Source organism: Amblyraja radiata, chromosome 3 (assembly GCF_010909765.2).
Source record: "Amblyraja radiata isolate CabotCenter1 chromosome 3, sAmbRad1.1.pri, whole genome shotgun sequence".
NCBI lineage: Eukaryota > Metazoa > Chordata > Chondrichthyes > Rajiformes > Rajidae > Amblyraja > Amblyraja radiata.
In genome coordinates, this window is record NC_045958.1 from 84,412,868 (window position 1) to 84,484,956 (window position 72,089).

At 43.8% G+C, this 72,089-nt stretch overlaps 1 long non-coding RNA gene across 1 annotated transcript; it reads left to right on the plus strand.

Annotated features, from left to right (window-relative positions):
* Positions 1–36,035: 36,035 nt before the first annotated feature.
* On the plus strand, positions 36,036–54,571 carry LOC116970690. Its single transcript, XR_004411267.1, has 3 exons — positions 36,036–36,315; positions 49,866–49,875; positions 54,560–54,571. It is a non-coding gene; the product is annotated as an uncharacterized LOC116970690 (long non-coding RNA).
* The last annotated feature ends 17,518 nt before the right edge of the window (positions 54,572–72,089 follow it).

Genomic DNA, 72,089 nt, shown 5'->3' on the forward strand with positions numbered 1-72,089 from the left:
ATGGTCTAAAATCAGTACCCCGTTCCTGCTTTTTCCCCATATCCCTTGATTCAATTAGCCCTCAGAGCTAAATCTAACTCTCTTTAAAATATCCAGTGAATTGGCCTCCACTGCCTTCTGTGGCAGAGAATTCCACAGATTCTCAACTCTCTGGGTGAAGACATGAATACAAGCCCAGTCAACCCATTCTTTCATCATATATCAGTCCCACCATCCCGGGAATTAACCTGGTGAACCTACACTGCACTCCCTCAATAGCAAGAATGTCCTTCCTCAAATTAGGAGACCAAAATTGCACACAATACTCCAGGTGTGGTCTCACCAGGGCCCTGCACAACTACAGTAGGAACTCCTTGCTTCCAAACTCAAATCCTCTCGCAATGAAGGCCAACATGCCATTAACTTTTTTCACTGCCTGCTGTGCCTGCATGCTTACTTTCAGCGACTGATGTACAAGCACAACCAGATCTCGTTGCACATCCCCTTTTCCTAATCTGCCACCGTTCAGATAATAATCTTCCTTCCTGTTCTTGCCACCAAAGAGATAACCTCACATTTATCCACATTATACTACATCTGCCATACATCTGCCCAAGTCACCGTGCAGCTTCATAGCATCCTCATCGCAGCTCACACTGCCACCCAGTTTTCTGTTTTCCCCAGACGTGGAGATGTCACATTTAATTCCCTTGTCTAAATCCTAAACATATATTGTAGATAACTGGGGTCCCATCACCGAGCCTTGCGGCACCCCACTAGTCACTGCCTGCCATTCTGAAAAGGACCTGTTAATTCCAACTCTTAGCTTCCTGTCTGCCAACCAGTTCTCTATCCATGTCAATACCCTACCGCCAATGCCATGTGCTCTAATTTTGCACACTAATCTCTTGTGTGGGACCTTGTGAAAGGCTTTTTGAAAGTCCAGATACACCACATCCACTGGCTCTCCCTTATCCATTCTACTGTCACATCCTCAAAAAATTACAAATGATTAGTCAAGCATGATTTTCCCTTCATAAATCCATGCTGACTTTGACCGATCCTGTTACTGCTTTCCAAACGCCCTGCTATAACATCTTTAATAATTGACTCCAGCATCTTTCCCACTACCGATGTAAGGCTAACTGGTATATAATTCCCAGTTTTCCCTTTCCCTCCTTTCTTAAAAAGTGGGGTTATATTAGCTACCCTCCAGTCCACAGGAACTGATCCAGAGTCGAGAGAACATTGGAAAATGATCACCAATGCATCCACGATTTCTCGGGCTACCTCCTTGAGTACTCTGGGATACAGACCATCCGGCCGAGGGGATTTATCTGCCTTCAGTCCCAACAGTTTACCTAACACCATTTCCTGATTAATGTTGATTCCCTTCAGTTCCTCACTCCCACTAGATCCTCGGTCCCCTAGTATTCATGGGAGATTGTTTGTGTTTCCTTTAGTTTATGTAAATAGCATTTCCAAAGGAGTCCAGTTATTGGTGATTTTGATCCACTATAATTGCTGTAAATTTTTTTTAATATGATTTGCATAAAACTAATTAACTTGTTTGCAAGGCGTTGATTAAGATGTAATTGGCAGTCTTTTGTCTAGTTTCATCCTCAAAAAGCAATTTACTACATATTGTATTGTTATTACAATGCTTCATAAATCTAGGCTTTATGTATCATGGACAATAATGTCATGACATGTTTGTCATAACTATTTCCAGTACAATTTGTAGGACTTGTAACATTATATAATTTGGGTGCATGTTAGGGATCGTGAAGACATGGTTGGAAGATATACAGTTATTAAAGAATCTATTGATAGCTAGAAATAACCTTTATTAAATGTAATGAATTGTTTTGAAACCTTGTTGCAGCTGAGATAAACATAGGCTTTTCTCTATTAGACCATCAATTGCAATGTTACACGGCAGGTAGCGCTTGACGTACATGTTCTCATATCTGACCAGGTTATTTATACAGACATATAGTTCCCCAACATTTAAATAAATCAAGATATACTTGATCAATATTGGAACACTAAAATTGTGACATAATCAAGATACTTTCTGGGATAATGGCCAAATATGCAGGGTCAAATTTTGATGGAAAAGACAAAAGGTTGTGTTAATTAGATTCCGATCAACATCCCTTGATAGATCTATCGAAACTCCAGGATACAAATGAGATCAGGATAGAAAGAAATAATAAATGAGTTCATCAGCTTAGTAAATTGGACATTAAATATTTGATAGGCAGTTAATCACCTTCTGTGTATTATCATTGTATTGAAATGGCATGACACACAATTTATTTGATTTTCAAGCGGGTTCTTCCACCTTCCATACACAATTCCTTGCAAGTTGATTAAATAGAAACCTTTAACATCCGTAGCTCCAAAACATGCCTCAACGACTACCAACTGGTGGCATTAACATCCATGGTGATTAAGTGGTTTGAGAGGCTGGTTATGACATATCAACTCCTACTTTAACAAGAATGTGGAATCACAAAATTTGCCTACTGTCACTGTAGGTCAATGGAGTCACAAAATGTGCCTACTGTCACTATAGGTCAATGGAGGACTCATTATTGCTGGCTCCTCATGCTGCATTGAACCACATGGACAATAAAGATGCACACAAGCTGTTGCTCATAGTCTAAGCTCAGCATTCAACACCATCATCCCCTCCAAACTGGTTACCAAGCTTAGGGAACTTGGTCTTTGTGCATCCATTGGTTCCTTCAACAGAACACAATCAGTATGAATTAGCAGCAACACTTCCTGCTTGACACCCTTCGGGCCAGGAGCACCTCAAGGTGTGCATTCAGTCCCCTGCTCCACTCACTCTATATCCACAACTGTGTAGCCAGACAACTACATCTTCAAATTCACCAATGCCCACTCCATTGTTGGATGAAATATGGATGATTCACAGACACCGACAAGACTAAGGAGTTAGTGGTGGACTTTAAGAGGAGAGGAACACCCCTCTCCCCTGTCTCCATCAATGGTGTGGATGTGCAGTTTACCAGGGAGTCCAAATACCTTGGAGTGTACCTGGACAGTAAACTGGACTGGTCCAGGAATGCTGAGGCCCTGCACAAGAAGGGACAGAGCCGGCTGACCCTTTTGAGAAGGCTTCGCTCTTTCAATGTCTGCAGTAAGATGCTGCAGATGTTCTACCAATCGGTGGTAGCCAGTGCCATCTTCTTCCCTGTCGTGTGCTGGGGCAGCAGGGCATTGCCCGTTGATGCCAATAAGATGAACAAACTCATCAGGAAGGCTGGCTCCGTCCTGGTAGCGGTGTTGGATAAATGGGAGGTGGGCTTGGAGAGGAGGATGCTCCTCAAACCGTGGAGCATCTTGGACAATACAGCTCACCCCCTCCATGACACACTGAACAACCTGAGGAGTACCTTCAGCAACAGACTGGTTCCACCAAGATGCTGGACAGAACGCCGCAGTAGATCCTTATTCCCTGTGGCTATCAAACTCGACAACTCCTCCCCCTTCTGTCGTGGAGTAGAATGACTCCCCACACCCCCTACCCCCTCCCCCCTCCCCCCCAAACTTTGCACATCCCCAATCCTTTCCACTTGTCACTTTAATTTCATGTTTCTTGTGTTTTATGACTGTTGGCAGATCAATGTTCCTCCTGGGATAAAGTTCCATTGTATCAGATCGTATCGTATTGTATGATGAGTCAGACATATGAATGAATGGTTAAAGAACAACAACCTTGCCCTCAGCATCAGTTAAACCAATGAACTGATTGTTAACTTTTGAAGGGAAAGGGCAAGGATCCGCAGACCTGTCTTCCTCGGCAGAACGGTGGTGGAGAAAGTCAAAAACCTCAAATTCCTGGCCGTGCATATATTTGATGATCTGTCCTGAACTCAGCACTTAGATGCAATCATAAGGAAAGCCCATCCACGCCTCTACTTCCTTGGAAGATTGAGGCAATTTGGTATGTCAACAAATACTCTCTTGAACTTCTACAGATGTACAGTAGAGAGCATGTTGACACATTGCTTGGTTGGGCAACTTGAATGCCCAGGAGCAAAGAAGATTGCATAAAGTCGTGAACGCTGCTCTGTCCATCATAGGTTTTGACTCACTGAAGAGATTTACAGGAGTCACAGCCTCAAAAAGGCTGCCAGCATCAACAGCAACCCACACCATGCTCTCATTTCACTGCTGCCATCGGGAATAAGGTACAGGAGCCTGAAAACTGTCCAGGTTCAGGAACAGCTTCTTCTCAACAACCATCAAGCTATTAAACATTACAATCTCCAACTAAGCTCTGAACTACATAGAAATGGAGACATTATATTTATCTTTGCACTTTTATTGTGTGTTTTTTTAATATAATGAACTTTATTTTGTGTTTATTGTGGTGTTTACAAAAGGTGTGCTACTCCAAGTAAAAAGTGCATTATACCGTTCCGGGACGTATGACAATCAAATACTCTTGACTCTTAACTATTCAACCTCATATTGTTACCGAACATTGCTCGCCGCAACAGTATCACTCCCGTCCCGGAGCTCCTGTCACCATGCCCGGTACTGCAGAAGCAGCCAAGACCCCGGGCAGGAGAGCCGGGGTCTTGGACAGGCTGAGGAGGCAAGCTCAATGACCCCCACTCCCTAGCTTACTGCTGGCCAACGTACCATCCCTGGACAACAAGCTGAGAGAACTGAGGGCTCGGGTCTCCTTCCAACGAGACACCAGGGATATAAACATCAACTGCCTCACAGAAACCTGGTTGTCGGCAGGGATCCTGTAATCAAGCCATCGGGTTCACCAGGTTCTCCTTACATCGAGCGAACAGGGTGAGGAGACTTTTGGGGAATAGGGGTGGAGGAGTGTGTTTCCTTGTGAACAACTTATGGTGCGATCAAAGGAACATAGAGACTCTGAAAACCTTCTGCTACCCCGATCTGAAATACCTCATATTGTTTTGCCGACCTTTCTGGTTACCCCGGGAATTTACAGCCGTTATTGCCACGGCTGTTTATATTCCCCCCCAGACGAACACAGAACAGGCACAGCGGGAACTGTATAAGGTCATCAGTACGCAGGGCACAACACACCCGGAAGTTGCTTTCATCACCGTGAGGGACGTCAACAACGCCAACCTGTAGAAGACCTTCCAAAACTCCAGCAGCACATCTCCTGCCCCACGCTGGATCACTGCTGCACCACCTTCCGCCATGGCCACAAGACCCCTCCCCACCCACCACTGGGCAAATCAGCCCACTCCTGCATCCTGCTTCTCCCCGCCTATAGGCAGAAGCTCAAATGGGAAGCCCCTGCCTATATGTCAGTTCACGCTGGACGGACCAAGCAGACTCCACACTATAGGACTGTTTTGATCAGGTGGACTGGGAGATGTTCCGGGCCACTTCGAATGGCAACATCGACAAGTACATAGATACAGTCACCAGGTTTATCCGGAAATGCATGGAGGACGTTGTTCCGATCAAAAGGGTCTGGATGCTTCCAAACCTGAAGCCCTGGATTGGCGGTGAAGTGCGCTCAGCTCTACAGGCTCGAACCGCAACATTCAACTCAGACTCCATGGAGGACTACAAAAGGATCTGGTACGATCTGAGGAGCATAAATAAAAGGGCCAAAAGACACTACAGCAAGCGGGTGTAAGCCAACCTCACCTCCAGCAACCCACGGCACCTCTGGCAGGGTCTTTGGGCTATAACGGACTACAAAGTCAATCCCCCACCACACCACCAACACCGCAGCTTCTCTCCCGAACGAGCTAAATCCCTTCTAAGCTCGGTTCGAGAGGAAGCACCCCGACCCCCCGCCGAGACTCTCCGCCGCTGAGGACTACATCCCGACCATCACAGAGGACAAGGTGCACCGGTCGCTCCAGTGGGTCAACGCTCGCAAAGCGGCCGGCCCGGACGGCATACCCAGTCGCGTCCTGAACGCATGTGCAAGTCAGCTTGCGGGGGTGTTCACCGACATTTTTAACCTCTCGCTTTCCCTAAGATCCATCCCCATCTGTTTTGAAAATCTCCACCATCATCTCCATACCCAAGCACAACAAACCCACCAACCTCAACGACTGGCGACCCATAGCATTGACACCCATCATCAGCAAATGCTTTGAGAATCTATTCAAGGACATAATCTGCTCCTCACTACCCAACAACCTGGACCCCTGCCAATTTGCCTAATGCCCCAACACATCAACAGACGACACCTTCGTCCACACCTTTACCTGGAGAAGAGGGACACTTATGTTAGGATGCTGTTCATAGATTACAGTTCAGCATTCAATTACCTTTTTCCCCCGGCAAGCTCCTCGACCTGTGGCTGAAGCCAGTCCTGTGCACCTGGATCCTGGATTTCCTGATGGGCCTTGCCCAGGTGGTGAGGATCGGAGGCCAAACCTCCACAGCCCCCACCCTCAACATCAGCACATCTCAGGGGTGTGTCCTCAGCCCCGTCCTGTACTCCCAGTACACCCACGACTGCGTGGCCCAACATGACACCAACACCATAGTCACGTTCGCGGACGACACTACAGTCGTGGGTCCGATCACCAACGGGGACGAGTCAGCCTACAGAGGGGGGGTAATAGCCCTGACATGATGGTGCAAGGCTAACAACCTCTCGCTCACCGTCGACAACCCACGGAGGTGATCGTCGACTACGGGAGGGGTTGGGAGGGCACGCACCCCCTCATCAACATCAACGGTGTGGCAGTGGAGAGAATGGAGAGCTTTAAGTTCCTCGGTGTCCACATCACAGATGACCTGACCCGGACCACCCACATTTCCACCATCACAAAAAAGGCGCAACAGCACCTCTACAACCTCAGGCGACTGAAGAAATTCAGCCTGAATCCCCGGGTCCTCAGGGATTTCTACAAAGGCACCGAGGAGAGCATCCTGACAGGCTGTATCTCCACCTGGCACAGCAGCTGCACCAGCCATGCCCAAAGGGCCCTGCAGAGAATGGTGCGGATTACTCATTACATCATCGGGTGCAAGCTGCCCTCCCTCCAGGACATCTACTCCAGGTTTTGTGTTGAAAAAGCCCTGAAATCATCAAAGACCTCAGCCACCACGGTTTATTCTGTTTGGTACCCTCAGGCAGAAGGTCCCATACCACTAGGCACTCGACAGCTTTATCCCTCAGGCAATCAGGCTGCTGAACCAACCAGCCCTGAAACTCACCTGAACTGGACTGTCTCTGATTTAATGTTCACTTTATAATTTAATGCATGCACTTTATAACTTAATGTTAAATTTACTGTCCGGAATCCTCCAGCACAAGATTTTCATACAGGATTGCACCGTGTGTGGAACTGGCGTGACAATAAACCCCTTGAATCTTGAATCTTGAATCTTGAAACCAATACCAAAAAATTTAAATTACCAAGAATCTATTTCGAAAATTTAAAAATATTTTTGGAAGTTTAAAAAATGCACGTCAATGAATGATAGAATGAATGAAAACATTATAATTTATTGCTATCGCCTCAAGTTGTTTACCATCTATGTAGCATATTAATATCGTCCCTATTATCTTTGGCTAATTCAACACCAGGTTCTCCTAAGATAGACATAAAAAAGCTGGAATAACTGTCAGTACGGTGTATTTTACCTATTCTTTGTGAAAGTGAATGCCACTCGGAGTAAAGGAATTTCCACTAAATTCCTTTTTAGATTCATTAGTGTATCATTTGATATTTATGGTGCTGAGTTCAGGCTTTGCCTGCAAGTGGAATTATTTTATACCTGTCCATCCTTTCAAACCATTCCATAATCTAAAATATCTCTGCCAGGTCACCTCTCAGACTTCTATTTTCTAGAATAAAGAGCCTCAGGCTGTTTCTTTAGTGCTTTTGAAAATATATAGCCTTTCAGTTCTGCTCTCTTCCCATAAACCTTTTTTTTGCACCATTGCCTGTGCCTTGATAATATTTTAATATAACACACAGAGCAATAAATATGAGTGTGTATTTAAGGGCTTTGTTTTAAAGAGATTTATTTAGCAGAATTACAGATTAGGAATATCAAGATAATGACTAGATTAGCAGAAATTTACCAATAATTTTGCACTGTTGATAGTGGATGACATTATTATCATTTTCCTAAAATTCTATGGCTCCTTTAAATGTTGCTCCTCTCAGTTTACAGCTATGCCTTCTAGTATTTGATATTTCCATCATGGGAAAAAGGTTCTACCCTATCTATGTCTTTCATCATTTTATATACATCCATCATTAATCTCAGCCGTTCCAGAGAAAACAATCCAAGTCTGTCCAACATCTCCCTGTAGTTAACACCCACTAATCCAGGCATCATTCTGGTAAATTTCCATTGTACTCTTTCCAAAGTCTCCACATCCTTTCTCGAATGAGGCGATCATAACTGCACATAATACTCCAAATGCAGCCTTATAGTCTTATAAATCATAATTATAAATGCAGCATGATTTCTTGAATTTTAATCTCAATACCCCGACTGATGAATGCAAGCATACCATTTGCCTTTTCTACCACTCTTATCTGCTTGTCTTGCCTTTTTCTGAGAGTTTTGCACTTGGATCCCAAGATCCCTCTGTATATCTATGCTGTTGAGTGGAGAAAAATCAGTTTCTAAAAGAAAAATCATGTTTGACAAACACATTACAATTTTTAGATGCTGTACCTAGAAGAATAAATATGAAAGGAATATGATTTATTTAGACTTTTAGGCTTTCTGTAAGGTTCCACACAGGTGAAACAATATTAGGGATCAGAGGGCTGCGGATTATGGAAATATTCTGGCTCAGACTGAAGACCGCTTTACAGACAGAGAACAGAGAACCAGAATAAACGTGACATGTTTAGATCAGATGGCTAGAACCAGCCAAACTGATGCTACAATGATTGGTGATAGGGCTCCAGTTATTTACAATCAATATCAATGACTTGAATGAGGGGATCAAGTGAAAACGATTGATCTGACCCATGTCAGATATGAGGAGAATGCAGTGAGTTTTCAAAGGACTGTGGGCAAGCTAAGTAAGTGGTCAAGGACATGGCAATTGTAGTCTAATGTGGAAAATGTGAAATGGTTCACTTTGGTAAAAAGAAAAGTCAAATCGAGGTTTTATTATATGGTGAAGGTTTGAAAAGTGTTGATATTGAGTAGGACATAGGTCTTCAGAAATCACAGGAAGTTAATGTGCACAATCAGAATGTATGCTGATCTTTGTTGCAATTGATTTAGGGTACAAGTGTAAAAAACATATTGTTAAGAGAATGTAACATTTTGATGAGACTGCATCTGTGATATTGTGTACAGGGTTCATTTATTCAGTTTGATTACTGTGATAATAAGTTTATTCAATGATAATATATCAAGCAGATTGGATGTATATATTCTTCTGAATTTAGAAGAATGAGAGATGGTCTTATTGGTTAGTACACTGTGAAACAGCATATTTAGTGCAATGTGCGTTACTTAAAATTATGGATTACTAGCTACTCTCAGTTATTTAATCGACAATGGTCAAAACATGCAACTGCAGTTACAGCACTTCATTAAACAAGACAAAAATAAACTAAACATAGAAACATAGAAACATAGAAAATAGGTGCAGGAGTAGGCCATTCGGCCCTCCGAGCCAGCACCGCCATTCAATATGATCATGGCTGTTCATCCAAAATTAGTACCCCATTCCTGCTTTCTCCCCATATACCTTGATTCCGTTAGCCCTTAGAGCTATATCTAACTTTCTCTTGAAGAAACACCTATATGTAATTGTGGATAGCATAGTCAGGAGAACAGACACAATTTTCTGCCATTAGGATTGAGTGTCCTGAAGGCACTATTGCCTGCCTGATGCCCTGATTCGGGACATCACCACTGACCTGCAGAGACGTTTAGAGCGGGAAGAGAAAAGTCCAGTTGTCGTGGTCCATCTTGCAACTAACGACTTGGTTAAAACAAGGAAAGAGGTTCTGCTGAGTGAATTTGAGCAGCTGGTAACTAAATTGAAAAGCAGAAACAAAAAAATAATAATCTCTGGATTGCTACCTGAACCATGAACAAATTGGCATAGGGTCGATGAGATTAGAAAGTATGGCTGAAAGATTGGTTTGGGAGAAGTGGGTTTGAATTTGTGGTACATTTGCAGTAGTAATTGGAGAAGGAGGAAGCTGCTCTGATGGGACAAACTCCACCTGAACTCTGCTGGTGTAAATAGCTCATTCTAAGCTTCCCCCCAGTCTAGTTTCATTCAAAAATCACTGAATCAAGCACTTGCGCATCTAAACTTCATTTTGACAAAACACAATTACATTTCCAACTACTATACCTAACCACCGTGGGTTTGCTCATCATAACTGCCTGATCATGCCCTCTTGGCCTCGCTCAAACAGAAACGCAGTCCTAAGCGCTCTCCAAGAAGATCGACACAGGACCTTGTGGCAGTGGTCTTTTATAGGTCCCCAGACCTCGAGCGGCCGAACCACATGGGGGTGGTCTCTTTACAATCCAATTACAGATATCGATGAGCCCCATACATGACAGACATTTCTCTAACCCAATAATACAGTGGCTAATACATTGTATTCAAACAGTGTTTCTCAGAGGAAACGAACATCACAACTTGTGCCCTGATATGCAAGAAAACCAGACAAGGCTCAATACTTAATCCAATCAACATTCAGCAAAGTAAAGCTTTGAAACATTATCTACAATGTGTATGTCTGGTTTCTATTTATTTTGCACCTAATTGTCAGGGTCTGCAGATGTTGTATGTGTATATCAGTTGTATGTATATATATGTCTGTATGCATCTCTAAAATGGTCTGGGGTATTATTATTATTAATTAATTAATTATTAAATATGGAAGAAGGGTTTAGGGAGAAGGGGTGAGATTAAATAAGTTATTCTTCTTCTCACTCCTTTTCGAGCTTGTAAAGAAAAAGTGTTGGACATTTAAATTTTGCTTTATGCTTTTCATTGCTTTGCAAATATTGCCTGGAATGTCCAATTGTTTGACTATTTCGATTTTGTTGTTGTTATTTATTCCTATTTATGTCTTTACTTGTTCGGAACAAATAAACAAATAATAATAATAAAATGTTCCCATTCTCTTCCTGCAGCTCAATCTAGGCTCTGGGTGGGAGATTGCAACCTTCACGTGGTTCGCCTTGTTTCGACGAATGCAATCAACCTGGTGTGCACAATCAAGTAAGATCAACTAGAACAAGTTGTCCCACAACTTTAGGCTGTGCACGTCATACGCAAGAAGAAGAAGAAGTCTAGGCTCTAGAACTGGCACCATTCTGCAGCTTGTCCCATTTCTACAGAAAGCACTTTTAAATTGACCAAATGGCCTAGCAGCCCTGAAGCCTTTACTCAATTTTAGGGTCCAAGCCTCTCCAATTTGGTCAGGATTAAAACTGGGACCAGGGTCTTGATGAATTGCATAACTAGAGCTACAAACAAGGATTTATCCTTAAAAAACAGAAAATGTCAGGCAGCATCTGTGGAAAGAAAAATATAGTTTACATTTCAGGTTGAGGTGTTTTCTCCTGATAAAGGGTCTTTGAACTGAAAGATTAGCTCTGTTAATTTTGGATAATAACTCTGTTTCTATCCGATTGCTTTATGAAGCAATGTGGTATCAGGAGCATTTTACCCTGTCACTCACGATCAAATGGGGCAACAGTGAAAATTGCCCAAATATTGAAGGAACAATTGTTACTGCTATGCTTGCATTTACCAAGATGGCATTAGAAAAATGTTTACTAATTTATAGAATGACACCACATTTTTCAAGAAATTCCTTATCTCCATTCTGAAGGTATTTCATGCTGAAATATGGATAGATAGAAGAAACGGAATACAATTCAGCTGAGATCCATCACATTTTGAGGGGAGATTGAATGGGAAGGAATTTAGCAAAAAATAATTTATGACATGTGTGATGGCAACCTTGGGCTGGGTAGACATGTCCACATCACATAGGTAATTACATATCATGTTTTTTGTCTTTATTAATTTCTGATATATGTTGGGGAAATGTAGCAACAGGAATATTCACCATTGTATTTCCCAACTTAAAATAATGATCCTTGCCTTATGACTGTATTGTTTCCATTGAAATACTTGGGTTTGAGACTTCCTGATAAGAACTTTTCCCTTTTAGCAATGCCTTGCAGATTGATGCAATGGATTTATGTTTCATGTAAATATTTTATGATCAAACAAAATTGCATTTTTTAGAGGAATATAACTTCTAAAAAGTGATGATGGTTTTTACAGATTGGTAAATTTGATTTGACATTTATGTTAGTACAAAAAATGAACAGGATCTGCAGAAAGTATATCTTCCAAGTCCTGCAATCTCAGGTAAGACACTTTTACTAGCTTTTTCATGGCAGTTTGTAAAGTGTATATTTGATCTTGAAAAGATTTTAAGATTTTATTATAAAAGATCATTTGATGGCTCAATTGCTTACCGATTGTCAATAAATCTCAGGAATGTTCTCTCAATTTCCTTCACATCATCTGAAATCATTTATTCTTGTTTCTCCCCTTTTAGACTTTCAAGGAATTTGAAAAAAAAAGTTGAACAATGGTATAATTTATTCTTCAAGTGGTGCAAGGTGGGAGGTGTTTCATTTTGGAAAGTTTGACTAGAGAAGGACCTTCACAATTGTACAGCAGAGGGATCTGGGAGTGAAAGTACATTGTTCCTTGAAAGTGGAGTCACAGGAAGATAAGGAGGTCAAGAAGGCCATCACCACATTCATCTTCATCAGTCAGGGTATGTTGGGATGTTATGTTACATCTGTACAAGGTGCTGGTAAGGCCACAGTTGGAGGATTATGTTCAGTTTTGTGGTTGCCCTGTATTGGAAAGATGTTGTTAAGCTGGAAAGAGTGGACATAAGATTTACGATGATGTTACCAGGACTTGCGAGCCACGGGTATAGGGAGAAGTTAGACAGGCTAGGACTATATTCTTTGGAGCACAGTAGGATGAGAGGTAATCTTGTAGGGATGTATAAGATCATGAGGGGGGTAGACAGGATAGATGCACACTGTTATTTACTCAGAGTAGGGGAATCAAGAACCAGACAACATAGATTTGTCAGAGGGGAAAGATTTAATGGGAATCTAAGGGACAACCTATTCACACAGAGAGTGGTGGATATATGGAATGAGTTGCCAGAGGAAGTAGTTAAGGCAGAAACTATAACATTTAAAAGACATTTGTACAGGTGCATGGATAGGAAAGATTTAGAGGGATGTGGGCCATACGTGGGCTGATGGGACTAGTGTAGATGGAGCACCTTGATTGGCATACGCAAGCTGGGCCAAACCGTCTGTTTCTGTGTTGTATAACTCTATAATTTTTTGATTCCAAGTATTGCTTCCATGCAAAAATCACACCTGATCTGACTTCAATGCATTTTAACAGTGGCTACAGTTGATAAAGAGTAGTTCAATGAATTATTCATCACAGTATCAAAAGATGCACTGTTGGAATCCAACATTTTGCTTTATTTAAATTTTGTAGCAGAATGCTTGAGTAATAGTGTAATCCATTTGCAGATATTTTACAAATTGTAGGGGTAATTTACAAGTTAACCAATGCTAAACTCTAATCGGGGGAAATAAATGTCCAGCTACTGCTCCTCCAACTTAGCATGCAACTGTGCATCACCAGAGCTCCATCCCAAGATGGGATTTGCTTGTTATGGTTAGATGGAAATGTTAAAGTGTGAATTGATCTTCTTAGATGATTAGGGGGACGTTTCTTTGTTTAACGACTCCTTGGTTCCAATACTGGCTAAGAAGACCAGAGGATTTTTAGACAAACTTAAAGAATTCTTGATGTCAAACAGGGGACACAAAGTTTCTCCAAAATACTTAATTTGAGCAGCAAATATTATTTAATAATTATGAATATAGGCAATAGATTATTTTTGCAAAAGAGGTGAGGATGAATTTATTTAATCAGAGGATGGTGAATCTGTAAAATTCATTGCCACAGAGGCCAAGTCAATGGATAGACTATATTCTAAATGGGGAGAGAATTCAGAAATCGGAGGAACAAAGGGACTTGGGAGTGCTGGTGCAGGATTCCAAAAAAATTAATTTGGAAGTCAAATCGGCAGTAAAGAAGGCAAATGCATTTATTTCGTGAGGACTGGAATATAAAAACTGGGAAGTAATGCTGAGGCTTTATAAGGCACTGCTCAGACCGCATTGATGGTATTGTGAGTAGTTTTTGGCCCATATCTGAGGAAGGACGTGCTGGCGATGGAGAGGGTTTAGAAGAGGTTTACAAAAATGATCTCAGGAATGATTAAGTTAACATATGAGAAGCATTTGAAGGCACTGGCCCTGTACATGCTGGAGTTTAGAAGGATGAGGGGAGACCTCATTGAAACTTACTGAAATGTGGAAGGCTTAAATAGAATGCTTAAATTGGATTGCAACCTTGTCGTGGTCAGGGAGCTTGTGTGTCTCAGTGACCCCTAGAGCTATGCCAGCAGGAGATTCGTCTCCTGTTAGGGTCTCCCATGCTGGACAGGTCGAAGTGTAGAAGCAAGACGAAGAGTGATCCACTGATCCTCCAGGTTGGAGGTTGATCACAGGGCTAACAACCCTGTCTCGTAAAACAAATATGTTATGGAAACAGCAACTGAAGGAATCAACACTACTGAGTGGAGGACCTTCGTTGCTGCCCTACATGCCAGGAGATAATAGGCAGTAAGTAAGTAAGGTAAATAGAGTGAATACGGAGAGGATGTTTCCACCAGTGAGAGTCTAGGCCTAGAGGCCATAGCCTCAGAATAAAAGGACGTACTTTTAGAATGGAAGTGAGGAGGAATTTCTTTAGTCAAAGGGTGATGAATTTGTGGAATTCAATGCACAGTCATTTGAGGCCGTCAATCATAGATACTTGAGCGGAGCAAGATAGACCACTCCTGGAAAATCCAATGGACTGACGTGTAGTATGCAACGGAACGTAACTTCCGCCATTTCAGTAAACCCGACCCAACTTCAGTTATGCCTCTCGCAATGTAATCAGTATTGCAAGGGAACAGTTTGTGTGTTTTTAAATGTTTTAAGTGTTTTTTTTAATTTTCTTTTTAAATGTCTCATGTCCTGTGTTTGAATTGATTTTTGTATTAAACTTGCTGTAATCAGCTTTGCGGGGGAATAGTTTGTGTGTTTTTAAATGTTTTAAATGTTTTTTGAATTTTTTTGTTTAAATGGCTCATATCCTGTGTTTGAATTGATTTTTGTATTAAACTTGCTGTAATCAGCATTGCGGGAGAACAGTTTGTTTGTTGTTAAATGTTTTAAATGGTTTAAAAATATATATTTTTACCGCCTCATGTCCTGTGTTTGAATTGATTTTTATATTAAACTTGCACTCTGTAATTCATCCAATCCCATTGTTCACAACTGCTTGTATGCACCCATAAAGGCAATTATATACATAACTAGACTAAGTGGGACCCATTGGGTCCCAGCATCACACGGGAGGGCTGGTACCCCAATGCAATATTCCACCTCTCCACCAATTCCAATATTGGTGGCCAATGGGGGGTGGGCTTTCTGGTGTGCTAGTATGGGTGTTGTGCGCTGAAGGGCAAGTTTCCAGAGGGCTAATATGGGCATTGTGGGCTGAATGGATTCTTGTGCTGGCAGCTCAGTCAGTCAAACCTGTTGTGCTGGCAGCTCACTCACTCACGGCTGGTGTGCTCACAGTTGACTCACGGCTATTCATTGAAACTCCATTTCAAGCAGCGTGCAAGGCCACTAAATTCAAGTGCAGTTTCATACCATTACGAGCAGGGTGCAAGGCCACTAAAGTCAGCGAATCATGACCTCTCCCTCCCCCATCTTGCAGAGACTGAGCCATGCCCACACTTTTGGGTTTTATAGTCCCTCCCCCTCTCACCAGAAGGGGCATGGGCTCCGTGGTGTGATTGACAGGAGAGAGAATCTCAACATTTTTTAAACACTAATAGTTATTTTATTTTTCATCAATGGGAAAAATCCTCGGCACCTGGTGAGCGGAGGGAGATTCTGAGTAAGATGGACAAAAATCACAGCTGTACGTGGTAGTGTATTTTTCTAAAATCAATATAAAGCGCAAACAGGAAGTGGTCAAGATTAGACGTTTAATTATATACAAGGGAAGGCAGCTCTAATTAGGCAAGGCAGCTCTAATTAGGCAAGGCAGCTAATTAAGCAAGGCAGCTCTAATTACACAAAGGCAGTTTGCTTTAGCACTTTCAAAACCAAAGGCAAGGCACCTTGCTTTAGCACATTCAAAACCAAAGGCAACACAGCTTGCTTTAGCACTTTCAAAACCAAAGGCAGGGCAGCTTGCTTTAGCACTGTCAAAACCAAAGGCAACACAGCTTGCTTTAACACTTTCAAAACCAAAGGCAACACAGCTTGCTTTACCACTTTCAAAACCAAAGGCAACACAGCTTGCTTTACCATTTTCAAAACAAAAGGCAACACAGCTTTAGCACTTTCAAACCAAAACACACTTTTGCATTTTCAAACTACATTTTCAAACCACATTAAGGGCACTGACAGGTCTCTAAAACCATTCACAATTTAGTAGACATCAAATTTAGTAGTGTTATTCTCAGCTCAGACTGAGAATTGCGACCTCTCGCTCCCCCATCTTGCAGAGAACTGAGGCACCTCCAGACCTCCGGGTTTTATAGTCCCTCATGAAGGGACGTGGCCTACAAGAGAGAGAATCACAACATTTTTTAAACACTAATAACTCTTTTATTTTTCATCAATGGGAAAAATCCTCTTGTCCTGCGCAGCGAAGGGGGACTCTGAGTAAGATGGCCAAAAGTCACAGCTGTAAGTGGCAGCGTTTTTTTCTAAAATCAATATACAGAACAACAGGAAGTGGTCATGATCAGACTTTTAGTAATATAGATTATAGATATCATTCAACCTCTCTCTCTCTCTCCCTCTATGAAATCCTAATATTGCGAATAAAATATCAATGGTGGAGGGACAGGACCAGGGGTGGGGTGGAAGATTGCAACGTTTACGTGGTCCGCCCTGTTTCGACTAATGCAATCAACTCGACGTGCACAAATGGAAGATCAAATGGAACAAGTTGTCCAACAACTTTAGGCTGTGCACGCCACACAAAAGAAGAAGAAGAAGGATCAAGGGTTTGTTTAGTCAAAGGGTCTAGCTGCATTTCCGGTGTCCGGTCCCGGCGGCCGTTTGCAGCCACCTGAGCTACTGAGTGATTTGCTAGCATGATCCCCTGACTCCATCCTTTTCAACACTCCTGCCCTCCCCGCAACTTTATCCCTGGCAGCCCAACCATGCTGACCCGGGCCAGATTCCCCACGCTCTGTGGAAGGTACATCGGCACATTTTGGCTTTTTATTGTGATTTATGGATTATGTACCAACCCACTCAATTTTAAATAATTCAACATCAAAATTCATAAACAAGGACAACATTTTTTATTTCTGTCATTCATGGTATCATTTACATAGTTGACATTGTTTTGTGTGTGAGATATACAAAGTTGCAGTGTTTCAAATATCAGCTAACCAATGATGACAGTTCTTTGACAGGTACTCCGTAGTTCGGTGTAGGAGATCTTGTCAACGAGTATTCTGGACCCACTGTCGACATCTGAAATTACAGAAAATATGATATAGGATTAATTTATAAGAACAATCTTATTATAAGATTAACATAAGAATATCATATACGATTAACTTATAAGAACAAATTTGATTATAACTACATATCTGCAGATTGGATAACATATCACTTAAATGCATATATTGTTTTCAGGGGTGGGGAGAGACATGTATATTGAAGAAACATTTTTCCTCTAATATGTCAATTTATCTTACATGTAGAAGAGCTTATTAAAATCTTCTTACACTAGCATGCATGCCTTACAACAAGAACAAAACCAAAAATGTACAGCAGGTGCATAAATACTTGTAGGAGGTGGGGCAGGTTGACAGAGCGATTAATAAAGCAAATAGGATGCTGGACTTATTAGCAGAGACATTAATATAAAAGTAAAAAAATGATGTCATATAATATAATACATTGTTGGGATCATATGGATAGAATTGTATATTGTTATATGTTTTATGTATATGGTTACAGTCATCATACATTGGGAAGGAAATTAAGGTTTTAATGTGGACTCCTTGTGGCATGTCATTGTTCCCTTAGATATGGGAGCTGCACAAGTGCAACAGAGTCTAGATCAAAGATCATAATCCATTCTACGATCTTTCGTCTAGATGTTCAGCTGGATTTGTATGAGAGGCAGAAAGAAATTACTTTATTTAGCCTGCCCGATCTCTCCCACTTGATAGCTCAGATAGTCAAGTCCTGGCAACAACTCGACTATCTGAGCTATAGGGAGAGATCGGGCAGGCTAAGTAATATTTTCACTACACGATGGAAAGTAATACAATTGTTCGCACCTTTTGTTTTTCGTGGGGAACCGGAAGAAAGACAGGTCGGTTCGCCTACATTGAATGGTGGAGTGGACTTGATGGGTTGAATAATTCTGCTCCTATCACTTATGAATTTATGAATAGATCCAGTCATCTGGGTAGAATATTTTGTACAAAATGGGTATGTGGAACAACCTTTAAATTAAATAGTTTTAATTAGGCGATGGAACAATGAGGTCTATGTCAGCAGATAATTAAGGATGGGATATTCATGGCAAGGTGCACGCTCTTCTTCTGTCTCAAGTCAACATTTCCTTGAATTTGCATCATCTCTGGTTAAGAGGTAACAGCTTTATGACCAACATCAATGTATGTACAAGCTTGTGTTTTAAATAAGCGCTTTTTATGACTGGTCCCAATAACATCAGTAAAATCTCACTGATATGGCATAAAAGGAGATCCTCTCTCTAGGTCAAGTGGTCATGCAATGGAAATTCAGTAGGCATTCAATTACACATAGGCATCATAGTGTTATGAAGCTTATGTAGAATTTCATCTTGATAACCATGGGTCATGGATAAGCAGCATTTATACCCAAATGTTTGCTAATACGTGAAGAATAAGTTTGGTTTTGAAAAATTGATTCTGTCCTGCTATATCAAAGGAAACAGAATGAAAAATAATTATACCAAGATACAGAGTGTCGGAGTAACTCAGAGGGTCAGGTAGCATCTCTGATTAGTGACGTTTCAGATTGGGACCCTTCTTCAGATGTCATCTATCCATTTTCTCCAGGGATATTGCCTGACACACTATGTTACTCCAGCACACCGTGCCTTTGTTTTGTAAGCCACTGTCTGCATTTCCTTGTTTCTACATTCTGGAAAGTAACTATGACAATCGTCTTCAGTTACATGGTTAACACAAAAATCTGGACTGTTAATGGTACTGTAAATTTTGAAAAATAACAAATCTTCTACTACTTCAAATGCAAGATCATGGAGGATTATGAATAACTAAAGCAGGAGAGTCTCAGAATAAAGATTGAGAAAAGGATGTGCAGGAGCTGCAGGCCATGTTTTGTCAATCTAATGGGTCTCCCTAGAATTTGCTTCATCTCGTTTTAAGAAATAACACCTTTCTGGCTGAAATCCATGTCTTGTACAAGCTTACTTCGAAACCAGAAATACTAGGGGACTGAGTTACTAGTGGGAGGGAGGAACTGAAAGGAATCCACATTAGTCAGGAAATTATGTTAGGTAAACTGTTGGGACTGAAGGCCGATAAATCCCCAGGGCCTGATGGTCTTCATCCCAGAGAACTCAAGGAGGTGGCCCAAGAAATCGTGGATGCATTGGTGATCATTTTCCAATGTTCTCTCTCGTCTGGCGACCCTCCAGTCCACAGGAACCGATCCAATGTAATCCCACTTTTTAAGAAAGGAGGGAGAGAGAAAACAGGAAATTATAGACCAGTTAACCTTACATCGGTAGTGGGGAAGATGCCTGAGTCGATTATTAAAAATGTTATAGCAACGCATTTGGAAAGCAGTGACAGGAACAAAGTCAGCATGGATTTATGAAGGGGTAATCTTGCTTGTCTAAACTTCTGAAATTTTTTGAGGATGAAACAAGTTGAATGGATCAGGGAGAGCCTTAGCTGGATGTAAGGTGTATCTGGACTTTCACAAAGCCTTTGACAAGGTCCCACACAAGCGAATAGTGTGCAAAATTAGAGCACATGGTTTTGGGTGTAGGGTATTGACATTGATAGAGAATTAGTTGGCAGACAGGAAGCAAAGAGTAGGAATTAATGGGTTATTTTCAGAATGGCAGGCAGTGACAAGTGGGGTGCCGTATGGTTCGGTGCTGGGACCCCAATTATTTACAATATATATTAACGATTTAGACGAGGGAATTAAATGTGACATATCCAAGTTTGTGGATAACACAAAGCTAGGTAGCATTGTTTAAGAAGGAACTGCAGATGCTGGAAAATCGAAGGTTGACAAAAGTGCTGGAGAAACTCAGCGTGTGCAGCAGCATCTATGGAGCGAAGGAAATAGGCAACGTTTCGGGCCGAAACCATTCTTCAGACTGATGTAGGGTGTGGGGGGGGGGGGGGGGGGGGGGGGAAGAAAGGAAAGAGGAGGAGCCCGAGGGCTGAGGGAGAGCTGAAAAGGGGAGGAGACAGCAAGAGCTACTGGAAATAGGAGAAGTCAATATTTATGCCGCTAGAGTGGAAACTGCCCAAGCGGAATATGAGGTGTTGCTCCTCCAATTTCCGGTGGTGCTCACTCTGGCCATGGAGGAGGCCCTGGACAGAAAGGTTGGAATCGGAATGGGAGGGAGAGTTGAAGTGCTGTGCCACCGGGAGATCAGGTTGGTTAATGCGGACCGAGTGGAGGTGTTCGGCGAAACGATCGCCAAGCCTACGCTTGAGGAAGATGCTATGAGACTGCAGAGTGACTTGGATAGGTTGGGTGAGTTAGCAGATGCATGGCAGATGCAGGATAATGTGGATGAATGTGAGGTTATTCACATTGGTGGCAAGAACGGAAAGGCAGATTTTATCTGAATGGTGTCAGATTACTAGAAGGTGCTAGTGGAGTCAAGGGATATGGGGAGAAGGCAGGCACGGGTTATTGATAGGGGTCGATCAGCCATGATCACAATGAATGGCAGTGCTGGCTCGAAGGGCCGAATGGCCTCCTCCTGCACCTATTTTCTATGTTTCTATGTTTCTATTTAAAGGGAGGTGCAACAATACCTGGATGTGCTTGTACATCAGTCACTGAAAGTAAGCATGCAGGTACAGCAGGCAGTGAAGAAAGCTAATGGCATGTTGACATTCTTTGCAAGAGGATTTGAATTTGGGAGCAAGGAGGTCCTACTTTTGTTGTACAGGGCCCTGGTGAGACCGCACCTGGAGTATTGTGTGCAATTTTGGTCTCCTAATTTGAGAAAGGACATTATTGCTATTGACGGGGTGCAGCGTAGGAAACATTTTCTCGATGTTGGGAGAGTCCAGAACCAGGGGTCACAGTTTAAGAATAAGGGCAGGTCATTTAGGACTGAGATTAGGAAAAACATTTTCACCCAGTTGTGAATCTGTGGAATTCTCTGCCACAGAAGGCAGTAGAGGCTAATTCACTGCAAGTTTTCAAGAGGGAATTAGATTTGGTTCTTAGGGCTAAAGGTATCAAGGGATATGGGGGAAAAAGGAGGAACGGGGTGGATGATCAGCCATGATCATGATTTTTGATGATCAGCCATGATCATATTGAATATGGCTCGGAGGGCCAAATGGCCTACTCCTGCATCTATTTGTCTATGGTTCTATCAGTGGTTTCTATTAATGGAGGGAGGAACTCAAGGAAATCCACATTAGGCACGAAATGGTATTGGGTAGACTGATGGGACTGAAGGCTGATAAAACCCCAGGGCTTGATGGTCTGCATCCCGGGGTACTAAAGAAAGTGGCTTTAGAAGTCGTGGCGCAGTGGTGAAAATTTTCCAATGTTTTATAGATTCAGGATAAGTTCCTGTTGATTGGAGTGTAGTTAATGTTATCCCACTTTTTAATAAAGGCGGGAGAGAGAAAACAAGGAATTATAGACCAGTTTGCCTGACGTCGGTGGAGGGGAAGATGCTGGAGTCAATCATAAAAGATGAAATAGTAGCACATTTGGATAGCAGTACAGGATCTGTCTGAGTCAGCATGAATTTACAAAGGGGAAATCATGCTTGACTAATCTTCTGGAATTTTTTGAGGATGTAACTAGGAAAATGGACAAGGGAGAGCCAGTGGATGTAGTGTACCTGGAGTTTCAGAAAGCATTTGATAAGGTCCCACATAAGAGATCAGTGGGCAAAATTAGGGCACATGGTATTAGGGGTAGAGTGCTGACATTGATAGAAAATTGGTTGGCAGACAGGAAATAAAGAGTAGGAATTAACGGGTCCCTTTCAAAATGGCAGGCAGTGACTAGTGGGGTACCGCAAGGCTCGGTGCTGGGACTGCAGCTATTTACAATAAACATCAAAGTAATTCAAAAGTAGCATTAGCTAAATTGCAGATGACACAAAGCTGGGTGGCAGTGTAAACTGTGAGCAGGATGCTATGAGAATGCAGGATGACTTGGACAGGTTGGGTGAGTGGGCAGATGCATGGCAGATGCAGTTTAATGTGGATAAATATGAGGTTATCCACTTTGGTAGCAAAAATAGGAAGGCAGATTATTGTCTAAATGGTGTCAAGTTGGGAAAAGGGGAAGTCCAATGGGATCTGGGGGTCCTTGTTCATCAGTCAATGAAAGTAAGCATGCAGGTATAGCAGGCAGTGATGAAAGTGAATGGCATGTTGGCCTTCTTAACAAGAGGAGTTCAGTATAGGAGCAAAGAGGTCCTTCTGCAGTTGCATAGGGCCCAAGTGAGACCACACCTGGAGTATTGTGTGCAGTTTTGGTCCCCTAATTTGAGGAAAGACATTCTTACTATTGAGGGAGTGCAGCGTAGGTGCACAAGGTTAATTACTGTCATATGCTGAGATAATGGAGCAGCTGGGCTTGTATTAGAAGGATGTTTAGAAGGATGAAAATGGATCTTATTGAAACATATAAGATTATTAAGGGTTTGGACACCTTGGAGGCAGGAAACATGTTCCCGATGTTGGGGGAGTCCAGAACCAGGGGCCACGGTTTAAGAATAAGGGGTAAGCCATTTAGAATGGAGAGGAGGAAACACCTTTTCACACAGAGAGTTGTGAGTCTGTGGAATTCTCTGCCTCAGAGGGCGGTGGAGGCTGGGAGCTAGATAGGGCTCTTAACGATGGCGCAGTCAAGGGATATGGGGAGAAGGCAGGAATGGGGAACTGATTGGGGATGATCAGCCATGATCACATTTAATGGTGGTTCTGGCTCGAAGGGCCGAATGGCCTACTCCTGCACCTATTGTCTATTGGCTTTTCAATTGATTCCAATAACACCAGTAAAATCTCACAGCTAAGACTTAAATTTTTTTTCTTATTTCCACAATTTGTGCTGAACAAGGGTGGCTATTATTTCAGCCTTAGTGAACAAAGTACATACTCTGCAATTGTGTTGGGTTTTGTATTGTTGCTTCACTGTCTTTAAAAAATGGTTAAAATCCCCAAACCCAGCCCAAATTGACTGGATAAATACCGATGACAGGAATACAGTATATGGGGCAGTCAGATCCAGTGTGTCTGCTGGTCATTGTTAATACAAGTATGTGTGTCTTAGATGCACTTTGTTGTCAAGCATAGTGCTGGAACATATATATTTTCATTGTTGTTATTTCTTTTGGACATAAGTATACATTTTCTGGCAATACTTGGTGTTATAATATTTCCACGCTGGACGCAAGTGGGAAGAACCTGAATATTTTGCTAACGGTACTGACTAGTTTCTAGTTATGTTTGAGTATGACCTTGTAACTCTTTCATTACCTGCTCATTTACACTTTATGATGCACATTCACTGCGCTGTATCTGTCTCCTATAGTCCCACTGTTGGCTGTCATTTGGGCAGTGATTGCTGTACTATTGTGTGTGACCTTGGGACTTCAAGGGAAATTGCTATCTTCATGACTTTATTAAGGACAAGAATCACTTTGCAGCAACACTGTTAGCATGTGGTCATTGTATGACTCCCTCAAGAGCCTATATAGAATTGCACAAAACCTACAAACAGTACAAGGCCATTTAGTCAATTTGTGTATACTGTTATTTTTGTTCCACATGAACCTATTTCTTTCTTTCTCATCATGACCTTCATTTCTTTGACCTTTACATTCATTTAGCTGTTAAATTTTTCTGAACAATGCACATCGATCACTCCAAGTAGCAGCTACTTCAGCATTGCAAACTAATAATTTATCCTGAATGCTCTTTATATCACTTGCTGGGTGTAGCATTGAACAACATTAGATTTCTTGAGCTACCCACAACATTTAAGAAGGCCAAGTTTTCATTTACAGCAAACTCATTATCAGGTAGTGAACCATTGTGTGGTCCTTGAATCTTCTAAAATGTAGTTTATTCTGAATACAAGGGGGAAGTTTGAGGGAGATATATGAAGTAAGTATTTCATACTGAGTGGTAGGTGCCTGGAATGTGCTGGGAGGGGAGGTAGTAGAAGCAGATGTAATAGAAATATTTAAGAAGGGATGAATTACAAATCTGCTGGAGGAACTAAACGGGACAAGCAACCTCTTGGGGTAACAGGAATTGTCGATGTTTCGGGTTGAATCCCTGCTTTGGGATTCAGAGTGCAGTGGTGATTTTGACAGTATAAAGAGGAGAGTGGGAATGGTGAGACAGGGGGAAAATATGATTAGTTTAGTTTAGAGATGCTGCGCGGAAACAGACCGTTTGGCCCATCGAGTCTGCACTGACCAGTGATCCACGCACACTTACACTACCCTACACTTACACTACCCTACCCTAGGGACAATTTTACATTGATACCAAGCTAATTAACCTGCAAACCTGTACGTCTTTGGAGTGTGGGAGGAAACCGAAGATTTTGGAGAAACCCATGCAGGTTACGGGGATCGAGCCCGGGTCTACTGGTGCTGTAAGCACAATAAGGTAGCAACTCTACCACTGCGCCACCGTGCCACCCTATTGCATGCTTGATATACTGAGGAGAAATAAGAGTGCTGGGCAGAACCAGTGAAATGGAGTTGGGAGACAGAGGTAGGTGGATGATGGAGGGAGGCAGATACAATTTTCTTTAAATTTAAAAAGGGGCAGTTGGAGCCAGGTGGGGAAGGGAAGGGTGTAGGTGAAGGCAGCGACACAAAGGTTAACATTTGTGTAATGTAAGTAACGAAGGTGATAATAGAATCCATAAGGAGGTTGTGAATGGGAGATGGAATCAAAACCAGATGCAGAATAAGGAGATCAATGGGTGAACTGTGTGCTTTGCATGTGGTTGGAACTAGGAGGGGAAAGGATGAAAATGAGTGATGAAAAGCTGGTCTGGTGGTAGGGAGTGGGTCGATAAGGGGACATAAATGAGAGTGCCAGAGGAGGATCGGAAAGGGAGAGAGAGAAGGGGTGGGAAACATATGGGAGGAGAAGGTTATCTAAAATTGGAAATTTCTGTATTCATATTATTGGGTTGTAGACTATCCAGGTGGAATTGATGTGTTCTTCCTTACATTTGCATTGCCTCACCCTGGCAATGGAGAAGGCCAATGATGTACAGGCCAGTATGGGAATGGGAAGTGGAATTGAAGTGGCATGTAACTGGGAGCTTGGGGTGGTCATTGCGGACAGTGTGTAAGTGGCCTGGGAATTGGTCACCGTGACTGTTCTTGGTGGCGATTATGTGGAGGAGGCTGCATTGGGAACACCCACTGCAGTAGGTAATGAACATTTGTTGCATCTAGAACTTCAGATTGGATTAGTTAAAGGGGCACCATGGTGGGAAATGACACAATGGGCCAATGGCTTTGTTGCTGTGTTGCAATATTCTATGTTCCTGAGCCCGGGGAGTGCGACATTAATTAATCAGCCTTAAACTTGGGAAAGTCTTTCCTCGCTGTGCCAAGTGCACACAGATCATGCAAAATAATAAAATACATTCAAGCCAGGGCTGATCACGGAAGCCAGAGATAGTGGGGAACCTTGCAGTTTGCAGGGATGATCAATGTTGACCATTCGTGATTGTACAATTTATGCAACGTGGTGAACAGACCTTTCGAGGGCTGTTGGGGAGATGGATGAGGAGGAGGTCTGTGGCGCCAGGAAGTGAAACTCATGTTTGATAATCAGTGCCTGGGGATGGTTCAAGTCTGGTGATCAGTGGATAGAGAGGTTCAAATGTCATGAATTTAAACTGCCGTGAGGTTGGAAACGATAAGGCTAGGGACTCTCCTGAGAGTTATTAAATAAGTATGTGAAGGGTACTAAAATGCATTGGATTCCCAGGGACTGGCTATGCTTGATTTGGAGAAACATCCTTTAAATCATGTAGCTGTAAACATGCAGCATTTCCGCTTGGGCGGTGAGTGGAAAGTCACAGATGCATATTGGATCAACACGACTGCAATGTCATCATAAATGCATTAAGGGACTATTTATAGATCAATAGCAGTAATGGCTTATTTGCAAAGCGGAACACTTAACCTTTGCATACAGTATGTTAAGTCTTCAGGCTCCAGCTACACATTGACACTGCTCCACTCAATGTCATTGTTGATTTGTAGCAGAGCAGATATATTGTGAGTCTCCCCTGTTCAATAGGATCATTGCATCCACACGCATAGCTGCACAAGATCAGCTGTATGCCAATACAGAAGATAGACAAAAAGCTGGAGTAACTCAGTGGGTCAGACAGCATCTCTGGAGAAAAGGAATAGGTAATGTTTCGGGTTGAGACCCTTCTTCATACATTTAGGTATAGCACTTTCCCACCATTGTTAATGGTTTTCAAAACCATCTTATTATTTCAAAAATTAGATAAAATTAGCAGTATGCATATTTTATATAACTTAAAAGGATTTCTGTGCTAAATGATTATTATTATTATTAAATCATTGAAAACATTAGCGACGCAGTGGTGCTGATTTCCGACGGGCAAGTAAATTGCAGCCATAAATCCCATGTAGGAAATAGTTTTCTGGGTTACCCTGATTTCTTTACAGATTTTGGTCTGAACTCAAGGGAGGTTGATTAGATCTTTAAGCAAGATATCTATTGCCTTCTGTGGTTTGAGAAGGATTGCCAGCATGCCTTTTCCTTCTGGCCCAATCCCCAGCAAGAGTACAGCTATTTTTTATCCTCTTGCATCACATCATTTTGGGCTCTCACAATATCACCGTCTCCTATAGCATCCAGGATATTGTCTACTTTGAAGATTTGCCATTGGTGTCATTGGGGGCTGAGGGAATCTTGAGAAGCATCATGCCTATTAATGCTCTCCATGCAGCGAGAGGTTGCAGTTAAAGTGAGAGCTCAGTTACATATTGTTGTCTCTTGCAGTTGGAGCTTGCTGACACATTCATCACTACCCAATGGAAAAATGGGTATGTGTACACTTGTTTGAGCACAAACACTCAAAACATGCATCTCACCTGAAACTGACCACGTGAAAGATGTGAATGTTGTCTGACAATCCCAGTGCAAAACTACGTGGAATCCCATTTTTGTTGACCTTGATGAGTATCTTCACAAGATTTACTTGGACTGGGAAAGCCCATTTCAGTATGAATAGTGACTAGACAGGCTGGGTTTGCTTTCCGCATGGCAGAGGATGCAGAGCGCTGACCTGATTTAAGTAAATACAATTATGAAGGGTACAGACAGGATAGAATGTAAGAAACATTTCCCCATACAGACATGACTAAAACTGAAGGGCATAGGCTTAGGGTGAGGGAAAACAATGGTTGAGAATGGATCTAAGGAAGAACTTATTCATATAGTGGATGAATGGAACATGAAATGTGTGAGTGGTGAAGGCAGAGAGCATAGAAACATAGAAATTAGGTGCAGGAGTAGGCCATTCGGCCCTTCGAGCCTGCACCGCCATTCAATATGATCATGGCTGATCATCCAACTCAGTATCCTGTACCTGCCTTCTCTCCATACCCTCTGATCCCCTTAGCCACAAGGGCCACATCTAACTCCCTCTTAAATATAGCCAATGAACTGGCCTCGACTACCCTCTGTGGCAGAGAGTTCCAGAGATTCACCACTCTCTGTGTGAAAAAAGTTCTTCTCATCTCGGTTTTAAAGGATTTCCCCCTTATCCTTAAGCTGTGACCCCTTGTCCTGGACTTCCCCAACATCGGGAGCAATCTTCCTGCATCTAGCCTGTCCAACCCCTTAAGAATTTTGTAAGTTTCTATAAGATCCCCTCTCAATCTCCTAAATTCTAGAGAGTATAAACCAAGTCTATCCAGTCTTTCTTCATAAGACAGTCCTGACATCCCAGGAATCAGTCTGGTGAACCTTCTCTGCACTCCCTCTATGGCAATAATGTCCTTCCTCAGATTTGGAGACCAAAACTGTACGCAATACTCCAGGTGTGGTCTCACCAAGACCGTGTACAACTGCAGTGGAACCTCCCTGCTCCTATACTCAAATCCTTTTGCTATGAAAGCTAACATACCATTCGCTTTCTTCACTGCCTGCTGCACCTGCATGCCCACTTTCAATGACTGGTGTACCATGACACCCAGGTCTCGCTGCATCTCCCCTTTTCCTAGTCGGCCACCATTTAGATAATAGTCTGCTTTCCTGTTTTTGCCACCAAAATGGATAACCTCACATTTATCCACATTATACTGCATCTGCCAAACATTTGCCCACTCACCCACCCTATCCAAGTCACCTTGCAGTCTCCTAGCATCCTCCTCACAGCTAACACTGCCCCCCAGCTTAGTGTCATCCGCAAACTTGGAGATATTGCCTTCAATTCCCTCATCCAGATCATTAATATATATTGTAAATAGCTGGGGTCCCAGCACTGAGCCTTACGGTACCCCACTAGTCACTGCCTGCCATTGTGAAAAGGACCCGTTTACTCCTACTCTTTGCTTCCTGTTTGCCAGCCAGTTCTCTATCCACATCAATACTGAACCCCCAATGCCGTGTGCTTTAAGTTTGTATACTAATCTCTTATGTGGGACCTTGTCGAAAGCCTTCTGGAAGTCCAGATACACCACATCCACTGGTTCTCCCCTATCCACGCTACTAGTTACATCCTCGAAAAATTCTATAAGATTCGTCAGACATGATTTACCTTTTGTAAATCCATGCTGACTTTGTCCAATGATTTCACCACTTTCCAAATGTGCTGCTATCCCATCTTTAATAACTGACTCTAGCAGTTTCCCCACTACCGATGTTAGACTAACTGGTCTGTAATTCCCCGTTTTCTCTCTCCCTCCCTTCTTAAAAAGTGGGGTTACGTTTGCTACCCACCAATCCTCAGGAAGTACTCCAGAATCTAAAGAGTTTTGAAAGATTATTACTAATGCATCCACTATTTCTGGAGCTACTTCCTTAAGTACTCTGGGATGCAGCCTATCTGGCCCTGGGGATTTATCGGCCTTTAATCCATTCAATTTACCCAACACCACTTCCCGGCTAACCTGGATTTCACTCAATTCCTCCAACTCCTTTGACCCGCGGTCCCCTGCTATTTCCGGCAGATTATTTATGTCTTCCTTAGTGAAGACGGAACCAAAGTAGTTATTCAATTGGTCCGCCATATCCTTGTTCCCCATGATCAACTCACCTGTTTCTGACTGCAAGGGACCTACATTTGTTTTAACTAATCTCTTTCTTTTCACATATCTATAAAAACTTTTGCAGTCAGTTTTTATGTTCCCTGCCAGTTTTCTTTCATAATCTATTTTTCCTTTCCTAATTAAGCCCTTTGTCCTCCTCTGCTGGTCTCTGAATTTCTCCCAGTCCTCCGGTATGCTGCTTTTTCTGGCTAATTTGTACGCATCATCCTTCGCTTTGATACTATCCCTGATTTCCCTTGTTATCCACGGATGCACTACCTTCCCCGATTTATTCTTTTGCCAAACTGGGATGAACAATTTTTGTAGTTCATCCATGCAGTCTTTAAATGTCTTCCATTGCATATCCACCGTCAACCCTTTTAGAATTAATTGCCAGTCAATCTTGGCCAATTCACGTCTCATACCCTCAAAGTTACCTTTCTTTAAGTTCAGAACCATTGTTTCTGAATTAACAATGTCACTCTCCATCCTAATGAAGAACTCAACCATATTATGGTCACTCTTGCCCAAGGGGGCACGTACATCAAGACTGCTAACTAACCCTTCCTCATTACTCAATACCCAGTCTAAAATAGCCTACTCTCTCGTTGGTTCCTCTACATGTTGATTTAGATAACTATCCTGCATACATTCCAAGAAATCCTCTTCCTCAGCACCCCTGCCAATTTGATTCACCCAATCTATATGTAGATTGAAGTCACCCATTATAATGGTTTTGCCTTTGTCGCACGCATTTCTAATTTCCTGTTTGATACCATCTCCAACTTCACTATTACTGTTAGGTGGCCTGTACACAACACCCACCAGCGTTTTCTGCCCCTTAGTGTTTCGCAGCTCTACCCATACCGATTCCACATCCTCCAAACTAATGTCCTTCCTTTCCATTGCGTTAATCTCCTCTCTAATCAGCAACGCTACCCCACATCCTTTTCCTTTCTCTCTATCCCTCCTGAATATTGAATATCCCTGGATGTTCAGCTCCCAGCCTTGGTCACCCTGGAGCCATGTCTCCGTGATCCCAACTATATCATAGTCATTAATAGCTCTCTGCACATTCAACTCATCCACCTTATTACGAATGCTCCTTGCATTGAGACACAAAGCCTTCAGGCTTGTTTTTACAACACTCTTACCCCTTATACAATTATGTTGAAATGTGGCCCTTTCTGATTTTTGCCCTGGTTTTGTCTGCCTGCCACTTTTACTTTTCACCTTGCTACCTATTGCTTCTACCCTCATTTTACACCCCTCTGTCTCTACGCTCACACATTTAAGAAACCCTTTCCCTTTAACTCCATCCTCCACTATCCCATTCGACACCCCACCCCCCTTATTCAGTTTAAAACCACCCGTGTAGCAGTGGCAAACCTGCCTGCCAGAATGCTGGTCCCACACCTGTTAAGATGCAATCCGTCCCTTTTGTACAGTTCCCCCTTACCCCAAAACAGATCCTAGTGATCTAAGAATCTAAATCCCTGCCCCGTGCACCAGTTCCTCAGCCACACGTTCAGGTCCCGTATCTCCCTGTTCCTGCTCTCGCTAGCATGAGGAACTGGAAGCAAACCGGAGATAACAACCCTGGAGGTCCTGCTTTTCAGCATTTTTCCGAGCTCTCTAAAGTCCCGCTGCAGAATATTCATCCCCTTCTTTCCGACATCGTTTGTGCCGACATGCACTACCACTTCCGGATGTTCACCTTCGCCCTTGAGGATTTTCTACACTCTGTCCGTGACATCCTGGATCCTGGCACCAGGAAGGCAGCACACCATCCTCGCATCCCGTCTGTTGCCGCAGAAACCCCTGTCCGTACCTCTTACAATGGAGTCTCCCACTACAATGGCGTTGCCTGCCTTAGGCCTTTTTGGTTTTGGCTCAACAGCCCTATTCGCATCACAAGCCAGTCCGCCGCCCAGTGTAAACACCTCTTCTGTCCCGACAGCTTCTAAGTGGGTGAACCTGTTCACAAGAGGTACAACACCCGGGGACGTTGGCATTCCATGCTTTCCTCCCGTTCTCACTGTCTCCCACCTTCTCTCTTCCAGTACCTTAGGTGTAACAATCGTACTGTAGGACTTGTCGAGGAACGACTCCGTTTCTCGGACGAACCGGAGGTCATCCACTTGCTTCTCCAGTTCCCCAACACGGCCCTTCAGGAGCTCTACCTGGATGCACTTCTCGCATTTGTAGCAGCCAGAGGCACCAGCGGTGTCCTTGACCTCCCACATACTGCAAGGGCTTCGTACCATTTAAGAAGCCTCTAGGCAAGCAGTTGAATTGTTAAGATATAGAAGGCTGAAGGCCAAACAATCAATCGATCAACCAGTTTTATTCATCACATACACATATAAGTGCAGTGAAATGAATTTGCCAGCATTGGTACAATCAAAAAAGAACACAAAATACACGATAAAAGATAACACAAACATCCACCACAGCATTCTTCACTGTGGTGGAAGGCACAAAGTACAGTCAGTCCTCCTCCATTGTTCACCTGTGGTCGGGCCATAAACCTCTGCAGTCAGCGCTATGGAAGGCCCAATGGACAGGCCCTGTCGTCAGGACGGTCGAACACACTCCGTGGTTTGGAGGTCCCGAATCGGCGTTTGCCTACCGGAGACCACGGCTTCAGGATTTTGTGGCCCGCTGGCGGCGGTCGGAGCTATTTTCTGGCTGTCCCCGGCGAGGGAACCCAGGCTCCAGATGGTAAGTCCATGCCGCGCCCGCGACTAAAAGCTCCGCAGACCGCAGCATCAGGATGTAACAGTCCGTGGGCCGGCGATCAGAGCACTCCCTTCTGGCAACCCCGGCAAGGGCTCGCCCGCTCCACGATGAAAAGTGCACACTGCGCCCGCTGCTGAAACTCTGGGCCTGACTCTGGGAAAGGCCGCTCCAATCCATGGTGTTAGGCCACGAGGGAAGTGACGGAAAAAGTTGCCACTCCGTGGAGGAGGCGACCGAAAGTGGGTCCCCCATTACCACCCCTCACCACCCCCCATACAAGACATACCTAGAGACACTAAAACAAACATTTGGACACACTAAAAAAAAGTAGAAATAATGGACACGCTGCTGGCAGGGCAGCCGTCTCGCAGCGCCCCCACCGACCCACTTACCAGCCAAGTGCTGGTAAGTGGGATTAGTGTAGATGGATACTTGACAGTCAGCCAGAGGGTGTTATTACTCTATAATACAGACTGTAATACAGAGAAAGAGGAGATGTTTTATTAGCAAGGCTGAACTCTTAACCTATATCAGCCTGAAGAATATCAGGCAGGATAAGGGCTCTGACCTGAAATGTTGCCTATCCATTTCCTCCATAGATGCTGCCTGACCAGCATAGTTCCTACAGCATTTTGTTCTTTGCTCAAGATTCCAGCGTCTGCAGTTCATTGTGTCTCCTATATTCATGTATCAGTCAGTGTAATTCTTACATTGCTTGCACACCATATGAGTCTCCTGCCCAATGGAACCAGAGTATATAAAAGCACAGAGATACCAACATGTTCCTGTATACAGGCATTCACTGTATGTCCCTGTATATAGGGGCATTCATGGTACTAACTTTATATTTTCACAGTAATATGCCAAATGAGCGATATCATGATAACAGATACCTGGGGCTTGACCTAGACAATGGTTCATTTGCATGTGTGATTCAAAATGGTAAGCGCACAGTCAAAGCTCAGAAAACAACATAATTGCATTTTATTCCAGCAAACACTTATTTTCACATTTATCTTGGAAACAATAATTTTCATGTGTGTAGATATACTTGAATACATTGTGTTTCTTCCCAATCTCTTTGTCATTCTTTAGTCCATCAGCATTGTAAGCTTCAATGGGTTTCCTTGCACCAGTTATGTAATTATCAATAAATACAAGGAAATGGAATGTGATCAATCTGAAACATTATCCTTGTTTCTATTTCCACAGTAGCTGCCTGAACAGCTGTGTGCTTCCATAAATGTTTTACTTTACTTCAAATTTCCAGCATCTGCAATTTTATTTGCTTGGGATAAAGATGCTTGCTCAAGTGCCCAGAATGGGCATAATATTAATGGATGGCAGAATGGACAAGGGAGGGTGGGGGGGCAAATGACCAAATTATTTTGTATGTTTCCAAAGTACTTCCAGAAACTTTCACTGGCTGCATTTCTCAGCACTTCTTCCTAATGTGTTGCTCCATAACAGAAGCTGCATTTATTCAAGTTGAATACTATAATTACTTTTACTGAGATTGGTTCCTTATACGTTATTGTCAGCCACTAGAACAGAATCAGAGTATGCACATTGATTTGATCTGCCCAAATGTAAACATAAATTTAGATGGTGATACATCCAGTGATTTATATTAGAAATTACATGATTTTCATGAACAATGAAGATTTACCATTTCTTTCCAAAGATTACAGTCAATGCACACGTGCATTAACCATATAACCATATAACATATAACAATTACAGCACGGAAACAGGCCATCTCGACACTTCTAGTCCGTGCCGAACACGTATTCTCCCCTAGTCCCATTAAGATGTAACACTTTTTCCCAGGTGAATGCAGCATGCACCAATATTGTCCATTCTGATGAAATTGCTTCTTGAGAATGGACTGTTGCAATCCATGTAAATATCTATCTCTCGCATTTGCTTATTCAGGCTGATAACTCAGCATTAGTGAATGCCACCAGAAAAGAAAGACGGAAAAATTCAACTGGAAGGTGAGAACCATCAATTTCTTATACATCCTTTTGTACCAAGAAAATTCTGTCAATTTCTGATATATATATTCTATGACTGAGTCCTGTAGAATGGGAGATTCAGAAGATTTACATTGCTCTGAATGACACAAATCTGTTCAGTCCCAAGTAACCAACTTCCTACTTTTAAATTCTCAATTTTCAACATCTCCCCTGTCAATCCCTTTCACAATTTTGAATACACTCCTGAGTTTATATCATTCCATTAAACGCCAGTGAACACAGATCAAATATATTCCATCTTGTATTAAAATGTGATTTTTTTTTCTCATGAGTTTCATGGTAATTAACTTTGTTGCATTGACTCCAAAGCAAATACTTGCAAACCATAACCCAACAGACTAAAAGTGAGATTTCAACACAATTTGTACAGTTGTGCCAAAACAACTTTACCTCGTTTCTCCAACTATCTTGTTATGTAACAGATAAATCTCTCTATTTTATGACGTCCATTACAATTTATCTTCCAAGCATTTCTTTCATTTGAGAAGTGAGAATTAATCTCCATTGTGTTGAGGAACATTGTATTAGTTTATAGTTTGGAGCTCTGCATTGACCAGTCTAAATCACATAAAGTCATAGAATCATAAAGCATGGAAGCAGGTCCTTCATGCTGCCATCTCCACACACCAAACAACCATACAACTGCACTATCTTGCATTAATTCATTTTTATCTTCACATCTGCATCAACTCTCCATACCTAATAAATATCTATTTTGTTATGTAAGATAGGACAAAGAGAAACTCCATAATCAGGGTTTTTTCAGGATAGATTTTTATTTTATATAAAATCAAAGCAGTATTATGCATATGCATTGGTACTTGGGAACATTGGCTTTGTTGTTCTAAGCCAATCAAAATTTGCTTTGCAAATTTCAAGCTGGTGATTGTTGCATGAGTTAAACCCTTCCTCAACATGGCAGTACCCATATACTGCAGGCAATCAGCAGGCACATTTTACTTTTTACTGTTCAGACTCGACTTTAGAGATACAGTGCGGGAACAGGCCTTTCGGCCCTTTGAATACGTGCCGACCAGCTTTCACACTGTACATTCAAGATTCAAGATTCAAGAGTGTTTATTGTCATTACAGCTGTATACACAGTACACAGTGCAATGAGATAGCGTTTCCCTGGAACCTCGGTGCTACATAGAACACAATTGGTCAACATGCTACATAAATAGATATACTACGGTATCCACATGGTGCCAAACCTTCCTTACTAAAGTGCAACAAAGTAAATAGAAAATGTACAAAACAGCAACGCAGGACAGTAGACAAAAGTGCAACAGAGTGCAATGTACACAAACAAATTGTGCCAAGAGTGCAGTGCAGAGTTTACGTAGCAGCAGAGATGGGGGGGGGGGGGGGGGGGGGCGTATTCTGATCAGTCCCTGAGCATCGAGGAGTCGGATGGCCTGGGGGAAGAAGCTGTTACATAGTCTGGATGTGAGGGACCGTATACTTTGGTACCTTCTGCCAGCTGGGAGGGGGGGAAAAAGTTTATGTGAGGGGTGGGTGGGGTCCTCCGCAATGCTGGTTGCTTTGCAGATGCAGCGTGTGGTGTAGATATCTGAGATGGTGGGGAGAGAGACTCCGATGATCTTTTCGGCTGTCCTCACTAGTCGCTGCAGGTTCTTGCGGTCCATGCTGGTGCAGTTTCCAAACCAGGCAGTGATGCAGCTACTCACGATGCTCTCTATAGTCCCTCTGTAGAATGCGGGGAGGATGGGAGGCGGGAGGTGGGCTTTCTTCAGCTTCCTCAGGAAGTGGAGACGCTGCTGGGCTTTCTTCACAGTGGAGCCGGTGTGGAGGGACCAGGTTAAGTTCTCCGCCAGGTGAAAGAATTTAGTGTTCTTCATAATCTCCACTGGGGAGCCGTCGATGTCCAGTGGCGCATGGTCCCTCTGTGCTCTCCTAAAGTCTACAACCATCTCTTTGGTTTTGTCTACGTTCAGAGACAGGTTGTTGACTATGCACCAAGTTGTCAGTTGTTTCAGCTTCTCTCTGTATGCTGACTCGTCGTTCTTGTTGATGAGACCCACCACGGTCGTGTCATCGGCAAACTTGATGATGAGATTCAAGCTGTGCACCGCTGTGCAGTCGTGAGTCAGCAGTATGGACAGCAATGGACTGAGCACACAGCCCTGGGGGGGCCCTGAGCTCAGTGTGGTGGTGCTGGAGGTGTTTCTCCCGATCCAGACTGTCTGGGGTCTCCCCGTCAGGAATTCCAGGATACAGTTGCAGAGGGTGGTGTTCAGGCCCAGTAGGCTCAGCTTTCTGGTCAGGTTCTGGGGGATGATAGTATTGAATGCTGAACTGAATTCTATGAACAACATTCGGACGTATGTGTCCTTTTTGTCCAGGTGGGTGAAGGGCAGTGGTGATGGCGTCATCAGTGGAGCGGTTGGAACGATACGCAAACTGCAGGGGGTCCAGGGCGGGGTGCAGGAGGGTCTTTATGTAATAATAATAATAATACATTTTATTTGTGGGCGCCTTTCAAAAGTCTCAAGGACACCTTACAGAATTTAACAAGAGTAAAAAAACATATAATCGGAGTAATATAAATAATAAAGACATCACCAATACACAAATTAAAGACAGAATTCGATCCAAAGACAAAAAAAAATCAAAAACACAATGTGAAGAGAGAGCAGCGGCAGCTAAACCGCGCCAGCGTACACTCTCCCTTCAGACAGACATCTTGGACACAAACTAAAATAATCACTTACACACAAAAATCATCCCCCCACAATGGTTACCACTGTGGGGGAAGGCACAATGTCCAGTCCCCATCCCCAGTTCTCCCAAAGTCAGGCCTATTGAGGCCTCCGCTGTTGCCTCTATGGAGGCCCGATGTTCCTGGCCGTTCTCGCCGAGTGCTGTTGCCCCGGAGTCGGGAGAGTCAGCGGCTGGGCCACCTGGAATGGCCGCTTCCTTACCGGAGGCTGCGGCTTCCGAAGCCGACAAGGCCGCGCTGGTTTGGAGCTCCCAGGCTTCCGATGTTGAAGTCGGCGCCGCCCGCTCCGCTCCGCAGACCCGCAGCCCGGAGGTGTTGAACTCGGCGGTCACAGCTCACCGGAGCTCCAGCACGTCGATCCAGCGCGGCGACCCAGGCAAGGCATCGCTCGCTCCGCTCAGCGATAGCGCTCCAGCGCTGTGCCGCCACCAAAGCCGAGGTGCTGGGCGGTCCCCGCAGTAAACGGCGCTCCACGCCCGCTGGTAGGCCACGAGGACGGGTCGACGTGGAAGCCCGGAGAAAAAGCTGCCTCACCGACCAGGTAGGGACCTAGAAATATAGTTACCCCCTTTCCCCAACTTACAAAGTCTATTTCTCCCACAAACAAAACACAGGACTCACTAGAACTACAAAAAAAAAGTGAATTAAATGGACGGCTGCTGGTTAGCAGCCATTCCCCAAGATGGCTCCTCCTCCTCCTTTATGTGCCTCAAGACCAGCCTTCGAAGCACTTCATGATGGTGGGGGTGAGTGCGACTGGGCGGTAGTCATTGAGGCAGGACACAGGTGACTTCTTGGGCACAGGAACAATGGTGGTGGTTTTGAAGCACGTTGGGACGGTGGCGCTGATTAGGGAGATATTGAAGATGTCTGTGAGAACATCTGCCAGCTGGTCTGCACACCGTTTGAGCACTCTACCAGGGATATTGTCCGGGCCAGCAGCCTTACGCTGGTTGACTCTGCGCAATGATTTTTCCACATCAGCTGTGGTGAGACATAGCACCTGGTCATCGGGAGGGGGGGTGGACTTCCTCGCCACCACGTCGTTCTGTTCTTCAAACCGGGTGCAGAACATGTTCAGCGCATCCGGCAGAGAGGCATCGCTGTCACAGGCTGGTGTTGATGTCCTGTAGTTGGTGATGTCTTGGATGCCTTGCCACAACTGTCGTGTGGCCCCGCTGTCACTGAAGTGGCCGTTGATTTTCCGGGCATGCGCTCGCTTTGCGTCAGTGCACTCAAAACAGTCCTGGAGAGCAGAGATGGGTCCTGCTGGCCAGGTCTTCAACTGTTTCTTAGCTGGTCTAGAGCATCTGACAAGCGGTCTGTATGCTGGAATTAGCATGACAGAGATGTGGTCCGAGTATCCGAGTTGGGGGCGGGGTTCTGCCCTGTACGCGCTGGGCATATTGGTGTAAACAAGATCTAGCACCTTCTCCCCTCTCGTCACAAAGTCCACATGCTGGTAAAATATAGGAAGCACAGTTTTGAGATTCGCATGGTTGAAATCTCCTGCGACGATAAACAGTCCTTCTGGGTGTGTGTTTTGTAGATTGCATATAGCTCCATAACGTACAGCTAGCGCTTCCTTAGCATTAGCACTGGGGGGAGGATGTAAACAGCTGAGCCATGTCTCTGTAAAAACACAGACACAGCAGTCCCTAGTCTCTCGCTGAGTAGTCCTCTGTAGTTGGATGTAGTCCAGTTTGTTTTCTAGGGAGCGGACGTTGGAGAGTAGGATAGACTGGAGAGCCGGCCGGCTAGCATTAGCTCTCAGCCTAGCACGAACACTAGCTCTCTTGCCCCGGATTAACACTATCCTGCACACAGTGGACTATTTTACCGAAGCCAATTAACCTACAGTTACAGTATGTCTTTGTAGTGTAGGAGGAAACCGGAGAACCCGGAAAAAACCCACGCTGAGAGAGGGGAAACGTACAAACTCCATACAGACAGCACACATAGTCAGGACCGAACCCGGTTCTCTGACACTGTAAGGCAGCAACTCTACTGCTGCGGCACTTTGCCACCCTATGCCACTGTGCCACCTAAGATGTTTCCAAGATGTACATTATGAGTGTGTTTATATCCATGGGAGCATTTGAATTAAAAAAATATATTATGTCTAGTTTTATTCCAATGGCACACTTGTTTATTTTTAATCGAAGGGGAAAATCCTCTTGTCCTGCACAACAGAGGGGGACTCTGAGTAAGATGGCCAAAAATCACAGCCGTAACTGGTAGCGTTTTTTCTAAAATCAATATGCAGTGCAAACAGGAAGTGGTCAAGATCAGAGTTTTTATTATATAGACTAGACTAAGTGGGACCCGTTGGGTCCCAGCATCACACAGGAGGGCTGGTCATCCAACGCAATATTTCACCTCTCCACCAATTCTAATATTGGTGGCCAGTTGGGGGGGGGGGGGCTTTCTGAAGCGCTAGTATGGGTGTTGTGGGCTGAAGGGACTGGTTTCCAGAGGGCTAGTATGCAAATTGTGCACCAAATGGATTCTTGGGCTGGCGTCTCAGTGAATCAAGCCTGTTGTGCTGGCAACTCACTCACTCACGGCTGGTGGGCTGGTAGTTGACTCACGGCTAATCCTTGAAATTCTATTTCAAGCAGGGTATAAGGCCACCAAATTCAAGTACAGTTTCATACCATTTGAAGTAGGGTGCAAAGCCACTAAAGACAGTGAGTCGTGACCTCTCCCTCCTCCATCTTGCAGAGACTGAGCCACACCCACATTTCCGGGTTTTATAACCCCTCCCCCCCCACCGGAAAAGGTGTGGCTTTCATGGAGTGATTGACAGGAGAGAGATTCTCAACATTTAAAAAAAAACTAATAACACTTTTATTTTTCATTGATGGGAAGAATTCTCTGCATCTGCTCAGCGGAGGGGGACTGAGTAAGATGGCCAAAAATCTCAGCCGTAAGTGGTAGCATTTTATCTAAAATCAATATACAGTGCAAGCAGGAAGTAAGTGCATTTACAGTAGTGCCTTTTAACTTCAAGCCAAAGCACCCAAGCCACCATTTGCAGTAAGTAGTGCCTGTCAACCTCATGCCACCATTTGCATTAAGTAGTGCCTTTCAACTTCAAGCCAAAGCACCCAAGCCACCATTTGCAGTAAGTAGTGCATTTCAACTTCAAGTCAAAGCAACCAAGCCACCATTAGCAGTAAATAGTGCCTTTCAACTTCAAGCCAATGCACCCAAGCCACCATTAGCAGTAAGAGGTGCCTTTCAACTTCAAGCCAAAGCACCCAAGCCACCATTTGCAGTAAGTAGTGCCTGTCAACCTCATGCCACCATTTGCAGTAAGTAGTGCCTTTCAACTTCATGCCACCATTTGTAGTGCCTTTCAACTTAATGCCAAAGCACCCAAGCTACAATTTGCAGTAAGTAGTGCCTTTCAACTTAAAGCCAAAGCACCCAAGCCACCATTTGCAGTAAGTAGTGCCTTTCAACTTCAAGCCACAATTTGCAGTAAGTAGTGCCTTTCAACTTCAAGCCACAATTTGCAGTAAGTAGTGCCTTTCAACTTCAAGCCAATGCACCCACGCCCCCATTTGCAGTAAGTAATGCATTTTAACTTCAAGCCATTGCACCCAAGCCACCATCTGCAGTAAGTAGAGCCTTTCAACTTCAAGCCACACCCAAGCCACACCCAAGCCATCGTTTGCAGTAAGTAGTGCCTTTCAACTTCAAGCCAAAGCAACTGCCACCATTTGCAGTAAGTAGTGCCTTGCAACTTCATGCCACCATTTGCAGAAAGTGGTGTCTTTCAACTTCAAGCTACACCCAAGCCACACCCAAGCCATCATTTGCAATAAGTGGTGTCTTTCAACTTCAAGCCACACCCAAGCCATCATTTGCAGTAAGTAGTGCCTTTCAACTTCAAAGCTCCCAAGCCACCATTTGCAGTAAGTAGTGCCTTTCAACTTCAAGCCAAAGCAACCAAGCCCCCATTTGCAGTAATAGTGCCTTTCAACTTCAAACCAAAGCTCCCAAGCCATCATTTGCAGTAAGTAGTGCTTTCAACTTCAAGCCAAAGCACCCAAGGCACCATTTGCAGTAAGTAGTGCCTTTCAACTTCATGCCACCATTTGCAGTAAGTAGTGCCTTTCAACTTCAAGCCACAATTTGCAGTAAGTAGTGCCTTTCAACTTCATGCCACCATTTGAAGTAAGTAATGCCTTTCAACTTCAAGCCATTGCACCCAAGCCACCATTTGCAGTAAGTACTGCCTTTCAACTGCAAGCCAAAGCACCCAAGCCACCATTTGCAGTAAGTAGTGCCTTTCAACATCATGCCACCATTTGCAGAAAGTAGTGCCTTTCAACTTCAAGCCACAATTTGCAGTAAGTAGCGCCTTTCAACTTCAAGCCAATGCACCCATGCCCCCCATTTGCAGTAAGTAGTGCCTTTCAACTTCAAGCCACACCCAAGCCATCATTTGCAGGAAGTAGTGCCTTTCAACTTCAAGTCAAAGCTCCCAAGCCACCATTTGCAGTAAGTAGTGCCTTTGAACTTCAAGCCAAAGCAACCAATCTACCATTTGCAGTAAGTAGTGCCTTTCAACTTCATGCCACCATTTGCAGTAAGTGGTGTCTTTCAACTTCAAGCCACACCCAAGCCAACATTTGCAGTAAGTAGTGCCTTTCAACTTCAAGCCAAAGCAACCAAGCCACCATTTGCAGTAAGTAGTGCCTTTCAACTTCAAGCCAAAGCAACCAAGCCACCATTTGCTGTAATAGTGCCTTTCAACTTCAAGCCAAAGCTCCCAAGCTACCATTTGCAGTAAGGAGTGCCTTTCAACTTCATGCCACCATTTGCAGTAAGTAGTGCCTTTCAATTTCAAGATACACCCAAGCCAACCAGGGGACGGGAGTGGAGTGGAGTGGAGTGGGGGTGGGGGGGGGGGGGGCTTTCTGGAGCGCTAGTATGAACCATTTTAGAACCAATAGACATTTTTTTACAAGCTTTAGAACCAATAGACATTTTTTGCAAGCTTTAGAACCAATAGTCATTTTTTTGCAAGCTTTAGAACCAATAGACATTTTTTGCAAGCTTTAAAACCAATAGACATTTTTTGCAAGCTTTAGAACCAATAGATACACTTTTGCAAGCTTTAGAACGAATAGAGACACTTTTTGCAAGCTTTAGAACAAATAGACATTTGTTTGCAAGCTTTAGAACCAATGGACATTTTTTTTGCAAGCTTTAGAACCAATGGACATTTTTTTGCAGACTTTAGAACCAATAGACATTTTTTTGCAAGCTTTAGAACCAATAGACATTTTTTTGCAAGTTTTAGAAACAATAGACACTTTTTTTGAAAGTTTTAGAACCAATAGACGCTTTTTTTGTAAGCTTTAGAACCAATAGATATTTTTTGCTAGCTTTAGAACCAATAGAGACTTTTTGCAAGCTTTAGAACCAATAGAGACACATTTTGCAAGCTTTAGAACCAATAGACTTTTTTGCAAGCTTTAGAACCAATAAACATTTTTTGCAAGCTTTAGAACCAATAGACATTTTTTTGCAAGCTTTAGAACCAATAGACATTTTTTTGCAAGATTTAGAACCAATAGACATTTTTTGCAAGCTTTAGAACCAATAGAGACAATTTTTGCAAGCTTTAGAACCAATAGACATTTTCTTGCAAGCTTTAGAACCAATAGACATTTTTTTGCAAGCCTTAGAACCAATAGACACTTTTTTGCAAGCTTTAGAACCAATAGACATTTTTTGCAAGCTTTAGAACCAATAGAGACACTTTTTGCAAGCTTTAGAACCAATAGACATTTTTTGAAAGCTTTAGAACCAATAGACACTTTTTGCAAGCATTTTAGAACCACTAAGGGCACTCACATTTGAGTAGACATGTGTTCAGTGTTATTCACAGCTCAGAGAAACGTGACCCTCTGCCTTCCTCCATCTTGAAGAGACTGTGTGGCACACCACTTCCTGGTTTTATAGTCCCTCCCCCTGCCACCAGCGGGGGCAGCACAGAGAATGGGGAATTTTGTAAAAACATTAATATCTGTGACATTTTTAACCGACGGAAAAAATCCTAGGCGCACATGCGCAGGAGGGGGGCTCTGAGCAAGGTGGCCAAAAATGACGGCCGTAGGTGGCGGCGTTCTCTCGGAAATCGCAGCACAGATGGCCAAAACCGGTCAAGAACAGACATTTAGTTATATATATAGATGAGAATTATATATTTCTGCAGAGCAAGCATTTTGTTTGTTTCTACTTATGACGCACATTATAATCTTAGAGTCTGAATTCTCTCTCAATGTTTACATGGTGCTTGTTATCTCGCTTATGTTATTTGAAAGGGAACATCAACAGTCTGCTAGCTTTGTTAATGTAATGAACACAAAGGTTGGTGCTTTTTTGCTAGCTTAGCAATTTCATAGAAGACGGTGAAAGCCTTTCTTAGTTTCAGCGGAATCCATTTTGTATCTTTAAATCATTATTAACTTCCACCCTACCCCCACCCCCCGGAAAACTGCATGGCCCGATGGTTACTTGTGACATTTCAAATGGGCATATTTATTTAATGGGGGGATCAATCTGAAATGAAAATATTTTAAATGGTAGGTATTAATAATTAAAATATTTATCACCCTTTAAAATAATCCTCTATTCTTGATAGGGTTAGAGCTCGGGCTATGACTAGGGTTAAGGCGAGGTTTAGGGCTAGGGTTAGGGCTAGGGCTAGGGTTAGGGTTAGGGTTAGGGCTAGGGTTAGGACTAGGTTAGGGTTAGGTCTAGGGCTTGGGCTAGGGCTAGGGTTAGTGCTTGGGCTAGGTCTAGTGTTAGAGTTATTCACATCATCTGCAAACAATGTGCATGGACAGGAATCCCGGCAATTATCCCGTGGATGAAGATACAAGATAGATTTATTCATCACATGTGCCAGATGGCACAGTGAAATGAAATTCCCATACAGCCATACAATAAAAAAAGGGACACAACACACTATAGGGTTTGACATAAAACATCCCCACACAGCAGAATCAAAGTTTCCCACTGTGTGGGAAGGCACCAAAGTCAGTCTCTTCCTCCATTGTTCCCCGTGGTCAGGGCCTCACCGTGGCCTCCGCAGTTGCCGCTACGGGCGGCCCGATGTTCAGGACCGCTCGCTGGGGTGTTGTAAGTCCGACGTCGGGGCTGTGGGACGTCCTCAGCGGCGTGGACACCAGAGTCGGCCCCCTCCTACCGGAGTCGGCGGCTTCCAAAATCCGCAGGCCGCGCCGGGTGGAGACTGCTGCTGGAGACCCTCTGCAAGGCGCCCCAGGACTCCACGATGATGGTCAGCGCCGCCCGCGTTGGAAGCTCTCCGCACCAGAGCTCCACGATGTTGGAGCAGCGGCCCAATGCTCCGGAGCTCCAAACGGCGACCCAGGTAGGCATCGCCCGCTCCACGGTGACTCCAGTTCTGCGCCGCCGCTGTAGCAGCCCTGGTCCGGTTCCCGGTCCCCGGCAGGAAAGGCCGCTCCGATCCAGCTGGTAGGCCGCGAGGTGGGGGGCGAGGATGCGACTCTGAGAAATAGTCGCGTCCCCGCCAGGAAGAGACTGGGAAACGGTTTCCCCCTTTTCCTGCCCCCCTCCCACGCATAGAAAAGTAAAAGTTTCCCCCAACACAAGACTTTAGATCAACTAACGGAACTAACGGGCAAGGTTACTCCCAGTGAACAGGAACACGCCCGTGGACTGGGAATGGGAGATGTGGTGGGGGTTGGGGGAAGTGTACAGAGGAAGATGCTGCGCAGGGGCCTGGTGAGAAAATCCAGGGACATCCTCTGTGCCATAGAGTCCGGCTGCAGGAGGTATTAATCTGTCATGTCTGCCACGGTAATTTCCATCACTTACCCCCAATCTCCCGGACTCCAGCTCCAGCTCCATCTCCATCTCCAGCAGCTCCAGCTCCGTCTGCAGCTTCAGCCGGACATAAAGACCCCCCTTCCACTCAACCGGAGAACAAGGGCTGAAGAGGGCCAGGCTTGCAGAGGGACATCGGGTCACAGGAAGAGACAACGGCTGCAACAGGCCTTTGCAACCAACTGCAGTTCCAGCTCAAACTCCAGCCAGACACAAAGGCCTGTTGCAGCCAAAAAGGTTTAATCTTCATTTATGAGGATTATGTTTATTAACAATATAGAAAAAAAAGAAATGGGATAGAATTACAAATTTTCCTTATATACAGCATCAAAGTAGACAGTTACTGAAGAATTACCCTAAAACTATTCTCTCTAGTTCTAGATTTCCTAACCTGGGAAAATACTCTGACTATCTATCCTATCTATACCCCCCATAATCTTGTAAACTTCTGAAAGGTCAAAACTTAGCCCTTTATGTTGCAGAGAAAATGAACCCATTCTATTTGATTTTTCATTATTTCTACAGCCCTCCATTCCAGGTAACATCCTGGCAAATCTCTACTCAACTCTTTTCTATTGTTACCACATCCTTCCTGAAGTGCAGTGACCAGAACTGCACGCAGAGTACCAAGTGCCACCTGACCAACTTTGAAATCCAGCTGCAACTTGATGTCCCATCTTGAAGACTTAAAACATTACCATATGAAGGAAAGCATATAAAAATTCCTTTCATTATCACCTCATCTACCTATGTTGCTACTTTGAGACTTTGTCTCTGAAATGGCCCTGTCCCACTGTACAAGTTCATTCAAGTGCTCTCCCGAGTTTAAAAAAAACCCAAACACGTGGTAAGCATGTAGAATGAACGTAGCGGGTACGTCGGAGCTCGGGGACGTCCCTTAGCAGCTCGTACCGCCAACGGCAGGTACTCGGGAAGACTCGCTAAAGGCAGGTAAGCTCGGGAAGACTCGTAAAGATTTTTAAACATGTTGAAAAATGTCCATGAGAGCCCCGAGTACTTATGGGCGGCCATTACGGTAAATCTCCGAGTTCAAATCAGGGCAAATTCGGGGAGAACTCTTGAATGAACTCATACAGTGGGACAGGGCTTTAAATCAAGTCCTTACCATTTACCATCTGTGTCTTCCCGGAATTTTGTCATCAATAGAGCACAACCTCATCCTTGTCTGGATTAAACTCCACGTGCCAACACCCAACTTTCCATCTAATTAATGTCCAACAGTTAACGCAGACTTGGGAAAGAGAAAATAACAGACATGTTGTGACTCCTGCCAGGGTATCCCAGGATTTACAACATGTCCATTGTCCAGTTTTAACTCATAAGAAATCCCTTTAATCTCTCCAACCACATTATGCCTCATTGTTAATTCAGTCTTTAATCGCTGAAGGCTTTCTTTAAGATGATGTTAGCCAAAAGTAATTAAATGCTGCCATCAGCAGTGCAGTTGTCATTCATTGCATGCAGAGATGATGACAATGGGCAAACAGTCTTGCGCTCCCATGCTGCCAATATTATATTAAATGACCACAGAACTTTATTCACGGCGATCCCTGTGGCTCTTTTGAAGGACAAACTCATTCATCTCCTTCTAAGATACCAAATCCAAAAAGAGGATTGGTAACTGGTTACGAGCCATTGCATAAATGATAATCACAAATTCCCTGCTATTATCAATGAGATATTCTCCTGGGAAGATTACACTGATGGGATCAGATAATAAGCATGGAAGAAGATTTAAGTGGATTGTAAATATCAAAAGTGATTAGTTGGACTGAATGGCTGGTTTCTGAGCTCTCAACTCCATAGCACAGAGGAGTCTAAATCTCGAGGGAACATGGGATTTAGAGGATCTGAGGAAGCACTTTTTCATCCAAATAGTGGTTGGAATCTAAAATGCATTACCTGAGGGGTTTGTGGACACGTACACAAACAACATTTAGGAATTGTCCATACAATCACTTAAATAGCCAAGAGATGAAAGGCTGCAGATAAATGGGATCTGTTAAATGGGATTAGTATAGATCGGCAAAGACATGATGCACCAGAGGGCCTGTTTCCGCGCTGTATTACATTATGGGCTCTATGACCACATGAAATAACTAAATGTAATGTAATGTGTAACATTAAACTATTCAAAAGATGTGTAGTGCGTTTCACCTGTAAACAGAGGCCCCAGAGTAAGATCTATTTCAGCAGCTAAGCAACATTATCCATGTTATAAACAGGAGTATGACCCAACAAATTAACATTGTAGGTGAGGCCCTCCACAGGCTTAATACCTGACCCATCCGTCACATTCTTGTCAAAAATATTGCTTGTATCTATTAATTGTTTTGCAAATAGATCTTTTTACTCAGTTTTGATCACATCACCAATTGCCTGGACTTTGGATGGTTAACAAGGGTGAAATCACCAGAGTTTCCTGTCATTACCCTGCAAAGCTAGCAGGATCCTTGGGATTTCTTCATATGAATAACACAATTCTCGTGTGGTTTCAGTGATTCAGTGTCCCTTCATAGTTACACAGTTTCCAGCTGTTGCAAACCGAATCAAGTAAAATCAATAGTGTTGAAGTGAATTTAAGTTACTCACAATTTAGCCCCGCTGTAGATTACCCCACAACATCCAGCACAAGTTGTACGAGCTCTAAGGGAATTTTTAAGCTATTTTCCTCTGAGATGATCCCTCTGGATTGCGGATGACTTGTTTCTAGTCTGGTTTTATGGATTCTGAGGAGGATCTTTCAGCGTGCTATTGAGAACCTCAAAAATATACATTTGGAGCACAAAGAGGTCAACGAGGGAACTGCAGTCCAAGGAGAAAGAAAGATTCCAAGGGGTGTAAGGAGCGACCATGGTTGGCAAGGAATGTCAGGGACAGTATAAAAATTAAAGCGTATAAATACAACGTAGCAAAGATGAGCAGGAAGCAAGAGGTTTGGGTAATGTTTAAAGAGCAACAGAAGATAACTAAAAAGACAATACCGGGAGAAAAGATGAGGTACGAAGGTAAGCTAGCCAAGAACATAAAGCAGGATAGTAAAAGCTTCTTTAGGTATGTGAAGAGGAAAATATTAGTTAAGACCAAAGTTGGGCCCTTGAAGACTGAAAAAGGTGAATTTATTATGGGGAATAAGGAAATGGCAGATGAGTTGATTAGGTACTTTGGATCTGTCTTCACTAAGGAGGACACAAACAATCTTCTTGATATAGTAGTGGCCAGAGGATCTGGGGTGACGGAAGAACTGAAGGAAATCCACATTAGGCAGGAAATGGTGTTGGATAGACTGATGGGACTGAAGGCTGATGAATCCCCAGGGCCTGATGGTCTGCATCCCAGGGTACTTAAGGAAGTGGCTCTAGAAATCTTGGATGCATTGGTGATCATTTTCCAATTTTCTAACTCAGGATCAGTTCCTGTGGATTGGAGGGTAGCTAATGTTATCCCACTTTTTAAGAAAGGCGGGAGAGAGAAAACAAGGAATAATGCCCCTGTCCCACTTAGGAAACCTGAACGGAAACCTCTGGTGACCTTACGCCCCACCCAAGGTTTCCATGAGTTGCCAGAGGTTTTGGTCACTTGCCTGCAAAGCCTCGCCCGAAGCGTGAGCTGCATCTACTGACCAAAGATCCTACAGGATCTTTGCTACCGACCGCACACACACACACACACACACACACACACACACACACAGACACACACACACACACACACACACACACACACACACACACACACACACACACACACACACACACACACACACACAAACACATCGCGAAGGTGGGGGCCAGGGACAGCGGAGGAGCGCTGTCTGCACAATGAAGAGGAAGGTAAATGGCTGCTACAGAGCACGGTTAGTCCTTTAGAGAGCGCGGGAGGGAGGTAGAGAAGGGGAAAGAAGGGGAGAGAAGGACAGAGAAGGGGAGAGAGAAGGGGAAGAGAAGTGGGGAGAAGGGGAGAGAAGGGGCGAGAAGGGGAGAGAAGGGGGGGGTGGAGAAGGAGTGGAAAAGTTTAATAAAGTTAGCGGGCATTTTATCTTTCCGGCGGATCTTCTAGGACCTGAAAACTCCAATGAGCCAATCAAAATGGCCGGTCAGCGAAGGAGATTGCCTTCGACTGCCTGTAAGTAAATAGCAACCCCACTCCACTGGCTTCGACCAAACGGCAAACTATTTTTAGTCGAGGCAGGTTTTTTTTTTTTTTTAATAGTCGCAGGAAAATAGAAGAAGCCTCGACTACGCGGAAACCACTTTCCACCATTAGGGAGAGTGACCAAAACCTCCGGGAACCTCACGGAAACCTTGGGTGGGGCGCAAGGTCTCCAGAGGATTCCGTTCAGGTTTCCTAAGGGACAGGGGCATTATAGACCACTTAGCCTGACATCTGTGGTGGGGAAGTTGCTGGAGTCAATTATAAAAGATGAAATAGCCGCATATTTGGATAGCAATAACAGGATCGGTCTGTGTCAGCATGGATTTATGATGGGGAAATCATGCTTGACTAATCTTCTGGAATTTTTTGAAGATGTAACTAGGAAAATGGACAAGGGAGAGCCAGTGGATGTAGTGTACCTGGACTTTCAGAAAGCATTTGATAAGGTCCCACATAGGAGATCAGTGGGCAAAATTAGGGCACATGGTATTGGGGGTAGAGTGCTGACATGGATAGAGAATTGGTTGGCAGACAGGAAACAAAGAGTAGGGATTAATGGGTCCCTTTCAGAATGCCAGGCAGTGACTAGTGGAGTGCCGCAAGGCTCGGTACTGGGACGGCAGCTATTTACAATATACATCAATAGAAACATAGAAACATAGAAAATAGGTGCAGGAGTAGGCCATTCGGCCCTTCGAGCCATTCAATTTGATCATGGCTGATCATCCAACTCAGTATCCTGTACCTGCCTTCTCTCCATACCCCCTGATACCTTTAGCCCCAAGGGCCACATCTAACTCCCTCTTAAATATAGACAATGAACTGGCCTCAACTACCTTCTGCGGCAGAGAATTCCAGAGATTCACCACTCTCTGTGTGAAAAATGTTTTCCTCATCTCGGTCCTAAAAGATTTCCCCCTTATCCTTAAACTGTGACCCCTTGTTCTGGACTTCCCCAACATCGGGAACAATCTTCCTGCATCTAGCCTGTCCAACACCTTAAGAATTTTGTAAGTTTCTATAAGATCCCCCCTCAATCTTCTAAATTCTAGCGAGTACAAACCGAGTCTATCCAGTCTTTCTTCATATGAAAGTCCTGACATCGCAGGAATCAGTCTGGTGAACTTTCTCTGTACTCCCTCTATGGCAAGAATGTCTTTCCTCTGATTAGGAGACCAAAACTGTACGCAATACTCCAGGTGTGGTCTCACCAGGACCCTGTACAACTGCAGTAGAACCTCCCTGCTCCTATACTCAAATCCTTTTGCTATGAATGCTAACATACCATTCGCCTTCTTCACTGCCTGCTGCACCTGCATGCCTACTTTTAATGATTGGTGTACCATGACACCCAGGTCTCGTTGCATCTCCCCCTTTCCTAATCGGCCACCATCCAGATAATAGTCTACATTCCTGTTTTTGCCACCAAAGTGGATATCCTCACATTTATCCACATTATACTGCATCTGCCATGCATTTGCCCACTCACCCAGCCTATCCAAGTCACCTTGCAGCCTCCTAGCATCCTCCTCACAGCTAACACTGCCCCCCAGCTTCGTGTCATCCGCAAACTTGGAGATGTTGCATTCAATTCCCTCGTCCAAATCATTAATATATATCGTAAATAGCTGGGGTCCCAGAACTGAGCCTTGCGGTACCCCGCTAGTCACTGCCTGCCATTGTGAAAAGGACCCTACTCCTACTCTTTGCTTCCTGTCTGCCTGCCAGTTCTCTATCCACATCAATACTGAACCCCCAATACCGTGTGCTTTAAGTTTGTATACTAATCTCTTATGTGGGACCTTGTCGAAAGCCTTCTGAAAGTCCAGATATAACACATCCACTGGTTCTCCCTTATCCACTCTACTAGTTACATCCTCGAAAAATTATATAAGATTCGTCAGACATGATTTACCCTTCATAAATCCATACTGACTTTGTCCAATGATTTCACCACTTTCCAAATGTGCTGCTATCCCATCTTTAATAACTGATTCTAGCAGTTTCCCCACTACCGACGTTAGACTAGCTGGTCTGTTATTCTCCGTTTTCTCTCTCCTTCCCTTTTTAAAAAGTGGTGTTACATAAGCTACCCTCCAATCCTCAGGAACTACTTCCGAATCTAAAGAGTTTTGAAAAATTATCACTAATACATCCACTGTTTCTGGGGATACTTCCTTAAGTACTCTGGGATGCAACCTATCTGGCCCTGGGGATTTATTGGCCTTTAATCCATTCAATTTACCTAACACCACTTCCCGGCTAACCTGGATTTCACACAGTTCCTCCATCTCATTTGAACCCCGGTCCCCTGCTATTTCCGGCAGATTATTTATGTCTTCCTTAGTGAAGACAGAACCAAAGTAGTTATTCAATTGGTCTGCCATGTCCTTGTTCCCCATGATCAATTCACCTGTTTCTGACTGCAAGGGACCTACATTTGTTTTAACTAATCTTTTTCTCATCACATATCTATAAAAGCTTTTGCAGTCAGTTTTTATGTTCCCTGCCAGTTTTCTTTCATAATCTATTTTCCCTTTCCTAATTAAGCCCTTTACCCTCCTCTGCTGGTCTCTGAATTTCTCCCACTCCTCTGGTAGGCTGCTTTTTCTGGCTAATTTGTACGCTTCAATGTTTTGCATGAAGGGATTCAAAGTAACATTAGGAAATTTGCAGATGGCACAATGCTGGGTGGCAGTGTGAACTGTGAGGAGGATGCTATGAGAATGCAGGGTGACGGACAGGTTGGAGGAGTGGGCAGATGCATGGCAGATGAAGTTTAATGCGGATAAATGTGAGGTTATCCACTTTGGTAGCAAAAACAGGAAGGCAGATTACTATCTAAATGGCGTCAAGTTGGGAAAAGGGGAAGTACAACGGGATCTGGGGGTCCTTGTTCATTAGTCTATGAAAGTAAGCATGCAGGTACAGCAGGCAGTGAAGAAAGCGAATGGCATGTTGGCCTTTATAACAAGAGGAATCGAATAAGGAACAAAGAAGTCCTTCTGCAGGTGTACAGAGCCCTAGTGAGACCACACCTAGAGCATTGTGTGCAGGTTTGGTCCCCTAATTTGAGGAAGGACATTCTTACTATTAAGGGAGTGCAGCGTAGGTTTGCAAGGTTAATTCCCGGGATGGCGGGACATTCATATGCTGAGAGAATGGAACGGCTGGGCTTGTCCACTCTGGGGTTTAGAAGGATGAGAGGGCATCTAATTGAAATATATAAGATTGTTAAGGGTTTGGACACGCTAGAGGCAAGAAACATGTTCCAGATCTTTAGGGAGTCCAGAACCAGCGGCCACAGTTTAAGATTAAGGAATAAGCCATTTATAACGGAGACTAGGAAACACTTTTTCTCACAGAGAGTTGTGAGTCTGTGGAATTCTCTGCCTCAGAGGGCGGTGGAGGCAGGTTCTCTGAATACTTTCAAGAGAAAACTGGATAGAGCTCTTAGAAATAGCGGAGTCAGGGGATATGGGGAGAAGGCAGGAACGGGGTACTGATTGGGGATGATCAGCCATGATCACATTGAATGGCAGTGTTGGCTCGAAGGGTCGAATGGCCAACTGCTGCACCTATTGTCTATTGGCTATTGTCTATTGTCCTCACAGATGGGGCAGGAAGTGGTTGACAGAGGGAAGGATGGGTAGTTTTAGTCCACTCCTTCTGTCATTTACACGGGGCCTCTATGTGCTCCCAATGCATGGAGTTTCTCAACACCACCCTGAATGATCCTGCTCCACACCGAGTGGTCAGGTGCTCGTTAGACCCAGGAGCTAGGTGGGCCATTGTTTACGTCATTTAGTTTAGACATACAGTGCAGAAACATCAAGCCAGCGATCCCCGTATCCATGTAACCTACAAACCTGAATGTCTTTGGAATGTGGGATGAAACTGGAGCCAGGGAAAACCCACACGGTCACAGGGAGAATGTACTAGCTCCGTACAGACAACACCCATAGTCAGTAATGAACCCAGGTCTCTGGCGCTGTAAAGCAACAACTCTGCACCATTGCGTCACCGTGTCCCCTTGCATTTTTTCAAGGGGGCGTTGAGCATATCCTTGAATATTTTATGAGTAGGAAGGAATTGCAGATGCTGGTGTAAACTGAAGATAGACACAAAAAGCTGGAATATCTGAACAGGTCGGACAGCTTCTCTGGTCCCTTCTTCTGACTGGATGAAGAAGTCTGAAGAAGGGTCTCAACCCAAAATGTCACCTATTCCTTTTCTCCACCGATGCTGCCTGACCTGCTGAGATACTTCATCTTTTTGTGTCTATCTTCCTTAAATATCTTTCTCTGTATACCTGGTAATCACTTCCCATGACAGATCTCAGAATCAGGAATTTGGTTTGGGAGTCTGAATGTTAATCCTGGCTAAATTGGAGAGGCTAGGACTTCAAAATGGTGTAAAAGCTTCAGGGCTGCTGGGAGATTTGGTCAATTGGAATTGCTCTCTGAAGCGCTGGGACAAGCTGCGAAGAGGTGCCAGTGTGTCTAGAGCTTAGATACAATTTGCAAGCAAAGAATGAGTACATCTGCCAGCCCTGTCAATTAGGTGCAAAATGCATAGAATGGATTGGATGGCTGCAAACCAGACATACACCTTGTAAATAATTGTAAATAATGTTGCAGAGTTTGACTTTGCCGAGTGTTGATTGGATGAGGTATTGAGCCTTGTCTGAGTTTCCTGTAGATCAAGATAAATGTTTCTAAGTTGGCTTCCTTACAAAGTCCGTTTTTAATACAATGTATGGAGCTATTGTATTATTGGGTATGGGGAATGTCTGTTATGTATGTGGTTAATCGATATCTGTAATTGGGTTATTAAGCGACCACCCTCATGCGGTTCGGCCCCTCGAGGTCCCAGGACATATAAAAGTCCGCTACCAAGATATTCAGCCTCGATCTTCTGGGAGAGCGCTTGGGACTGCGTGAACTTCTGGAGTGTCTCTGATTGAGCAAGGCCTAGAGGGCTTGAACAGGCAGACACGAGGATCGAACCCGCGTTGGAATAGGTACGGTAGTTCAACTGTAATGAGCTTTTGTTAAAATAAAATTTAGTTGTTTCAAGTGCTTGATTCAGTGATTTACTGAAACTAGACTGGGGGGGAAGCTTAGAAACGAGCAATTTACATGGTGTCATACATGCAAACTATATTGCCTGCCGAACATAGCCCACTCAACATCACAACAACCACATTATACATCGGCCTAAGAGAAGACATTGACATTGATTCACTTTTCGTTCCCGTAAATGAATGGACACTGTGTTGGTTGTATTTAACCAGTGCCTTGAACTGCTTGTTGTAGATAGTCGAGGAATTAGAAGCATATAGGAGGGGAGAAATCAATGCTGACATGCAGATCAGGTGTTCTGGGCCAAGTCTGAGGACTTGATCTTCGCTCAATCTACAAAGATTGAGTTGGTGTATTGTAGCATGTGGTGAATTTTAACTTCGACGTCTGCTTTCACTGAGAGTTGCCTCCCAAAACTGGAAGATGAAGACACAAACAGATGATTAAAGAAAGAAACTCTCCATTGTACATCTATATAATAAAAAGTCTAATCTTGACCACTTGCTGTCTGCGCTGTATATTGATTTTAGAAAAAACTCTACCATATATCGCTATGATTTTTGGCCATCTTACTCACAGTCCTCCTCCGCTACGGCAGCCCTGAGGATTTTTCCGATCAATTAAAAATAAAAAAGTTATGAGAGTTTAAAAAATCTTGAGATCAGCTGGTTGGTCCTCTCGCCTGTCAATCACCATGATTAAGGTAACGCCCCTTCCGGGAGGCAGGACTATAAAACCTCGGATCTTGAGTCAGTCGCACTGGCAGATTGCAAGAGAGAGTCTACAACTGTGATTCTAAGCTGTGAATCAACTGAACTGTGAGTCTGCAATGTACTTGCAATAAATGATTTGTTAAACCTTAATGAAAATGCAATGAGTTGTTTGGCAATTTGGTGGCCTGCACTCTGCTTGAAATGCTATGAAATTGAATATGGTGGCCTGAACTCTGCCTGAAATGCTGTGAAATTGTCTTTGGTGGCCTGCACTGCCTGAAATGCTGTGAAATTGACTTTGGTGGCCTGCACTCGGCCTGAAATGCTGTGAAATTTACTTTGGTGGCCTGCACTCTTCCTGAAATGCTGTGAAATTTACTTTGGTGGCCTGCACTCCGCCTGAAATGCTGTGAAGTTGACTTTGGTGGCCTGCACTCTTCCTGAAATGCTGTGAAATTGTCTTTGGTGGCCTGCACTCTGCCTGAAATACTGTGAAATTGACGTTGGTGGCCTGCATTCTGCCTGGAATGGAATTTCAAGGAATAGCCATGAGTGAGCTGCCAGCCCACCAGCCCTAAGTGACTGATCTGCCAGCCCACCAGCCCTGAGTGACTGATCTGCTAACCCATCAGCCCTGAGTGACTGAGCTGCCAGCCAACCAGTCCTGAGTAACTGAGCTGCCAACCCACCAGCCCTGAGTAAATGAGCTGCCAACCCACCAGCCCTGAGTGACTGAGCTGCCAGCCCAAGAATCCATTCCGCCCACAATGTCCATACTAGCCCTCTGGAAACCAGTTCCTTCGGCCCACAACACCGCTCCAGGAAGGCACCAATATTGGAATTGGTGGAGAGTTGAAATATTGCATTGGGGGCAAGCCCTCCAATGTGAACATGGGACCCAACGGGTCCCACGTAGTCTAGTTCAATATTAAAGTTAAACATGGGATTTTTGAGGCCTAAGATTAGGTTCAGTCTCACATAGCTTGGGATGAGGATGTCGATGATTTAAAAATAATTTATTGTCACATGTGTCTAGGTACAGTGAAATGCCTTGTTTGCATACAACCTGGTTAAATCATGTAGCAAAACCTCACAGCGCCAACAAAGTTAAAGATGACCGAACAGTCCTATCTTCTGCGTGATGCCACACGTGGCAGCACCTGGCATCTTACTGGGTGTTCCCATCGTTCTCGGCGACTTCCTGCCTGGTAGCTCTTGATGGCCCTCCTCGCTCTCAACAATCCATCTTGAAGGTACCCTCGCTACCAACAGTCGCCACACTCTCCACGGCCCCCTCCCTCTCGATAGTCCCCACGCTCTCGATGGACCTCCTTGCTCTTCACTGTCCCAATACTCCCCATGCTCCCCACTCTCTCCACTGCCCCCTTCCTCTCAACAGGCCGTTCGCTCTCCACTGTCCCCATGCCCTCGTCGTTCCCACATTCTCCATGGTCCCCATGCTCTCCATAGTCCCCACACTCTCGTCATTTCCCATGCTCTCCATGGTCCCCACGCTCTCCATGATCCCCGCAGTTCCCACGCTCTCCACATGGTCCCCACACTCTCCATGGTCCCCACCCCCTCCATGATCCCCACAGTCCCCACGCTCTCCATGGTCCTCACAGTCCCCACGCTCTCCATGGTCCCCACAGTTCCCATGCTCTCCACTCCATGGTCCCCTTCCTCTTGCCAATTTCTTCACTCACCACAGTCCCCTGGTTCGCCGCGATACTCCTGCCGCATGGCTCTGGGAAGCTATGTATGCAGTCACCAACTTGTATAATGGTCACTGTGGCACCATCACAGCCTGTGAACTAAAGTGCAGTGAATCAGACTCTCACCTGCATTGCCAGATTATTCAAATCCAAGTTTACATAAGTTCATGACTACATGCTGTACTAAAACCCAGCTGTTAGACACTTTGCAACCCCAAGGCTTGACATATGATCTGCTAGTCTGCCCCACTCACCGGTAAGGAAACTGAGATCTGATAAATCTCAGCCAAACCAATAGTCAAGCAATGGCAGGAGTCTAATTCAAGTCTACTTTATTGTGTGCTGTAGGAAGTATGCCATTGTAAGTATGATAATGTCCTTTACTTGCATGGGGTCATTTTGACAATGCCAATCAAAATTAAACTATGCTGCCCAGCCAAAAATCCAGTTGACCCAGAGCAAAGCAGCTTTGGCTTCATTTGTCAGTCCCTTATCAAACTCTGAGAACTTTGTCTTCATGGAATAGGGTCCACGATAGCATTGCAGGTAATATAATAGTCTTACAAGTCCAGCAACATGGGTTCTGAAATCTAGTCTTAGGGGCGGCAGTAGTGCAACAGTAAAGTTGCTGTCTTATGGCACCAGCGACCTGGGTTTGATCCTGACCATGGGTGTGCCTGTACGGACTTTGTATATTTCCCTGTGACCCCGTGTGGTTTCTCCAGGTGCTTAAGTTCCCTCGCACACTCTAAAGACGTACAAGTTTGTTTGTTAATTGTCTTTAGTAAAAATTTTGTAAATTGTCCCTGGTGTGTAGTAATAGTGGATAGTGATAGTGTATGGGATAATCCCTGGTCGGCACGGACCCGGTGGGCTTAAGGCCCTGTTATGCGCCTTATCTCTGTCTAAAGTTTAAAAGGTGCTAGCTGTGGGAAAGAGGCATGTTCTCCTTGTGACCTGCTGAGTTCTCTCTTTCCTACAGTATCATTGGCTAATTAACAACTGTAAATTCCTCCTAGAATAGGAGAGTGGCAGGAGAATCAGAGTGTTATTAATGTCCACATTTGGGAGAAAAGGTTATAGTGGAGAATGAGACTGAGGAAAACTCAAAAAGCCAGTATGAACTCAAAGAATCAAATGGTTTCCTTCATGATCATAAATAAATGTGAAGCGAATAAATATATTATTCCTAGGAAGCATTTGTCTGCATTAATATCAGATCACTGGTCTAAAACATTATTTGTGAAATTTAGGTACTAAACAGCCAGCTTTTGCCAAAATTGTGTATCTAGAGGTCCAGCACTCAAAGGGCTTTATTTGTCCTCACCCAGAAAAGTGACCTCAAATCCAAATTCACAAATATCTGGACTATGTTGATCCATCAAGTCAAAGTTGGAGTAGTCTTGCCTCAGGATCAATTCAAGCTGCAGCTAATGATCTCTGCAAGAATCTCAGTATTTGCTTCTGCATCAGGGAGACCACTCAAACTCCATACTCAGTTTGGGTAAATCTCAGCTACCTTTCCCAGTTACTTGTGAGGTTATCCACTTTGGCGGCAAAAACAAGGGGGCAGATTATTATCTCAATGGGGTTAAGTCAGGTAAGGGGGAGATGCAGCAAAACCTGGGCGTCCTTGTTAGATTAGATTAGATTAGATTCCTTTATTTGTCATTCAGACCTTTCAGTCTAACCAAAATGTCGTTGCCTGCAGTCATACATATAATAATAAATAACAAAAAACACAATAAACACAAATTAACATCCACCACAGTGAGTTCACCAGGCACCTCACCGTGATGGAGGCAAAAGTCTTAAAGTCTCTGTCTCTTCCCTCCTTATTCTCCCTCTGCGCTGAGGCGATCCAGGCCTCCAATGTTGTTGCCCCACCGGGCGATGGTAAGTCAGTCCCACGGCTCAACCGAGCTCCACGAACGGGCCGGTTCTAGCTCCGCGGCCCGGGGTGGTCGAAGCTGCCGAAGATGCCACCCTCCAGTCCAGTGGACGCAGCTGTTGCCACGGGAGCTCCATAAAAACAGGACACCAGCCTGTGACCTGCGAGCTCCCGACGATGTCGTCCACTGGTCCGCGGCCGAGCCCCGGATTCGGGTCACCGCCGCCGGAACGCCGGTACGCCGCCTCAGCTTCGAGTCGGGCTGCCTCAGCCACCGGAATGCCGCCTCAGCACCGAATCAGGCCGCCTCAGCCACCGGAACGCCGCCTCAGCCCCGAGTTGGGCCGCCCCAGCCACCGGAGCACCGCCTCAGCCCCGAGTCACTGGAGGTTATCCACTGGAGGTTGTACACCGGTCACTGAAAGTTGGCTTACAGGTACAGCAGGCAGTGAAGAAAGCTAATGGAATGTTGGCCTTCATAACAAGAGGATTTCAGTATAGGAATAAAGAGGTTCTTCTGCAGTTGTATAGGGCATATTGTGTACAGTTTTGGTCTCCTAATTTGAGGAAGGACGTCCTTGTGACTGAGGCAGTGCAGCGCAGGTTCACAAGATTGATCCCTGGGATGGCGGGACTGTCATATGAGGAAAGATTGAAAAGACTTGACTTGAAGGATGAGGGGGCATCTTATAGAAACATATAAAATTATAAAAGGACTGGACAAGATAGATGCAGGAAAAATGTTCCCAATGTTGGGCGAGTCCAGAACCAGGGACCACAGTCTTAGAATAAAGGGGAGGCTATTTAAGACTGAGGTAAGAAAAAACTTTTTCACCCAGAGAGTTTTGAATTTGTGGAATTCCCTGCCACAGAGGGCAGCGGAGGCCAAATCATTGGATGGATTTAAGAGAGAGTTAGATAGAGCTCTAGGTGTTAGTGGAATCAAGGGATATGGGGAGAAGGCAGGCGCGGGTTTTTGATTGGGGACGATCAGCCATGATCACAATGAATGGTGGTGCTGGCTCGAAGGGCGGAATTACCTCCTCCTGCTATTTTCTATGTTTCTATGTTTTCATTCAGCCTGATGGAATAAGGTAGTTCTGCAGAGGCATTCACCTGCATTGTAAGCTTCCCCAAAGTCCAGGTGTTTAGATACTGAACTCACCCTTAAAGGGAACTTCCTGCTAACCTGTTATCACTCTGTGCATAGTCACTCACATAAGTCTTTTCTAAGAATCTTGCATATAACACTTCTTGATCTTTATCTGACTTCCACAAATATTGTTGGGAGTGACCAATAATGTTGTTTTAATGTCTAAAATATGGTGTTGTTGAGCTCCCAGACTCAAAATTAAAAAACTCAAACATTATAATCTTGCCCAGTGGTACAGATAACAGCTCATTATCATATTATTGCTTTGCTCAAGATAACACTGTCTTCCTCAGGTGCCTATGATTCATATTACTGCTCCTTTTCAGGTTTATGAGAGGACTGATTAGCCCTTCAGACTGAAGCAAAATTTAATTAGGCAATTCTATGATCTTGTCATGAATTAAAATAATACTTCTGTGCCATCCATCATTTAGAACATTACATTTACTACTAAATAGATAAAAGTACCCTCTGGCTATTTAATTGATTCTTCTTTTCGATGGTAGCATAAATGTGTCGTGGGTGTTTTACGATATTAACAGTCGGAGGACCAGCATTCTGGCAGGCAGGTTTGCCACTGCTACATAGGTGGGTTTAACCTAAATAGTGGGGGGGAGGAGTAATTGGAAATTAAAGGGAAAGAGAGTAAAGGAAAATTGAAGAAAGCCACCAGAATTAACGGAGCAGAAAGCTTACAAAGGGATAGGAGTGTATGGCAAAGTGAAATAGGAATCGATGTGAAAGGTGTGGTGAGTAATGGATTAAAAGTATTATATATGAATGCATGAAGTATAAGAAGTAAAGTGGATGAGCTTGAGGCTCAGTTAGAATTTGATAGATATGTCATTGTAGGGATTACAGAGACATGGCTCCAGGAGGATCGGGACTGGGAAGTGAATATTCAGGGTTATACGTCCTATAGAAAGAATAGGTAGTTGGGCAGAGGAGGTGGGGTAGCTCTGTTGGTGAGGGATGAAATTCAGTCCCTTGTAAGGGTTGACATAGGGTCTGACAGATGGCGAGTCGCTGTGGATAGAATTGAGGATTTGTAAAGGTAAGAAAACACTAATGGGAGTTATCTACAGGCCTCCAAACAGTAGCTTGGATATAGAGTGCAAGTTGCAGCAGGAGTTAAAATTGGCATGTAACAAAGGTAATGCCACTGTAGTTATGGGAGATTTAAATATGCAGATAGACTGGGAAAATGAAGGTTGGTTCTGAACCCCAAGAAAGGGAGTTTGTAGAATGCCTCCAAGATGGATTCTTAGAGCAGCTTGTAATGGAGCCCACCAGAGAGAAGGCAATTCTGAATTTAGTGTTATCTAATGAACCAGATTTAAGATTAGATTAGATTAGATTAGATTAGATTAGATTAGATTAGATTAGATTAGATTAGATTAGATTAGATTAGATTAGATTAGATTAGATTCCTTTATTGTCATTCAGACCTTTCGGTCTGAACAAAATTCCGTTGCCTGCAGTCATACATAATAATAATAAATAACAAAACATACAATGAACACAACTTAACATCCACCACAGTGAGTTCACCAGGCACCTCCTCACTGTGATGGAGGCAAAAGTTTTAAAGTCTCTGTCTCTTCCCTCCTTGTTCTCCCTCTGCCCTGAGGCGATCCAGGCTTCTGATGTTGTGACCCCGCCAGATGATGGTGAGTAAGGGAACTCTAGGTAAAGGAACCACTAGGAGGTAGTGACCATAATATGATAAGTTTACATCTGCAATTTGAGAGGGCGGAGGTTAAATCAGAAGTGTCAGTGTTGCAGTTGAACAAAGGGGACTATGAAGGCATGACGGAGGAGCTGGCCAAGGTCGACTGGAATAGGATCCTAGCAGGAATGATGGTAGAACAGCAATGGCTGGAATTTCTGGGCATTATCCAGAAGATACAGGATCATTTCATTCCAAAGAGGAAGAGAGATTCTAAGGGATTAAGAGGCAACCGTGTTGACAAGGGAAGTTAGGAATGGAATAAAAATAAAAGAAATGATGTATAAAACATAGCAAAGAGTAGCGGAAAGCCAGAGGATTGGGAAACTTTCAAAGGGCAACTGAAGGTAACAAAAAGGGCAATATGGGGTGAAAAGATGAAGTACGAGAGTAAGCTGGCCAAGAATATAAAGGATATTAAAAGCTTCTTTAGGTATGTTAAGAGAAAAAGATTTGGTAAAGACAAATGTGGGTCCCTTGAAGGCAGAAACAGGTGAAATTAATATGGGGAACAAAGGAATGGCAGACGAGTTGAACACGTAGTTTGGTTCTGTCTTCACTAAGGAAGACACAATCTTCCAGATGTAATGGAGGACAGAGGATCTAGGGAGAGAGAAGAACTGACAGAAATTTGCATTAGGCGCAAAATAGTATTGGGTAGACTGATGGGACTGAAGGCTGATAAATCCTCAGGGCCTGATGGTCTGTATCCCAGGGTACTCAAGGAGGTGGCTCTAGAAATCGTGGACGCATTGGTGATCATTTTCCAACGTTCTATAGATTCAGGATCAGTTCCTGTGGATTGGAGTGTATCTAATGTTATCCCACTTTTCAAGAAAGGAGTGAGGGAGAAAACAATGAATTATAAACCAGTTAGCCTGACATCAATGGTGGGGAAGATGCTGGAGTCCACACAAGGTCCCACACAGGAGATTAGTGGGCAAAATTAGAGCACATGGTATTGGGGGTAGGGTATTGACATGTATAGAGAATTGGTTGGCCGACAGGGAACAAAGAATAGGAATAAACGGGTCCCTGTCAGAATGGCAGGCAGTGGCGAGTGGATTGCCACAAGGCTCGGTGCTGGATCCGCAACTATTTACAACCTATATTAATGATTTAGAGGATGGGATTAAAAGTAACATTAGCAAATTTACAGATGACACAAATCTGGGTTGCAGTGTGAACTGCGAAGAGGATGCTAGGAGGTTACAGGGTGACTTGGACAGGTTTAGTGAGTGGGAAGATGCATGGCAGTTGCAGTATAATGTAGATAAATGTAAGGTTATCCACTTTGGCGGCTAAAACAAGGGGGCAGATTACTATCTCAATGGTGTCAGATTAGGAAAAAGGGAAGTGCAACGAGACGTGGGTGTCCGTGTACACCAGTCACTGAAAGTAAACGTGCAGGTACAGCAGTGAAGGAAGCTAATGCCATGTTGGCCTTCATAACGAGAGGATTTGAGGATAGGAGTAAAGAGGTCCTTCTGCAGTTGTACAGGGCCCTGGTGAGACCACATCTGGAGTATTGTGTGCAATTTTGGTCTCCTAATTTGAGGAAGGACATCATTGCTATTGAGGCAGTGCAGGATAGGTTCAAGCGGTTAATCCCCGGTATGGCGGGACTGTCATATGAGGAAAGAGTGGAAAGACTGGGCTTGTATTCACTGGAATTTGGAAGGATGAGAGGGTATCTTATAGAAACGTATACAATTATAAAAGGACTGGACAAGCTAGATGCAGGAAAAATGTTCCCAATGTTGGGGGATTCCAGAACTAGGGGCCACACTTAGAATAAAGGGAAGTCATTTAAAACTGAGATGAGAAAAAACATTTTCATGCAGAGAGTTGTGAATTTGTGCAATTCTCTGCCACAGAATGCCACAGTAGAAGCCAATTCACTGGATGATTTTAAAAGAGAGTTAGATAGAGCACTAGGGGCTAGTGAAATCAAAGGGTATGGGGAGAAGGCAGGCACAGGTTACGGATTGTGGATGATCAGCCATAATCACAATTAATCTGCAGAAGGAATGGGTGATGTTTCAGGTCAAGACCCTTCTTCAGACTGAGAGTCATGGGAGAGGGAATGAGAGATATGGAAGGGTAAGGTGTGAACACAAGTGATCAAAGGAGACGAAGCGTAAGACAAATGTAGAAAAGATCATTGTTACCACTTTCCCTCTCCCCTCGACCCAAAACATCACCCATTCCTCCGATCCAGAGATGCTGCCAGTCCTGCTGAGTTACTCCAAAACCTTGACAGGGTATTCAGCAAAGTGCCAAATCTCTTCAAACCTCTGATGAAGTAGAGATGTTGATGTGCTTTCTTTGAGAGTGCATTAATGTGCTGAGCGGAGGACAGATCATCAGAGAAGTGCACATCCAGGAACAAAGCCGTTGACTCTCTTTACCACTGTATTGATGATGAGTCCCAAATTCAAAGAAATCAGGCATATATAGTTGGTTATCAACTATCAGGTATTTTTCCTGTGCTGCAACTCAATATCTCTTGGCCAGAGAAGACATAGCAAATGTGCAGGCATTATACTTGCAGCTAGTAAAACGTTTCTAGATGTTTCTGTATGTTAAAACTTAATGGGAAAGTTCTGTTCCTGTGCTGAACCAAATGAATTTTTGCTTTTCTCATTGTGATTAATGTTTAGATGGAGATTCCAAGCCAACAGATTTGGAAATAGATTGATTCATTGCTTTAAATTGCTGGAATATGTTTTGCTGTCATGAGCATTTGGTGAAGCCAAATGAGCAGATTATTTAATTATTCTTCACTTCATTCAATTAACAACACATTTGGGAACGTGGACAATTGATTTTTTTGTAGAAAAAGAAATACCATTTTGCAATAAAATCCTGCGAATGTTATCTCATGAACATTCAATGCACGAGAGTTGAACTTACTATGTTAGGAAACCTGGCCATCCAGCTTCTATTGCTTTGACAATGGCACACCCATTTAGGAAACTTCTCTTCCCCTGTCACTGACAGGGCACCCAAGCAGGTCTGCTTTATTTCAATTGTCTCTCCCCTTACTCACACTTTCAGAACTCCAACATATTTCCCTCTATTCTCACCTCTAGTTCACTAGTTTCCTCATATTAATTAACCATCCTCTTACTCCTCCTACATACTGCTACCCCCAAATGTATTGTTCCTTCCTCTCAATTCCTAGCATTTTAAAGGATGCCTTCTTCCTCTGACAACTTTTCCAAAGTTCTCCATGGACCCCTCCAAGATCTCATCTCCTGGCTGCTGCAACTCCTTCAACAAACTGTGGAATTACCTTTACAACTCGCAAAAATGCTGGAACAGTAACATAATTTAGACAATTTAGGAAGATTGTCACTAATGCAGCCTTTACTTTCAAGAAGTCAAAGATGTTGGCTACGTTGCCTTCTTGAATTTTTTCCTCCAATTTTTCTTCTTTGCTGATATTAATGAGTTTTTCATCACTGTCACTTGCCCCATGATTTGTCACTGTTTCTACTCTGTTTATTGCACCCATTATAGTTTGTTCAATGCCTCAGGCATGTCATTAATCTTCATTATAATTTCTCTTGCCTTGGTAATTTCATCTTTTTTTGTATCATTGTACTGCTTCCTACAGTTGCTCAGGCATTTCTTGAGTATTTAATCATGTATTTTAACTTTGCTTTATTTTATTCATTTTTTTAGTCACCTTTTACTGGGACTCAAAGAAACCTCTCAAAATAATTTTTCAACAGATGCTTGATCCGGATATATGCCTGGCATCTGTCTACTCTGTATTCAGCTTGCTTCCAATTCCATGTAACAGATTGCATTATAGTTCCTTGTTTAACTCTGCATTATCTTAAATGGAGTGAGGGAGTCATCGAGATATGGATATAGATCCTGTGGCTTAAGGTGTCCATGCTGATCAAGTTGCCTGACCAAGCTAGACCCACAACAATACAGACAAATGTTCTACAGCCAACAATATACTGTTGACATTTAAAACATGTAGTGGTTAACTTATACCCAGCAAGCTCCCATGAAAATGTGGCTGTGGTCAGATAATATGCTTTGGTGCCATGATATCAAACCTAACTCTTCTTCAAAATACTCAATGCCCCCGACCTGTGAAATCAAGCATACCAAATGCCATCTTTCACCTCTCTATTTACTTGTGTTGCCATTTTCAGGGAGGTATGGACTTGGATGAGGGAGATATGGACTTAGATCAGGGAGTTATGGACCTGGAGGAACAGGGTCTAATCAAGTCTATTGAAGAATTTACCAGAAGAAGAGTGAAACCTATACACCTCCCTCAAAAGTGGATGTGTGTGCTATATATTCTGTTCTACCACAGGCTACAGAAATGACAGATGAAGTTTAATCCAAGCAAGTGTGAGGTATTACACATTTGGATGTCGAATGTAAAGGGAAAGTTTACAGTTAATGACAACATTTTTAGCAGCACTGATGTGCAGAGGGATCTTGGAGTCCAAAGCTCCCTGAAAGTGGCAACACAAGTAGGTAAAGTAATATGCCATGCTTGTCGTCATCGGTTGGGGCATTGAGAAGAAGAATCAAGATGTCATGTTATATAGAAACATAGAAAATAGGTGCAGGAGGAGGCATTCGGCCCTTCTAGCCAGCACCGCCATTCATTGTGATAATGGCTGATCGTCCCCAATCAATAACCCATACCTGCCTTCTCCCCATATCCATTGATTCCACCAGCCCCTAGAGCTCTATTTAACTCTCTCTTAAACCCATCCAGTTTTGCAGCTTTCTAGAACATTAGTTGGGTTGCCCCAATACTGGAAGAATGTGAAGGCTTTGGAAAGGTGGCAAAATAGGTTTACCAGAATGCTGCCTGGATTAGAGGTTGTTATCTATAAGGAGAGGTTGGACAAACTTAGACAAACTGGAGCATCGGAGGCTAAGAGAAAACCTGATTGAACTGTATAATATTAGGGAAAAACATGGGCAGGGTAAACTTTCAGGACCTTTATCCCAGAGTGGAAATGTCAAGTAATAGACAGCAAAGCTTTAAGGTGAGGGGCAAAATTTAAAGGAGATATGTGAGGCAATTGTTTCTACACAAAGGGTGTTGGGTTCCTGGAACCCATTGCCAGGGGTGGTAGTGAAGGCAGATGCAATAATGGTGTTTAAGAGACTTTTAGGTAGGCACATGGATATGTAAGGAATGGATGGATATGTACCCACAGGTAGAGGTGATAAGTTTAACTTGACATCATGTCCAGTGCAGACATGCAATCCAAATCCTTTCACAAGATTCTGCCGTGAGCCTCATCTCAGACACAACATTCTCTTCCCATTCTATAACTAACCACATTTTACGTGTTAATGTATGACATTGTGAAGTGACAGTGAATGCATTCTTTCAAAATTCAAAATGAATGCATTCTTTCAGTCCATGTACTGCCAGCTTACCACAACTGTTCATGCTGCAGCAATTATATGCATCTTGCTGAATCAAGCTGGTGCATCTGATCTCTCATTCCTTGTCTGGACTCAATGTTGAGTCCACTGGCAGATCACTGATGTGCTGGTAAAAGAGCAAGGCTGGGCCTGTGAAACCACCCTTCAGCTTTGGGCCAGGAAGGCTGCTCCCCAGTCAAATAATTCAATCCAATAATTACATGGAGACAGGAAAATGCAGATAATTGAAAATCAAAATATGCAGACTGGAAATTGAAAACATAAAAGATCGGAAATGCTGGTTACACGCAGCAAATCAGATGACATCTGTGGAAGGAGAAAGAGAGTTAACATTTCAGGTCAAAGACTATCGTTTGAGAAAGAACTGCAGATGCTGGAAAAATCGAAGTTAGACAAAAATGCTGGAGAAACTCAATGGGTGAGACAGCATCTATGGAGCGAAGAGATAGGTGACGTTTCAGGTCGAGACCCTTCTTCAGTCTATCTTCAAAGACTATCAGTCAGTTCTGATCAATACAGCTTAGATTTTTAGTTATTTAATTTGCTTGCTTTTAATTGTTTTCATATTAAGCTGTTTGCCAAGCGTTTATTTATGTTTGGAATTTTAATGATTATTAACTTTAATTGAAATTATTTATGGATGTTCGAAACCAGTTGAAATTCCTTAAAGCTGATAGCCGGCAAGGGCAGCTGGGGAGTTCAGTGGTCAGGCCCTCACAATAAACCACCGCCTTGGAGTCTGCAACCACATCTTGGGTGCAGAAGATCAACATGTTCAGTTTAGTTTAGAGATACAGCACGGAAACAGGCCCTTCGGCCCACCGAGTCTCCACCGAGTCTCCACCGACCAGCGATCCCCGCACACTAACACTATCCTACACACACTAGGGACAAACTACACTCATACCAAGCCAATTAACCTATAAACCTGTACATCTTTGGAATGTGGGAGGAAACTGAAGATCTCGGAGAAAACCCACGCGGTCACGGAGAGAACATCCAAACTCCGTACAGACAGCACCCGTTGTCAGAACCCGGGTCTACTGCGCTGTAAGGTAGCAACTCTACTGCTGCGGCACTGTGCCGCCAAGTTCTCTACACCAGATTGAAACTTGTAGGTCGGGCACATGGTTAGCAGGCTGGGTCCAGCAGGATCTGAACCGATGTTCTGTCCATGGATTTATTTTTCAACTGATGAAATTGCTAGACAGATCTTCATTTTCACTTAACCGAGCAATAGCCTCGACAGATGGCACAATGGGCTAAGTGTTCGGCTGGCAACCTGAAGGTGGCCGGTTCGAATCCTGCTTGGAGTGTGTACTGTCGTTGTGTCCTCGGGCAAGACACTTCACCTACCTTTGCCTGGGACTAGAGACGGAAATTAGCTACTGATTGGCTACAATCTCGCATATTTACATGCAAATGTTCATTAATATGCACTGTCCCTATAAACAAAATATTATTATTATTAATGTGTCAGATTTGGTCTAAGGCTGTTAATAATTCACTCAGCTAAGACAGAGCGGGCTGCATGTGACATCTGTCAAAATAATATTTGACTGCTCCATTAAACCTTTTATTTGATTGGAAAGACTGTAAGAAATTCAGTGCAAAATCAGACCCAGAGATGAGTCAAGCATATTTTGATCCAAGTCCCAGTTAATCATTATCCAGAGAATACTGATTCAGATACTCTTCACTCATACATTGGTATTGGTATTGATGTATTATTGTTACAAGAATGGACATGCAATGAAAAGCATTGTTTGTGTGCTATCTGTCAAATCAGTAGTACATCAGTGTGATCAAGTCATATACCAGTGCAACAGGTAGTGCAAAGAGAAAAATACCAGGCTGCAAAATACAGTAAATCCTCGTTTTAACAGACCTCTTTATAACGTATTTGGGTTCTAGAGGACCAATTCTGTTGTAGACCGTGTTTATGGTTGCACAGAATGACCACAAGATAGTTGGAATTAAGTGTTTTGCATCATATTAGGTTAGTTTAGTCTAGAGACGCAGTGTGGAAACACCAAGTCTATGCTGACCAGTGATCACACATCGATTATGTGGGACAAAATATATAGAAGCACTGCGAAAGTTCTGTCCTACACACTGTGAATTGTCCATAGTGTGTAGGACAGAATTACCACAATGGTTCATTCTTTCCTCCCACATAGCTACTGTAGTGATTCTACCTTTCCACCCTCATGGAAAGACAAAGACATTGTGACAGTGCCTTGGAGTGGAATTGGTCTGATGGTCTGAATTTTTCTGAATTTTTCAGAATAATGGCAGCATTTATCTGTATAATAGAGAGGGATCGCCGGGGATATTGTGGTGAGGATTGGCGGGAAGGAATTGGTAAGTGGGTCAGAATGAGGTTTGGAGGCTAGAAGTGTTAAGGACAGAGATGCGGCTAGCAGATTGATGGAAGCAGTTGGCAGTCAGGACATGGATGGTGGTCCAGGGCTGGATGGTAAGCCTGAATTAGAGCTGTTGTCCTATCTGAAGATGGTTCCCAGCAATGGATCACCCCATTTAATGCATAGGAAGGAACTGCAGATGCTGGTTTAAACCGAACATAGACATGTCTGAAGAAGGGTCTCGACCCGAAACGTCACCCATTCCTTCTCTCTATAGATGTTGCCTGTCCCGCTGAGTTACTCCAGCTTTTTGCGTCTAGCCCATTTAATGCCTTTGCCAACAGGACCCATCGCAGGCACTGGTGTGTTTTAGGTTTGTGCTCCATATGATCAAGTGAGAGCACACCTGGAGTACAGTTGGGATAAAGAATTGGCAAACCCAGCAAAAACAACTGTAATCTCAGTCACGTTTTTAAGTGACTCTGTGAGAGGTTTTATGGATAGTACTTGTTCTGAAGTTAATTTTGCAAACTTATCAGTTTAGTTTCTAAACTTGCAGTTTGGCTATGTGTAGGCTGAGCTTTGCAGTTTTCAACAGTCAAGCATTATGACTACTCTCCTACCTGCTGGAAAAAAAATTGTTATTGTTTTATTTCCAGGAAAGTTAGTGTGGGTGCAATGTATACTCCAAGGTCATACTTGAAGGAATTATGGTAGAGTACAATCATCAGCTCTTGTGGCCAGGAGATGTGATCAGTTCCTTTCCCATGTCTCTTCTGGATGATCATGCATAGGTGGCTCAATATACAGTGTAAACAATTCCCTCTCTTTTCTCCATTTTTGGACATTTGACTTGCCTTTAAACCCAGAGCCTTTTGCATCTTAATTTATTTCAGTTTAAAAGAGATGCGCAGGGCAAGATTTTTGCACAGAGGTTGGTGAGTGCCTGGAACCTACTACTGTGGGTGGTAGTGGAAGCAAATATGATAGTGGTATTTAAGAGACTTTAGGATAAGCACATGGAAATGCAGGGAATGGAGGGATACAGATTATGTGCACACAGATAAAAGTTGGCATCATGTTCAGTGCAGATATTGTGGGCCGAAGGGCCTATTCCTGTGCTGTACTGTACTGTTCTATATTCTATGTTCTATGTTCTTGCCTGGTTTATTATCCTAATGGAAAGACACAGCCTGTTGTCAGTCTCTGCACAGCCAGTCTCTGTCAGCATTGCCCATTTGAGACACCGAGAAGGCAAATTATTTATTTTCCATAGTTTGCAGGTGGCACAATTGTACTACAAGGAGAACTACTGCCTCACAGGTTTGTGGCAGCACAGTGGCATAGTGGCAGAACTGCTGCCTTACAGCGCCAGAACCCGGATGCAATCCTCGCTATGGGTGCTGCCTGCACAGAGTTTGTAGATTCTCCCTCTGACTGCATTTTTCTCCAGGTGCCCTGGTTTCCTCCCACACTCGAAAGGTGTACAGGTTTGTAGGTTATTTGGCTTTGATAAGCTCTAAATTATCCCCTGTGTGTAGGATCATGTTAAGCCCCTGTCCCACTTGGGCGACCTCCACCGCGACCTCTGGCGAGTTTGCCCGCGACCCATAGTCGCGGCAAGGTCGCTACGAGGTCGTAGCATGTCCTCGTCACTCTCATTCATGGTCGAGAGTGGTCTCCGCGTAGTCGAGGCTTCGGCTAGGTCGCGGCGTATTATTCAAGATATAAAAAATTGACCGCGACTAAAAATAGGTCGCCGTGGGAAAAATCAATATTTTTTTTGTCGTAGGTCTAGTCGAAGCTGGTCGTAGTAGGTCGTGATGCTAGTCGTAGGCAGTTGATGGTAGTCGAAGGTAATAGCTCTGGGGTGAAAAAAAGGTCAGTAGGGAAAAAGGTAATTTAAACAGCAGAGCGTCACCTCTTTCACTCCAAGGCATGTTCATTCATAGCTGGAGAGTTTTTCGGAGAGGACACTTGTGTTATAGAGATGGCACCAAAAAGGCAGCAGCACAGGGGGAGGGCACAACCCTAAAAAAAAACTGCCATGCAGGTGTTGCCCATCCAGGAGGAGGAGTGGCAGGAGGTGATGCCATAGGAGGTGATAGTACAGGAGGAGGTAGCCCTGCATGAGAGACCCCTGGAGGAGGAGACCAGGGTGGCTGTATATGTCCCCACCACCACCCCATCCTTTTCTACCTCATAAACATCTCCCAGGACCTCAAATGGCAAATGAACACCGTCACTCTCTTGAAGAAGTCTCATCAGCGGCTGTATTTCCTGAGGTCTCTACGGAGAGCTAACGTCTCACAGCCGCTGCTGCTGTCCTTCTATCGATGCGCAGTGGAAAGTATCCTCACCTATGGAATCCTGGTGTGGTTTGCCAGCTGTACTGTGGCTGAGAGGAGGGCGCTGCAGGGAATTATAAAAACTGCGCAGCGCATTACAAACGCTAACCTGCCCTCCTTGGATGACATATACAAGGCCCGATGCTTGCGCAGGGCCATAAATATCAAGAAGGACACATCCCACCCTGCCAACCACCTTTTTACTCTGCTACCCTCGGGGAGGCGACTCAGGTCTCTGCAGGTTCGCACCGGTAGACTAAAAAATAGTTTCTACCCATGTGCGGTAAAAGAGCTTTACTCCAATAGTGAACACTG